This window comes from Sciurus carolinensis, chromosome 9 (assembly GCF_902686445.1).
Source record: "Sciurus carolinensis chromosome 9, mSciCar1.2, whole genome shotgun sequence".
NCBI classification, from domain to species: Eukaryota; Metazoa; Chordata; class Mammalia; order Rodentia; family Sciuridae; genus Sciurus; species Sciurus carolinensis.
Window position 1 is genome coordinate 18,028,758 of NC_062221.1, and position 57,601 is coordinate 18,086,358.

The window sequence follows — 57,601 nt, forward strand, 5'->3', positions numbered from 1 at the left end:
TCCTCCCCTAGGGCCCATAGAAAAATTCTGGTTTCATTTAACATTTTAGCTCACTCTTGACTTCTGTATACTGCTTTGCTTTTTCTCCTTGGATCATTACTAGGAATTTTACCTGTGTTATTTTTTAATTGATCATGTTTAACATAAATGTTGTGCATGGTTTAAGTAGGTCTTCCATCTGTTTGGGAAAAACAGGGGTAGGCTTTCATTTGTCTGCCACCTTGATCAGTAGTTGTTTTAGTGATGCTAATATTTAGCATGTAATATGATACTTTCCCTTATACTTCTTGGTGCTTTACCATTTTTAAGTGTTACAGTACTGTCATGAGGTAGACAGGCTAGATATCATTTCTCATTATGAAAATCTGTCATTCAAAAATAGAAATCTCAATCAAATTTTATTATACATCTTACATTTACTTAGTCTTAAAAAACCAAGTAGCTTAAAGTTCAATGGGTGTGTAAACTGAAACATTGTTTCATTATTACTTAACATGTAACTTTAGAACATACTTCATAAACATTTTTTAAAATGTAATGTTATAATGTTCTGAGAATTGTTATAATGAAAAATACTATATAGGTGGTGGGAAGAGGCCCTTTCAGCATGGACTAGCTTAGTGGAAGAGAGAGGTTTGAAAAGGGCATAGTATTTGGATGACTCTGTAACGGACCGTCTGCTCATGAGTGATGTAGCTGAAACCAGATTAGGTTTAAAAGGCAAATTAAGGGTAGGCTTTGATTTTTATAGAAAATAGGAGATCATAAGATAATTTATAAGTAACATGATAAACTGTTTAGAACATTACCATTTTTTAGAAAAGCAAGCAGTGATGGGAACAGAGTGTGGCAGAGAGCATTGCCTGAGTGGGTAAGAGAGAAGAGGATGTGACCTTGACAACAACTCTTAAGAATTTCAGAGGGGACAAGTCTATGTGGTCATAGAGTTTGAAATGCATAAGAGGCACTTGTTTAAATATACAATTTACATATTTTGCTTTTAACATGTTATTTAAGTAAACCAGCCATCTTTTGGAGTAGTGCAACAAAATTCCCAAATTTGTCTGAGACACAGAAAGCGCCCTTTCCTTTGGCAGTGACACTCTTAAGCAGCCTCTGCTAAGAAAGTTAAGACTCAGATCTGAATTTGGAACTTGGCCCTAGGCTTTCCCCCACCAGAGTACTTAGGCTATTTAAGTATATCGCTGTAACATGGGATCGAAGTTCCAGGCACACAAGCACCACAAACAGAAGGCTTTGGCAGTGCTAGCTCTTGGCAGTTTGGGGTCACTTTGTATTTCCAGAGGAGTGACCTCCCTTGGTCAGTAACTGCCCAGGAATACTGGTAGCTACTCTAGGACCTCTTCCAGTCCGTATATCAGGGACAGGACACTGTCTGTCTTGATCTAAATCTAATGTGCATAATTACCTACCAAAAGTGAAAAATCACTACGGAGGCATTAAAAGAAAAACTGAGGTTTTGATGCAGATTATACAGAAATATGCCATTTCTTTCTGAACAAATCCAATCAAGATGAAGTAGTTCTTTACAACTCTTGTTTCTTCCTTGTACTGTCCAGCTGTGCAATTAAATTTAAAACAATATTTACTTTCATCAAATGGCTGTTCTGATTTAAATGGCAAAATATACATATATACACTCATTCTGACACTTCGGTGATATTGATACTCATCCTCAGCTTCTGGGCTGTCCATCTGGGGTCAGCTCATACCTGCAAGGCAGTTGGAGTTGGAATTGTTAGTAATTAAGAGGGTATTGTGGACCTAATAGGATCAACTGCCTGGGCCTCTGCAGAACCAGCAGCAACCCTTTCCAAAACAGCAGAAATAGTACTGAAAGGGGAAGAACTTTGGAGAGACCCTGGGCAGCTGTCTGAGACACTGTCTTGAATAACAGATGAACGGTGATTAAAATGAGAGGGTATACTCACCATTGTGAGAAGCCCTTAATCAGATCTTCTTTTGATAAGTCAATCAGCACCTAAACAACCACAAATAGTTATTCCCTCCCCCACAGTGTAAGTTGATCATAAAATTTCCTTGGGTTTGAGTTTTCAGCAGGGCTGTCTTAGGCATTCAGAATGGAATCTCTCAAGAGGGACAGTACAGACCATGAACTCACTGTCCTGGGGAAAGGCAAGTTGCTGTTCAGAGTTGTACCTTGGGAATTTTAGTAATGTTTTTGTTTTCAAGTTTATTTATGAACATTATGAAAACCTGTGTCATCTGTAAAGATGAAGATAATATCTACTTCATAGTAGTGGCCTTTAAAGAGATGAGTACAAGGAACTTATTAAAATGTAACACTATGAAGTACTGTACACATACCATTTTGGAGCCTTTCCTTGCATATTCCTAGGGATTATATTTCTTCCACTTTAGATAAAGTCCCATCACCTCACCCCAAAAGCCTTGACCTACGATCCAAGCTTTGTACAATGTTGATTTATCACAATACTTAATGGCATAGTAGATGTTCAAATACTTGTGGAGTACTGAATTTAGATAGATTAAGTTTGTTAAAATAGGGTTTATCGGGGCTGGGGAGATAGCTCAGTCGGTAGAGTGCTTGCTTTGTAAGCATAAGGCCCTGGGTTCGATCTCCAGCACCCAAAAAAAAAAAAAAAAAAATAGGGTTTATCATGTGAATTTATATTTGTTATTTCATTTCAGTGGACGCAAGTTAGGATCCTGGGAGTAACATAGTACGGAGAACCCTTCATGTACTTACTTTTCCTAACTCTTTTCTTCTGTGTGAGCCAAGTGGCCTACTGTTTTTTACTGCAACATCTAGTGATCTCTTCTCTACTTCTTCCATGGGAATAAAAAATTCAAATCTTTAAGAAGAAGAAGAAAAAAACTTCAGTCATTTTTGCTGAACATCTGAAGTGATTTATCCACTTCCCTGGTAAAGCAAGAGCAATAGATAGACTGAGGAGCTGTATTGGTCCCTCTGTGCTCCATGCATCAGTACACAGAACAGTCCTGGAAGAGTCAAGAGGCCATTTGTCTTTCCAAGAAGTGTCTTTCAGACTCCTGTGGTTTGGAGTTTGCAGCCGACTTTGTCTAATTCTGCTCTGGCTTTACTCTTAGTTGTCTTTCCTCACTCTGAACCTGCTCGGAGCACCACCCCAACCCCTTTCCAGGTTGTTTGCTCAGACCAAGTGTTAGGCTTTTTGGAGCCACATGTAAAATAGTGATGTAGAAGAGGGCAGAGAAGTCTGTAAATGATTTTTGTAATCACAAGAGACCCATAGAGCCCTTCTAGGTTATTTTTAGGGTGGGAGTGCCAAGTCTGCCTTCTAGATAATCCAGGCATAATTGAGACAATGGCCAACAGATTGTTTTAAAAGTCGAATGTTAAGTCTTTCCTGTATTCCTACATAGCAATTGTGACATCACTCTAATTGTGTCAAAATCTTACTTGTGTGGCTCTAGAATATAGGATGGTGCCCGGCATAAAAATGTTGAATGAAGTTCTCTTCCCCACCACCTTTTCTGATAGTGATGAAAAAGTGTAGCTCTTGAACATGGCCCAAAGGGAATGCAGTCCTTTTTAAATGAATAGTTACTGACTTCCTAGGAATAGAGGGAACCGAAACTCAGAGGTACAGTGTCTTCCCAAGCTGGCTAGAAATGGCTTTTCTCAGGACTCTAATGCAGAAGGAAGCAATGAAGAGATTTTGGTTTCTGTACTTTAGGATTATCAAGAATAAAAATATTTGAAACCAGACTTGCTACCACTGAAACATGATTAGGGTCTGCTAGCCTCTTTAGTCCTTAGAAACATGGGTGGACAAGGCTTTGCAGAGAATGTTTGGGGATCTGCTTCATCTGCCACCTCTGCTGTGTGCAGGAGGAATTCGAGTCACAGAGCTCTGAAGGAAATGCTGGGTCTGTAGGGCCTGGCCAGCATGCAGTTAGAAACGTTCCCCGAAAGTACTTATGGGACACAATTCAAATCCTTTTACTGCCAAAGACCTCACTTAAAGAGAATGGAACTTTCAGTCAGGAACATCTCAGCCCCTCTGGGCAGCCTTGGTGATAAATGGCCCAGGTAGTCCTTTCCCCACTAAAGCTTCATGGGGTCGGACCATGTTGTCCTGTCCAGCCCTGGCAGGCTGCCAGGCACACACATGATACTTGGGTGGACAAGGTACTCGAGGCTGCCCCAGGGCCCACTCACGTCTCATCAAACAGTGGTTCCAGGGTCTTGCGCTTCACTGAGGTCTTCTTCCGACTTGCCCACCTCCTTTCTGGCAGCAGGTAAATGCGGACATAGGGATCCGCCCCACTGCTGGTACATGGTGTCAGGTTTCTGATTTGTAGAGAAGAGAGGCCCCTGAAAAGACTCATTTGGAAGAAAGCTGTATGGTCACTCAGCTGGGGCTAGGCTTGAGGACAGAAATCCTCTGTGGTCTGGATGACTAGAGGCTCTAGGTCAAGACAGCAGGTGCGTGATTTTGAAAACTTGCATTTTTCTATTAGTTGGGGTAGAGCAAGTCCTTTCTATCCAAGGGAAGTTGTACTGGCTATTAGTCACCCCAGGACAGTTTTGCAGTAGTTGAGCAAAGCCCTGAGCCCATCTGTCCCAAAAAATGACCACCCACATGCTCCTTTGGGGACTTTTGTCATTCTTGGCACATCTGCCTTCTCCACCTCAGGGCTTCATGCCCTTGTCCCCACTTCAGTTTGTGATCACCAGATGCCTCCAAAGATCCTTTACCTGCACCTGTTGACAAGCACCCTGAGGCAGCGCCGCAGACACACGTAGCGCACTGTAAGCTGAATCTCACCAAGCCGCCGCTGCCTGCAGTCCCCGCCTCTGTGAAGAAAGGGTTTGTCACCTCTTATCAGTGTTGGCCCTCTCCCCTCACCCCCAAGACAGAGATGCATGTCCTACTTGAACATGGTGCCATGTAGGTTAATAATTTTCAGGACTGTTCCATCCAGCATTGACATTTATCCTACTTTGCAGTAGGAAGAGCATGAACCCTGGAGTAGATCTGCCTTTGTCATGATTCCCTTGGGGACTTTGGTAAATTTGACTTTCATGGTAAGTTCTATCTTGTGAGGCTATTGTGAAGGTTGACTTAAACCTCATAAATTGCTAAGGCATGGTAAACAGTAGGTGACAACCAGTTATGTAATTCTACACTTCACACTTTTGGTATCATCCCAGTGTGACTCATTAGAATTCAGGAAGTGCTTCTGCTGGGAGGGTCCTTAATAGCTGCAGGTCAGCATCTGTTGTCCAGTCAGTGGGGCTAGAGCCACAACCAACGGAGGCTGGCTCCCCCACGCCCTGTGTTTCCTCCACTGTCATGCTGCCTCTCATGCAGATGTTTTGTGAAAAACCAGAACTTGCACAGATGTGTAAGTTCATATCTACTCTTCCATCCAGGGAGATTATTTTCATGCAGGTGATTTTAGAAGAGATTAAGCAGAGAGGTGCATACTCAATGTGGAGGCTGTTATCTGTCAGGTCAAAGCAGGAAGAGGCCAGGGAGTTGAGCGAGGACATGCTGGGAGCTAGCCCCGTGGGTGGCCATGCGAATGGGGAGGTGGGGCATTTCATGGGCCTGGGTGACTTGATGGGCCCAGGAGAGTGGGGGCCTGGGACAGTCAGGAAGACGGTGGCTGAGCTCTTCTTCTTCCCCGGGGGCTCACAGAGCTCTTTGGCACTGTCCTTGCCTTTGGGCCCTGGGCCTGTCTCTTGGGGCTCAGGGACAGCACTGGTGGTTGTGGCATTCTTGGGTGCCTCTTTGGTGTTCGAAGAAGGGTCTGGGGGATGTGGTAGATCTGTAGGGCCTTCTCCTTGGGGTGGGGCATTGGGACCATGGTTGGTGGCCACCTTCTTGATGAACAGAGGGCCTTTCTTTAGGGCTTCAGGTCCGGTGTAGGGGCTCCCCAGCTCCCGTTCTTCCACACGCAAGAACTGGAAGCAGATGACAGGCTGGTTACGGCTCGGCCCACCAACACCACAACTTCAGCTACTGTGTTCCTCCTTCCCCTCAAGACCTGAGGGAATTCCACTTCCAGAATATGGTAATCTAAATATGCTGAAAGTCCTTATGCCAGAATAAAATGAAACATCTTTTTAAATGCATAGCCAAATTCGTAAGTAATTCTTTAAATGAAAAAGTGAAAAGTGAAATATAAAAGTTAAGCTTTCTGGTTCTATAAAAAAGGTAGAAGAATAATCTATTGGCGGGGGTAGAAGAGCCTGACCTTATAGACCTGTCCTCGTGTGAATTTTGGGTTCATGTGTATTAGACCCATAGGCTTTGATACCCAAAGTAAAGAAACTAACCAATGGATCCAGACTCGTAATGCTCCTGAGGTACACATCTGAACAAGAGCAAAGCTGCCTTGGGAGGGAACAGCTGGCCTTAACGCAGGCCATTGTGAGTGAATGTGTCATCGTGGAAATGTATCAGATGGTCAGGTGACAGAATTAGCGTTTGCCAATGACCAAAGATGGGAGTACAAACACGAGGAGATAAAAGTACAACAAAAACTGACCAGATGGATGTGGAAGAGAAAATTAAAAGCTCACCATTGAAATAACAGGTTGAACAGTGAACTAGGCATAGCCTAGAGAATTTGTATTGAGAAAGCAGAACGTAGCACTAGGAGACGGGGACTAGGTTATGGAGGACAGCCGTGAAGCGCTACACAGGAGTTCTAGGAGGGACTGAAGAGTGGGGAAGAGGCGGTATTTGAGGAATAACAGCTGACAATATTCCAAAACTGAGGAAAACCAAATCTACTTTCCTGGCGGCCTCAGCAGAGCCTTGCTCCACCCCACCCCGGGGACAAGGGCTTACCCGAAGCACCAGCCTCATGGAGATGAGGCTGTCCAGGCCCGAGTGGTCCAGCTGAAAGCGCTGCTCCAGGGTGAGGTCGGCGCAGGGGAGGATCTGGCACAGCGGGAACTCCAGCACTCCCAGGGCACACTCCTGGTCGTCGTCCAGCACCTGGGCAGGGGCCAGTCAGAGGGGCACTCAGCCCAGGCTGCGCTGTGCAGCTACTGGCATCGGGTCCCTGCCTGCAAGTGACCCAGAGTAGAGGTGACTATGCTCTGAGCCAGTCAAATGCCCAGGACCATCAGGCTTTAAAGACTAAGGGGCTATGCTGCCCCATTATGGATGTCCAAGCAGGGCCCCCAGATATCTCAGCTTCTTGGCCATGAGATCTTGGGCAAGTCATTGATTTAGCCTCCATCTCCTCATGGGTAAAATAAAGGAAATAAATTCCCACAGCTCTTTTGTGAAAATTAAATGGAAAAAAATTGAAGCCAGCCATTATTGTCCTGAGCAGACCCAAAGCCAGGCTACTCCGTAACAACTCTAAAGACCCTGGTGCAGGGACAGCCAAGGGACATTAGGGGTTATCTTCCCACAGCCGCCTACACAACGACCTTGACACCAGCCTGGAGGAGGAGGAGACAAGGCCTGAGGGGCCGCAGTATCCTCCCCGCACCAGGCCCTGACTCACTGCCAGAACCCGCTCCATGTGCATGTCAGGCTCCCAACCTCTTAACCGATCTGAGCCCAGCCTAAGCACACCTTCAGGTGGAGGTGCTCGGCTGCCACGCTGTGCACGAAGAAGGAGAACGCCTGGCTCCACACGGGGTCCTTGCTGTGGGGACAAGTCTGGGAACAGAAGAAAGCACATACACTGCTTTTGGTCTGGCCCCAGACTGCAGCCTTAGCTGCCCTGGGGTCAGATCACACACGCTGCAGCCAGGCAGGGGGACGCACAAGGGCCGCCCAGACAGACCCAAAAGGCAAGCAGTGCTCTGCGGGGAAGTTGTATGGAGACTGAAAGTCATTATCAGGGAGGCTCACTGTGGGGGGCGGGGCTGAGGAACATCATGGCGTGGGGAAAAGGTCATGGGCTTTGGAGCCAGGCCCACGCTTGAACTCCAAGTCTTCTGCTCTGTACAATTGCTCTTGCAAGTCCTCAGCTTCTCCAACTCTAAAACTCCTTCGTGAGGTTATCGAGAGGACTGAAGTACCTACTAAGCACTCAGTGTAAGGGAATTCCTTCTCTTGCCTCCACCCACTTCCTTGGCCCAGGCCTACACACCCTGCTGTCCTACCTTACTCGTGTGCGTCTTCTTGCCTACAGATAGCTTGACGTAGGAAGAAGGGTCTCTGCTGACCTTGTTCTGTGAGGAGGCAAATCCACAGCATTCAAGGAGGTGCAGGCAGGGCCAGCTTGGACACCACCCCCATCAGCGTCACCTGGGGTAGCCAAGTGCTTCCCTTTGAAAGAAGGCTGCCTGTGCTCCCAGGCCCCCTGGGCTGTAATTACTACAGAAGCACCAGGACAGGACTGAGCTCAGGGAGAGGCCTGAGCTGGGCTTGGGCACAGGCCCTTATTCCCTGGGGCTATGGAAACAAATGACTGAGTCCTGTTTCAGTCCTCGTAGACCTAGGCAATTAACTTTCTGGGTCTCATTTATAAAAAGGCAATAAAAGCTACTGGCATGCAGCTACCAGGGGACTCTGGGATGATGAGCAGGGACAAGCTGCTAAGCCCAGTGCCTGGCACACGGCGAACCCACCGAATGGTTCCCTTGTGTGCACAGACAGGCCCAGAAGATGAACTGTGGTTACTTTGGGGGTAGGGGGAACAGTCAATGTACCCTCACTTGAGTTTTTAGCCACACCCACACTTACCCTGGCAAACCTGGAGAGTTTTTTGGCTCTATATTCACCATTCAGGTAGTCGAAAGGGTTTCTCTGCAGCACCAGAAGAAATGAGGTTAAAGCAATGCACAGACTTTTGGAAGTTATGGGCACAAAGCTGAACACATCACCACTCACCGGCAGGTTGCAGGCATTCTCCAGGAAGACCACAAGGATGGCAGTGGAGAGGCCGCCATGGTCCTGCAAACAGTTACAGGCTCTCACTGGGTGTCCCCAGCAGGAGACTCCTGATGTTGGAGACAACTACTCACAGCAAAACAAAGTCAGCCCTTACCCTCCAGCCGGCTGCAAGCTCTCTCACGGCCTAGCGTTTTGTTGAATACAACAAACAGCAGCATGACAGATTCAAGTTAAGACACAAGGGTGATTTCCATGTGACCTGGGATGCCAGGCACTGACACAGAGCTCTGTGGCCCCAACTTCCCTGAACATGACTGAGATGCTTAGAAGCTTGTTTGCTGAGAGATTAGGGGCTTCCCTGGGTGGAGAGGGGGGTGAGTGACATGTCTTCCAGGAGATGAGCAAGAAGTGGGGGGCTTCATCTCCTTCCCTGCTCTACCTGCACTCAGCCTGCACATGCCTTGTGCCCCCTCCTGCTAAGGCCTGGTACTCACCTCAGTCAGAGCGTCCTGGTCGGTCAGCAGTGACAGCCACTCCAGCCGCAGGTGCAGCCGCCCGCTGTTTGTATCATTCAAGACAAACCACTGTGCAGTGGGGCAGGAGAGGAGGCTCAGGAAAAGGGCCAGGGAGATGCTGCTACTTGTTTTAGAACCCCAGTCCTGGGACCCAATGGGTGACCCCTTTTCCCTCCAGGGAAAAGGTAAACCAACCCAGACAGGGCACACCTGGGCTCAGCAGGATGGGCAGGCAGACAGGTTACAGAGGGCGGAAGTGCTACAGGCCCATCCTGTGATGTGACTGTCCCCTGCTAGGCATCCTTCCTCTGGGCATTTCCAGGGAAGCTTCTTCCAACCCAGGCCCTGGGGTCTCCCTGGAGCCATCTGTGCCCCACCCGGCTCTTGTCCCTGAGGGAGGGGCTGTGTGCAGCCCAGCACAGAAGGTCCCTTTCACAGACCACCTGCCAGGGCTTTCCTTTGGAAGTGGGCTACACGCAAACCCCTAGGGGCTGTACCTCATCCACCACTCTGTTCGTCATGACATCCCCGAGGCAGATCTGCAGGCTGGGACAGGGAGAGAGGGTCAGCACAGCACAGAGGAGGCAAGCACAGGGGCATGCAGGGTCACCTTGGAGTCCATTTTCAAGACTGGGTGGGGTCATTAAGTCAATGGGTCTTCTTATCCCAAGAACCCATGGGACACCAACTTCAGCTCAAGCAAAGGAAGGACTAGCTGACCACTGGGCCCAGCTGCCCAGGGATACCAGCAGCTCCCAGACAAGCAGAGGCTGCTGGACACATTGCCTCTGGCCCTCTCAGCAGCAGGGCTACTGGCATTTTGAATAGGATGATTCTTTATTGTGCAAAACTGCCCATGCGTTACAGGAATTTAGCTTCCCTGTCCCGTGCCCTCTCCAAGCCATCAGCACCGCCCCCACAGTCATTCTAACAGTCAGAATGCCCCTCTAATCTGAAAACTGCCCCCAGGTGCCCTGCAAGGGATAAGTATAGATAGCGTGCATGCCTGCATGTGTATGCGTGTATGCGTGTGTGTGTGTGTGTGTGTGTTTGTGTGTGTGTGTATGTGACTCCCACAGTATAGCGTCCCCTCGCCCACCTGAGCTAAGCCCCACCAGGGCGTGCCAGCCCCAGGGCAGCATTGTTTTCTAGGGAACTGTTAGAAATGTGCTTGGGCTGAGTTTGCACCTTGACTCAGCCACCTGAGGCGTGAGCCACAAGCCACTCTTCTCACTTGCAACACCGAAACTGCAGCTGTTTTAAGATGGAAAATAAAAATGACAGGCAACACCTGGTGGTGAGCTGTTTCTTAGCTGCCAGGCTGTCTCTCCCATTTGATTTTATTTCTACATTTTATAACATACTCATGGGACCAAGCATGGGGGCAGGGCATGAGGACTTGGGGAAATCCCTTCTTTGCCTCGGCCTCCTTACCTACTAATGGGATGTCGGCTGGCACATACTTTCTTTTATTTATTTATTTATTTTGTACTGGGGAGTGAACCCAGGGGCCACTGAGCCACATCCCCGGCCCTTTTTCTTTAGAGACAGGATCTCACTAAGTTGCTTCGGGCCTTGCTAAACCACTGAGGCTAGTTTTGAATTTGTGATCCTCCTGCCTCAGCCTTCAGAGCCGCTGGGATTATAGGCATGAAGCACTGCACCTGGCTTCTACTTTGTTTTTAAAGGCTGCAGAATACTCTGTCATTTGGCAATGGCAAACTTATTCATTTGAACATTCATCCAGTGCCCTCTGACTGGACGTCCATTTGTGTTTGTAGGGCGAGGAGCGGAGGGGGTGTGTTCTGCTACTACAAATACTTCTGCAATAGGCACTTTAAGTGCTAATGCATTTATTTTATAGAAGATTCCTGGACATGGGACTGCTGGACCCAGAGACGTGTAAGCCTGAAGGTCTGCTGGCCAGTCCCACCCCAGCCATTTCAGCGCCCCCGGAGCCCTGAGGGTCTGAGTCTCATCCCACAGGGAGTGGCTGGGGTTCTTTGGAACTGGAGACCTTGTTCATCCTGCCAGTCTTGCTCCCTGCCCAAGTGAGGACTCTGGGAACATTGTCAGGAGGGCAGAAAGCAGAGCCCATCATGCAAAATACTTGGGAAATACTCTGGACTGCCCCAGGTCTAGGTCAGGGCTGGGGACTTGAGAGACATCCGGGAAGGTAGTCAATGGGGCAGACTGCCTGGCACAGTCACCACATCAGAGTGACCAGAGAGGATTGCAGGTCGGCAAGCAGGGAGAGCAGGGGTGCTGGGCCCTTACAGGCTCACCCAGAGTCCCAGAGAGGGGAGACCCGAGGCCCAGCTCTACCCTCCTCACCTGCCCAGGAAGTCATCCCTGTCCGTGTCCTCGTCATACAGGTCCACCTCCAGGTCCTGCCCAGGGACTTCATACACCATGAACTGGAAGGAGAGAGGTATCCTGACCTGCAGGTCATGACTGAACCATCAGCCCTTGTGACCCAAGGGAGCCGGATCCAAGCCTGGTGCCCTGGGAGGTTCCTGGCCTTTTGATTCCTCGGAACCCCACCCACAAGGAGGAAGGGATGCCCCCTCACGCAGGGTGGAGGGAGTTGGAGCGCACGTGTAAACCTTGCAGAGGGTGCTCGGGCCAGTGGCTGCTATCTGCTCTGCATCAGGCTTGCAGCTTCCAGATCACGTGCCCATCACACCCTCTGGCCCCAGGGCCGTGGCACGCCAGGAGGCTGATCCACCTTTTATCTGCTGTCTCGGCCTTGGCCCAGACGTGACAGGGCATGCAGAGGGGGTGTTGTGAGGCGAGCTCAGAAGGGCACCTAGGTGGCGGCCCTGGAATGTGTAATTGAAGGGGCCTTGAGACCTTAATGGGCTGTGGGTCCCACCCTTCAGGTAGCAGGGACTGTGGTTGGACCTAAGGAAGGACTTCAGGCTCCTGAGGTTTGGCTCTGGCAGGCGAAGCTGAGCTGTGGGCAGAGCTGCTGGAGGGTCTTTGTTCTTTGATTGAAAATTTCCAAAAAAGCTAATTCTGGTAGGGAAAGAAGAGAGGGGGACTTGCCTGCAGGCTGAAAATGGGGCCAGAGTGCCCAGCTCTGGAGGCCTGGGGGATACAGGAGCAGGAATCACACAGACCTGCCTGCCCATCTCCAAGTCCCATGGCTGCCGGAGTGTCCCCATGGGCATGTGAGAGCCACAGGGCAAGGCCCCACCTTGACTGTGCCCAGCACAGTCCAGGGTGAAGCCTGTAGGCACCAGGGGCTGCAGCAAGAGGCCAAGGAGACCCTTACCTCGAATACCTCATTCCAGGTGGGGTTCAGGTTCCTATAGATGGTCCTGCTCCGGAAATGCTGCAAGCCGATGCTCACCTTGGCGTAGGGGTCTGATTTGCCTCCGAGCCCCAGAAAGTTGTCCTTTGGGGCCAGCTTCTCAGCCTCCAGCAAGTGGACTCTGATCACCCCCTAGAAAATGCCCCAGCCCTGGGCTCACAGCTGCTTCCTGGGCTGTTAGCCATCAAGGCCTAGGATACAGGGCCATCTCACCCTCCCCATGGTCTGGATGGGGAGGCAGAAGCCAGAGACAGCAATGAGCTGGTCAAGGTCACACAGCAAGTGATGGTAGGACCTAGGGCTCTCCCAGTGGACCAGGATGTTCTACCCATGTCCCTGACCCTCCTACACACCCTGCCTCCAAACTGCCACATGGAGGGCTAGTCAGATGCACCCATTTCCCTGTCCTGTACCAACAACCATGTCACCTGAGGAGCTTCCTGCTGCCCATCAGCCCTCTTCACGTAACCTGCATGTAGACTGAGTCCTAAAGTCACTTCTCCACACCCAGCGGAGCATCCTGTGGGCACTCCCTCTGCTCATAAAGGCCCCACACCAAGTGTCAACCACCACACCCTGGGCCAAGCCACAGGGCAGAGCCCTTCTGCAAACTCACAGGTGGTTGTTCAAAAAGAAATGAAAACTAAATACTGTTAATTAGAAACAGAGCATGGGAAATAGGAAAAGTACAATTCACAGGGCTTGAGGTATGCCTCCATCTTGGAACTACTTCTTGAAAAATAGCAGTAAATGCATATGCATTTTCCCTTTGACTCACAAAACCATTTCTGGGAACATATCCCAAAGGCATGCCAGCAAACATAAGATGGTGCACACACAAGGCTAGTCGCTGCACTGTATCTGTAACAGCGAAACACCAGGTACACAACCTAACTCATCACCTCATCCAGAGGTGAACCAGCTTCAGTGTGTTCCCACGGACTTCAAAACATACAAAGATTTTGCATAATTGGAAAAGGAAATTAAGGTAAAAATGAAGCCTTAGAAATAGAGAATAGACTGATACAAACAAATGCAAATATTTGTGGCCAATGGAACTACTCCAAGGGACCCTAAAATGTGGTAGTGTGACTATTAGTACATCCTTAGTGGGACATACTCTAAGGACAAGGTCTTTAGAAATTGTGACATGGAAGGTGGCGTTTGTATTGTTATTTAGGGACCATCACACATGCAGTGTGGGCCACACCAATGTGCCACCATGGGAAGGCTGAGCAGACATGAGCTGTGTCCCCAGCCAGCCTGGGTCCTCCGGGACCTCCCCTGAGCAAATGTGTGCCTCAGGCAAGTGAGAGGGCCATGCCTCATACCCGGTGCCGAGGGTAAAAATGGGTGCTTTCCTCTCTCCTTGGGCCTTTACTCCCAGCCCCTTGGGGCTCAGGGTACCTTTCTGCAGAGATGCCATATGACTGTCCCCAAGGGCCTCCTTAGCTGGACCCAGGATGGGGGACAATGTGGCTCAGCACTCAAGTGCCAGCACTGGCTCAATGGAGGATCCTCCTCAGTAGGCCCAAACGTTCTTCCTGTTCCAACTGACAGTCCAGGGGCCCTCCCAGAAGGAAGGGGACTCCTGAGGTGTCATGGCAATAACTGTACACAGTCCTCAACACAGGCCGCACGGGGTACCAGGAGCACAGACGAGAATGTGACTGGGCTCTAAGTCATTCGACCTCCTGGCCTCAGTCCCCACCCTATGAAATGGGGATGCCAGCCCTCAAAGGGTGGAAATAGGGAACAGAGGCTGAGAATGATCCCAGGACACCTCCCCGGCTGCCCAGCGGTCCCGCCACACTGATGCTGCGGCCAGCACCGGGTACTCACTCACACAGGGCAAAGGGAAGCGCAGGTTGGTCACATCCAGGCCCTTCTTCACGGGCACAGTCACACGGTTGGGCAGCACCAGGTGGGCGGCAATGAGGTCCTCCAGCAGGCTGTCTGACACTTCACTGGGGTACCAGGCATGACCAGCTATTGGGAGTGACACTACCTCCCCATGCCAACCGTCTCTCCATCCAGCCTCAGTGTTGGAACCGAGAGCCCAGCTTGGCATGGGCCGCGACAGCCAGCCTGACCCCTTCCCACCTGGATGGAGGTGGCTATCCATTTTGACCAACCCTGACATTCTGTCCCAAAGAGCAGCCCTCCCACCTACACCCCCTGGCACCCACTGACCCAGCCCTGCTGTGTTCTCTGGATGGCCAAGAATAGACCCTGGGGCCTGGCTTTGATCTCGGCTTCACTGCCCCCGAGCTGTGTGACTTCAGGCATATCACCCACCTCTGTGGGCCTGGCTGTCCTTGTCTCTAACACGAGCTAGCAACGCCAGCCTCTGCTGTGCCAGCCAGCCCTTCCCACGCCCGAGTTCATGAAGGCCCCTGGACTTCTGATCACAGACATGGGCTGGGGAAGAGCTGCAGGGGGTGACATGGGCAGTGCTGGACCACCAACACGCTACGCAAGAGCCGACTGCTGTGGCCCTCTGCTGCCTGGCGTGTCCCTGTTCTCTTTATAGCCCACCTCGTTCTCCCCCTACAGGGACACAGAGATAGTGCCTGGGACAGGATGGACTCACAGTAAGTGCTCAGCAAATGTGTTTTGAATGAAAGAAGTGCCCACCCTGACCAGCCTCTCTGTCCCTCTGTCCTGGAGACACGTCCCATGGGGCTGGAGCCTCCCCTCTGCTCCTCACCAGGGGCCTGGGGCTCAGAGCAACCTGCACCTGGTGGGAGGTGGATCTCCAACCAGCTCCTCCTCACTGGCCTCTGCTGTGACAGCCAGTTCCTCCCATGCCGAGGTCATGACCACAGTCACGAAGGCCACCTGGACTTCTTACCACAGACATGGGCTGGGGAGGGGCTGGCTTGAAGAATGAAGAGGACCCGTGGATGTGCCCAACCCCAGCGGATGGTCACCACACCCCCAAACGCTCTTCCAGGGACCCCGAGTCAGAGGAATCGGGCTTCCCTTTAACTGACAATGGGCCCAGAGACGTGAAATAACATCCACAGTCACAAGTGTGCGAAGTGACAGAGCCAGGAGCTAGCTGGTCTGGCTTCCAACCTGGGCTCATCTCTCACTCGCCCACGCGGCCTCCGGACACCTCGTCTGATCAGAGCCTCTCCCCTGCACCAGGACAGGGACCTGCATGCCCCGCAGCCCAACGCTGAGCAAAGCACTTTTTGCCCACGCTGTGTTCTGGGCACAGCCCTGTCGGCCTCTCCCCACACCCAAGAGGCCAGCCCTCCGCCCCACTGCTCATGTGTGGAACAGGAGGGTGGGCACATCCTCGGCAGCTCTGGCACTGACTGCAGAGCCCTGATGCCTCCACTGAGGACTGCCCTGGAGGTCCCAGGCACTTACTTGATTCCTGGTGCATCCAGCAGGTTGGTCAAGCCTGTCCAGTTGATCTGCAGGTGCTACAGGGGCAGGAGAAGGCCATTAGGCCGCAAGGAGCTGGCCCAGGCCTGAGAACCTCTTCCAAGTACCTCACACCTGCCTAAAGAGAGAGCCCAGCCTGCAGGGGATGCCCTCTGTGGGGGGGTCAGGTGGGCAAGGGCACCTCCCAGCCCTGCTCGGGCCTTGGCTCAGGATGAAGCCAGGGCTGCCAGCCTGCTGCCTCCTGCCAAGATGCACCATGGGAGGCCTGCCCACAAGGCTGAGGTCGCCTGGCCTTTGAGAGCTGAGTCTGTGAGCACCACTTCAGACCCCCTGTGTGCCCTCTGAGCTTGTCTCCTGGGGCGGGGGGTCAGGCTCCTCGGGCTGCCTTGAATACTAAACGCGGCAGGAAGCAGGAGGGCCCAGGCCTAGGGAGCCTGTGGCAAGGCCCATTCCTGGGCTCCAAACCAATGGCTCTGCTCCGGGAGCATCAGGCCTGCTCCTGGCCCAGGGGCTCACCGGCTTTTGAAGGAAGAACACGGTGACAGCTCCCACGAAGGGCTTGTCCACCAGGAGGGGCTCCAGGATGATCCGCAGGGTGCCCTGCAACTGGAGAGGCACAGAGCTGAGAGGGCATTTCCTACCTGGTTGGTGTCCATGTCAGGACCACCCATGGTCACAGCAGAGACCACACTGGGTGTGCAGGGGCCAGGACAAAGCTGCAACTCTTCTGCCGGCCACCAAGGGCCACGACTGACCCCCATGGCCTCTGTGATGTGCCGACCACCCCAGTGGCAGGGGCCCAGAGGTTGTTCCCAGCCCCAACTCAGCCCCTGTCTTCCTGGGGTGAGATGGCCACTCACGCACTCACCTCGATTTCTAAGGGATGGCTCTTCACCTCTCCAGAATCACCTCACTCCCCTGCAGCCGAAGCCGCCCAGGGAGCTTTCTAAACTGAGGCAGGTTGTGCAGACTGAGGCAGGGCAGGGCCAGCCAGCCCAGGTCGTGGCCACGTGACCTGGGGCCTGCAGTTTCTTCATAGGCACGGGCCTCTGTGTCTGGTTCCTCACACTGTTTGTAGCCTGCTCCAGCCTGCGCTGGCTTCCCGCTCCCCAGACCTTTTTCCTGTCCCCAGGGCCTGGAACAGAGGCAGTCATGTGGCCCCACCCACCTGGATCCCGTTCACGCCTGCGTGTATCTTCTGCAGCTCCACACTGATCTCACAGTCCCCGATGTAACTGAAATGGGGAGGGAGAAGGAAGATTGGAGAAGGGTAGGTCCACCTGCCCAGAGAGGTCTGGAAACTTGCCCAGTGTTGCACAGCCTGATCCCTGGTTGCTGGCCACCAAATCTAAGTTGTATTGCTCAGGCCATAGCCTCCCCTACAGCCTCAGTCTGTCTTAGTTCTGTCTAGACCCTAACCCAGAACCATCAGGAGAGGCAGGCCCCTAGGCCCCTGCACCTTGGTATCGGAGTATGTCCCCACCTCTGACCATCAGGACAGTGACCCTGGACCCCACCTCATCCCATGACACCCAAAGATGAAAAAAATCGGCTCTTGGTAAGCACACCGCCCCCCTCCACCACCACATGCCCCTGCCCCATCTCCGCTCTGTTCTCTTCCTGGCAACACAGAAGGAGCCCCACAGGTTACATCAAGCCACCGCCCCAGGGTGTTGCTGGGGGGGCGGGGTGGAGGTAGACAAAGTGACAAGGCCTCAGATTGAAAGGACAGGAGGCTGAAAGGACAGGAGCCTGAGTCTAGTTGGGGCCTCTGGCCAGGTGATGGGCACAGGGAGCCCAGGACAAGTGCCCTTGAGGGTGAAGATCCGGAGACTGTTAAAGGTCAGAGACTAAGGGGAACAACAGGGTGGCTGTCACATCTCTGCAGGCCACAGACAGAGGAGCCTCATGTCACAAGTCAGAAATGCTGAGTGCCCCTGAGTGGGGGCAGGTAGGGTGGGCAGACAGGGACCCTAGGCACCACCTGGGAGGCTGAGAGGGCCGGATGGCCTTGAAGGGCTCTGGCTATTCATACAGGAGCATCCGGTTGCCTGGACACCAGCCCCCACACAGGGGTGGATGGTCCCAGAATGGGTTCCCATCCCCCAGGGTGCTCGCAGTGCCAGCCTCTAGGCAAGGTCAGAAAGTATGAGACACTGGCAAGGAAGGGCGTCACCCTGGAACTCCGGAGTTGACCCTCCATCTTTAAAGCACAACTTGACTCTCACTACCTGCAGGAAGACGCCCTGGACTAGCCTCCCTTGATCCTGACTCAAGCCCATGGTGAACCTCACCTGAAAGGGGGGCCCGGGTCCCACCTGCCAGCCTAGCTCTTGTGTGCCTTTGCATCCTCTTGTTCTCCAGCTGGTCTCAGTCTGTGCTCAGAGCTCCCTGGGCTTCCCCACCTCATTCTCTCTGCACTGAGGCAGCTGATCTGACCCTGCTGGTGATGGAGTCCTGGCCTTCTTGGTAAATGAGCCAGGGGGTGGAGAAGGGTCAAGGGTCCAGAGAGTGGCGGGTCCCCGAGGACCAGTCCTTCCTCCATCCATTTTCCTCCCACAGAGCTGCCTTGTCCCCAGAAGCCCCCACCTGGCCCCATAGGCACGAGGGCTCACCATATCTGCAGGTCCAAGGTCACCTGTCTTCGGTTGCGTTTGTTAATATGCGCCTTGACACCGTTCACCCTGGGGCACTGGAAGAGTTGCCAGAAAGGCCAGGTCAGTAGGTTCTCAAAACAGGGATGGTCACAAGCCCCTGCTCACACTGCGCTTTGTCGATGACAAACCTGACCCCTGTGTACACACAGAAATCCACTCATAGCCCAAGATGCCCCTCCCTTGAAGGTATCTCCTTCTTTCTCTCCTGTCACAGGTTATTTACTGGGCTTCTACTCTGCACAGCCTTGGACCAGGGAGAAAGCAAGGAGCGAGAGGGACTGAGTCTGCTCTCACAGGCCTACAGTCCAGCACAGGAGACAATGGGGCAGGGAGGGGCCACAGGAGGAGCAGCCCTGCCGTCCTGAGGGATCTGGGACTTCAGGACCTCCTGACCAGCCTGGGCAGGGCCAGCAAAGGCTCCTGGAGGGGGACGCATTTAAGCCAAGCCTGGCAGGTGAGGTGGGCCCACAAAGGCAAGGGAAGGGGGCAGGGTCCCTGGTGAGGGATCCAACCCTAAGGATTCAAGCGCCCTGCGCCAGGGCCATAAGTCCCAGGCTCTGGGCCAAGACCTTGGTTCCCAGGTAATTTTCCTTCTGCTTTCAGCCTCTGCCTTGCTCAGACTCTTCTCCTTCTGTCAGGTGGTTCGGTTAGTACCGACCAAGGATAAAAACCAAATTTCATTTGAATCTGAATTAATGATGCTCATGCTGAAGTGGTTAGGGGTAAATTTCACTGATACCTATTTAGTTTAAAATGCATTTTTAAAAAGATGAGTAGCCAGTCATAAAGAAGAATGAAATTATGGCATTTGCCGGCAAATAGAACTGGAGGCTATCATGTCAAGTGAAATAAGCCAAAGCCCCAAAACCAAAGGCTGAATGTTCTCTCTGATATGCGGATGCTAACTCACAATAAGCAGGAGGTGGAGGGAGTGGAGGGTCACCAGATTGGACAGGGGGGAATGGGGGAAGGGAAGGGGAACGGGAAAGACAGTAGAATGACTCAGACATCACTTTCCTGTGTTCATGTATGAATATACGACCAGTGTAACTCCATATCATATATAACCACAAGCATGGGGAATTATACTCCATGTATATATGATATGTCAAAATACATTCTACTGTCATGTATAAATCAAAAGAATAAATGAGTAAAGAGATGATGCATGAATATATAATAAATCAAATATAGCAAGAGATTACCATCTATAAAATTTGTGATGTTCATTCAATAATTTTTAAATTTTGTATGTTTTAAATTTTTCATAAGAAAATGTGGGAGAAAAAATTCAATCAGTCTCACTAGACAAAAGAGTCCATTAACTTTCTATTTGCTCCATTAAACGTAGTACTTACAAATGCATGGAATGGGTCTCAAAATATGGAGCAAAAAAAAAAGAAATGCAGTGTATTATAAGTGTATTATAAGGACATGTTGAATGGTTCATTAAAAATGTCATACGGTTTTTCCAGAGTCTGTGATAAGTGTAATGTGTCAGCTTTTTAAAATGTATAACATGCTGTGATTTATTTTCCTATTCTTTCTCATATTTATTTAATATTCACTTTATCTCCGTTTTGCATTTTTAATTCTATATTTTTCTTCAAGAGAGTCCCCAGTATTATGGAAATGTCAAATGACACAGCCCCTGGACTCAGTGGAAGCCTGTGTTGGAAGAGGGTGCTGTGACTAAGGGCCTGTGGGGGCCGAGATTGGGATGGGCTTGCCTGGCACCTACAAAAGCTCGGCCAGCCCCAAAGACCCACACCCACTGAGCCGGTCCTAGGGAGCGATGGCCGCCCAGAAGCGTCTCCCACGAAGAGAGCGGGCAGCCACCTCTGAGACCAGTCTGTGTCAGCAGGGCTCACAGTTAGGTGAGGGGCACCAGGCTAGACCTTACCTCCGCAGTGCAAGGCACTGCTCACAGGGCCACACAGAGCCATCCAAGGCCTGGCCTGTCATTCATGCCCCATAGCCACCTTCAGAAGTGGCTCCTTGGCTTCCAGACATGAGGAAACAGCTCTGAGAGGTTAAGCCACTGGTCCAGGTGCAGAGGGAGCTGGGCACAGACACAGGACCCAGAGGAAGCTGGGAGCACTTCTGGTGAAGGTGGTAGTGTGGGAGATGTGCAGGATCCTGGGGAGCCTGGAGGAGGCGCGCAGGGCCCCAAAGGGCTTCAAAGGCCAGGATGGAGGGTCGGGTTTTCCCTGAGGGCTGGGACAGGCAGCCAGCCTGCAGGCTCCCTCTCCAGGTCCCCCTGACGTGGGGAAAACCATTCCTCACGATGACCTGCCCCAGCAGCATGTCCCACAGACAGAGGAGTGGCCCGATTGGGCAGGCGCTGGTCAGCGGAGCGGACTTCAGCTTCCTGGCTCCTGCCGGTCGCATTATTCACAGGCCAACTCAGACAGCACTTCCTCCCGGAAGTCTGCCCCGCCCCTCCACTTCTGAACCCAGCTGCTCTATGTCCTGCGCAGGCCACAGCGCATCTACCAGCGTGCCTGCCTCCTGAAGGCAGGTGTGGCGCGTGCGCGCTGCGGGGCCTACCACAGCGCATGCTCAGTAAGCTGCCGGTGCGCCCAGAGGTGCTGGGCCAAGCCGAGCCTCCAGAGCTGAGGACACGAACCAGAATCTGTGCGGCTCAGGCACGCCTTCTCTGCCCGCTCTCAGGGACTGGCAGGCTGGCCTGCTCTGGTACCAGAATCTTCCAGGGCAGACTGGATGCCAGCACCTCTGATTTACTGGGTGATGGATGTCATCACAGTGATTTTCTGCCTGGGGGACGCAATCTGGATGATTCAAATAAGACACATCTCAAAGGGCTCTTTGGGGTGGGAGGAATGGGGCCCGGAGGGTAAAACTGGAAACTTGGTCTAGAAGGGGGTGTGATGTCAAGTGTGCTGCACCCAGGCCAAGGACCAAGGACGTTTCATCCTGGGATACCTGTTGGTCTTCAGAGCTGATGGGGGCTTCCAACCGAATGCCAAAACCAACCAGAGCATCACAAACTGCTTTATGGTACTGACTGTCATGGGTTAGCATGACTTGCTCATCTCTGTATCTGTCTGTCTGGCACTAAGGCATGTTTTAATTTTTTGTTTGTCATTTTTTTATACCAGAGATTGAGCCCAGGGGTGCTTAACCCAGCTCTTTTTTGAGGCAGGGTCTCACTAAGTCACTGAGGCTGGTTTTGAACTTGAGCTCCTTCTGCCTCAGCCTCCCTAGCTGCTAGGACTACAGGCCTGCACCACCACGCCTGGCATGTTTTAAACATTTTTAGGAGAGGAACGACTTCTCACCTTCCTCTTCTGTACCCTGACCTGGCTTCCTGGGAGCGTGGAGAGATGGCCGCACAAGGACTATGCACTGAGGCTGATGCTGGGAAACGCAGGTTGTGGGGGTCAGCCCCCCTCTGAGGTCCATTGGGATCTTTAAAGTCAGGTGACTGACCAGGGAGTGGGAGGCAGGAGGAGCGGGGACAGAGAAAAGACTTCACAGCAAGTCCAGCCTGTCCTCCCTGAGACAACACTGACCTTCTGTCCAAAGTAGAGCTTGGTGAAGGTGAAGGTCCTCAGGTGGACACTCTTCTCCCGGATCTTGGGTTCGAGTTTTTCCCGAAACTTGTTCTCCATGATCATGCTGAGGTAGGGCCAGATCTGAGTGATGATCTGCGAGGCCGGGAAGAGGCCCTTGGTGACAGGTCTGTGCCCCTGACTGGAGCCCCACACCTGCCCAGGATGAGGTCCTGATTGTCTATGGCCCAGCCCCAGGAGTAGGGGCAGTACCCAGCCCCTGCCTGCCCACCATCTGTCTGCCTCTCGCCTTTCCCTCAAACACTTGATAACTACGCAGTGGTTTCCTCTCTTGTGCAGGCGGCAGGACCCCACAGGTTGGAGACATTCTGCAGAGCACCACAGAAATACTCATTCACTAAATCTAACAACTTGAAGCTCTGTGCTAAAATGTAATCTCAGTCTCCATTGTGGTTCACACACACAGTGAGCAGATGACAGAGGTTTAGGGAGAAAAAATTATAGAAAAAAGAGTTAAAGTGTCTCCCCTTTTATATGTAGTATTCAGAAAAGGCAGCCACTGACCGATTCTGCAGCACAATGGCCCGTGGTGCTGGTCTGGGAAAACACGTGTGAGACCAAGTTCCCCGTAAGATCAGTACCTTATAGTACCCTGATAAATTCATGCACTGTTTCAAAGTGGGGTGGGGGTGTGTTCTCATAAATATATGATTTGCTGATTTCTGTCACCGTGAAAACAGTGTTTTACACGAACCTAGATACTACAACCTATTGTTCCTACATTTAAAATACGTACAGCATGTTACTGTACTACACAGAAGGTGACTGACAGTGGTGTCTGTCATGGAAAAGGTACACTAAAAGGTATACTAAAAATGCCAGGCAATAGGAATTTCTCAATGCCACCATAATCACAGAATCCCCACGTGCTTGTGGTCCTTCATTAACTAAAATGTCCTTACACAGTGCATGACTGCACTGTTAGAAAGCGTCTTAAACTAATCTACAGACTCTTTGGGATTCACTTTACCACTGAGGTCCTTTTTCTGTTCTAGCCAGAGGGCGGCCAAGATGGCAGGTGGTGGTGGTGATGGGAGGGGGCTTGGAGGGGCCGCAATCCGCGGTTTCCTGCTTGGACCCGCGGACTCTTCTCCCCGCTGCCAGGTGGGTTTGGACCTTAGTTTAAAGATGCACCTCCTTCCCATGCTCCTCTTCAAGCCTATAACTGGAGGAGCCTCGAGGTGTGACATTTCAGGGCTCACTGTCCCCCTTTCTGAGGCCTCTTGAAAGCCCTGGTTCTATCTTTTGTGGGCTGATCCCTGCTTCCTGCCTAGCTGGTCTGTCATTCTGTGGTGCCTCTGGCATACCTTAGGATGTGGTCTACCTCCCCATGGTTAGGTTCAAGGTGGGGCCTCATGCCAACAGCCCTCTACCTCCAATAGAGGTCACTCGGGTATGCAGCAGTCCAGGGCCTGACTAACACACACACACACACAGAGGCAGAAAGCCTTTACAAGGCTTGCTCCAGAGGCCCTGGTTGTTGCATTAATCCACAGAAATCTTGCCTCTCCTCCAAAGGCAGTAACCTGTTCCCTCCAAATTTTACCCAGAGGCTGGGGGACAGTTTTGATGCACTAGGCAATGACATTTCTAGTAATATAAAATACCAACCTCAGATCAATACTGTCAGGAAGTTCTTTCTTATACCTAATCAAAGTTCCTCCTGCTAAGAGATAAGTCTTCTCCCAGAGCAAAGGCAAGGGCTGTATTACAGTACAGACTCTGGAGACTTGAGGTGGGGGCTGCAGTGGGCCTTCACACATTTGGGCCACTCAGGCAGGGGAGGGACTCCGGTATCTCATCTGTAAAGTGGAGCTCCTTCTGAATGAGGGTTAGAGGGTGACCCTCAGGGCATTTGGCAGTAGTGCCCAAAGGAAGTCACCTAGATGACCTAACAGCCATCATAACAATGACCTCAGTGAAGGAGTAATTACTCCCATTTTAAGGATAAGGAAACCAGCTCAGAGAGGTGAGTCAAACTTCCTAAGGATGCACAGCCTCTGTGGTGGTATATCTGGGCTGAAAACTAGGTGAAACCCAGAGTTGTAGTCTAACTAGTGTCTTCCTCCCCCTGCCAAAGTGCTGATCTCGCCGGGGAGCCAGGGAAGGGTTGTACTCTTCTCTCTACTTTTTTCTAACTTTTCTGCTGTGCCCATGTATTAATTTTAAACTTTTTTCTTTTAAAGATAAGAAAGCCATTCTGGTGAATGAAGAAGGGGGTAAGTTGCTACCTGAGCAGCAAAGGGGCCACGTCTGCCCCTACAGGGCAAAGGAACCGCTGCACCTGAGGTCTGTGTCCCAGCCCCACCTGCGTCGCGGCTGCAGGTGACAGGCAGCTGCAGGGAGGACCAGGTGCCCGCGTCCCCACCCGCCCACCCATGGCCTTACCTTGTTGGCCCACTCGACCCGCTCCACGTCCGGAAAGTGGATCTAGGAACAGAAGCCCCGAGGGGATTTAGACTGGCACGGAGCCCCGGGGGCTGTATCGCCCTGCAGGTGGCCCGGCAGGTTCCCGGTCGCCCCATCACACCTAGGCTGGCTCTTCCTCCCGCCAGGGCACCAGGCCCCGGCGACTCAGAGCCGGCCCTGCCCTCAGGGACCACACCGTCTGGTGTGGCAGGTGGCAAATAAATGCACCTAGGCAGGCACCAGTTTCCCAGCACAGGCCGCTTCCTGGGCAGAGGGCACGCTTGTGGGCGGCCCCAGGCTGCTCCCCAGGCCCCCAGCCGGGCAGGAGAGGCCAGACCAGGGGAAACGTCTGGAACCTTGTCTTTTACATATGCAAATGAGCCCCGCCTTTCCTGCCAACACTGGGCCACCCCCTCCCTAACACCCGGATTTGCTCCTTGGCGAATCTATCCTCTTGTTTTAGTGACACAAGCTATACATGGTTTCTGTGGCGAATTAGAAAGTGCACAAATTAGCTGAGCAAAAGGAAAAAAAGTATTGTATTAGGGAAAGCCACCGCCTCGGGATAACCATCTTTAGGGGGTTGACGTCTGGGGTGGGGGTGGGGAGGCAACTACTCTCTCACTGACCTGGGCTCCCAGGAGCCCCACCCAAGCTGCCCCTTCCCCCGCAGCCTGTGGTCACAGCTTCCTCCAGGGCACAAGCCCCAGCCACTCTGCCGGCTGCGGCTGCTGCACTGAGTCCTGGGTGAGCCCCTGTGGTGGGGGTGGGAGGGGAGAAGGGGCTAGGTGGAGTGACAGTTCTGTTGGCGTTTGGTGACAGTGATTCAGAGAACCCTTACCCCGCTCCCTGCAGAAGTGTCAGGGGCACATCTGTGTCCTGAGCTTCCCCAGGAGAGAAGGAGGGCTAAGTGTGTGTGTGCAGGGCACCGGCAATGGCCATGAAAATGGCAGTCCCTGAGCATGGGGCCAGCTTGGGATCAGATGCATGGAGAGCCTGGGACCCCCTCAGGTGGGGAAAGGGCCTGACCTCCCCCCAGGACTCAGAAGACTCACCATCCAGGAAGCCCACCCATCCCTGGCACATCCACCAAGTGCCAGACTGCGGACTGGCCTCAAGCTCAGGGGACAGAGCGATTCCATTCTCTTAGGGGCAGTTTTAAATTGCCTTGAGAGGTCAGAGGAGTCCCTGCTTCTCGGACTCTGGGATAGCATGCTGTTCTTCCTGCCTCAGGGTCCCCAGCTCGCACGGTGGCCTGTACTCACTCTGAGAAGTTAATAGTCCAGGTGCTGAAGGACAATACTACCTGGTTCCCAAAGGGGGAGCTGCCAGGCCCTTGGGGACACTGGGGGATGGAACTGAGAGAGGAGTGGGCAGCAGCTCAGGTCAGCTCATCCTGCTCAGGTGGGAGAAGTCACCCATCACCACACATCCCCCGCGGCCATCCTAGGTCAGGTCCCAAGCTGGGAGCTGGGCAAGTGGAGGGCGAGACCCAGTAGTGAAGGACTCCCCGACACAGGCCTAGAGACGGGTGTCAGCTCATCTCATGGCCGCCTCCCTCCTCATGACTTCCTTCCAGGGTTTTCTGCAGCCCAGCCATCTTGATCTATTCAGTTCCCACCAAGGGCTGCACCTGCCCTTCCATGTCGGAACCCAGTTCCTCCCGCTGATCGTGTCACTCATCGCCCTCACAGACCTCACGTCCTCAGGAGGCCTCTCCAGGTCTCCTAAGTGGAGGACAGGTGTCCCTCCCAGGCATCTGATGGTTCTCCATCAGACACTTAATACACCTCATTAGTGCCTCGTGGTGTTACTGCCTGCTCCCTTCTAGATGGGAAGTTCTAGAAGGGCTGATGGGCCCCCAGGTACAGCGGCCTGTGAATGCGCACTTGTGGGCTGAAGGATGCAGGGATGAAAGCAAGGCACTTGCCCTCTGGGGGCTCCCAGGCTGGTGCAGGAGGCAAGCAGGGAACAGCCCCCTGGAGCCCAGGATCAGACCCAGGGAGCGCCGATCCGGCAGGACCCTTATTGCACTTCTGCTCCCTTTCTCCCAAGCTCCTGGCTGGACCACTCACTGTCCTCCTCCCATCTCAAGCCCTGCACTTCCCATCCTGCCCAGCGCACACCTGAGGTTCCACCCTTCACATCCTCAGCCCAGGCAGCTCTGCATCCTTGGGGGCTGGTGATCCTGCTTGGCAGGTCCAACGCCAGCCAGTGGGAGCTGGTCGGGTGAAGATTCCTGAGCTGCCTTGCACCTCCTGAATCAGGGCACGTTGGGGTGGGGCCCTCCAAATTATTTTTAACAAGCTCCTGGCATGGTTCTGGAGCCCGGTCAGGGCTGACTGTGAGACACCATGACTAGCCCACCCCTTGCATTGTGATCCACACCCACTCCAAAGGGTGGGTAGCAACAGGATGATCAGGTCTACAATGAAATTTTCATGGCCTCTCTGCTCCCCATGCCTGTATTTGAGGTTCCTTACTTACAGGATCCCCAGAGACAAATCTGAACTCCTTGAAAAGAAAACTCCTGAAAAGAATTCAGTCCAAGAAAAAAAGAGACCATCAAGGCACCCCAATCTGCCACAAGGCCCTGGAGTCTCCCTTTGCCTGCATCTCAGTGTCTGTCTTCACCCCTTGTGTGTGACACCAAGGGTTCAACCATGTTCTTGTGACTGTCCCCAAATAAGTTTGGAGCAGAAGATGACCTCAAAGAGACTGACACCTAGTTATAATCCATGTTTTCCCATTTTGATGTAGAAAGTCCTATCTGGTTTTCCATCACAACTTATCTTTCTTGGTTCTTGCTAAAGAAATCTTTTCCCCATCCCAAATTCTCAAAGTTATCCTAAGTTTTTATCTATTAGCTTTCACACTTAGATCTCCCTGGAGTTTTTTGTAGGATAAGATAATTTTCTCTCCCTCAATACTTCCCCAAAGGCAATTTTCCACCATCATATAATAACAACAACAAAAATCCATCTTTGGGACTGGGGAGATAGCTCAGTTGGTAGAGTGCTTGCCTTGCAAGCACAAGGCCCTGAGTTCAATCCCCAGCACCACAAAAAAAAAAAAAAAAAAAGACTCCATCTTTGCCCCTGACTTGTGAAGCTACTTCACTCAAAAGCCAGCATCTTGCATGTACTCTGGTCAGTTTCTGAACTTAGCATTCAACTATATCAGTCTGTTTGCCTGTTCCTGTGCCAGTACTACACTGTTTTAATCACTGTTTTTGCAAAGTGACCTAGGGCAACCTGATTCCCTTTTTTGCTTTTCTTTTTCAAATTCATTTGGATAATAGTACATGTATGAGCTCTGCATTACTGTAACAAAACACCCGAGAGAGTCAGCTTATAAGAAAGAAAGGAAAGATTTATTTTGGCTCATGGTTTTAGTCCCTGCTGCCTGGGAGTGAGGCAGAACATCATAGCAGGAGCACTTGGTAGAGTAAGATCTTACTCCATAGTGAGGAGAGAATAGGAAGGGGCTGGGGCCCTTATATCACCTTTCCAGGTCATGATACTAATGACCTAACTTCCTTCCACTAGGCCTTACCCTCTACAGGTTTTACCGCCTCCCAGTTAGTGCCGCAGGATGGGGACCAACCCTTCAACACATAGGCTTTTGGGGGACATTTAAAACCTAAACCATAGCAGTACTTATTCTTCCATATGAACCCTGACACATTTATAACATGAGGTTTAATATCCATGAACATAGTATTTCTTTATTCAAATTTTATTATATTTGTTTAGGATCATAAATCTTTAAACTTTTTCTATTAAAGTCCTAAACAGTTTTATTAAATGACTTTGTGGTTTTTATAGTTATTAAAAATGATATTTCATTTGCTGAGCAGCTTTGATAAAATGTTAATAGCTCCAATTGTTCATTGATTCTCCTAAGTTATGTATATACATCTGTCATCTCCAAATAATAATTGTTTTGCTCTCTGTCCCTGTATTTCTTATTTTTCTTGCTTTACCTCATTGGCCAGGTCTTCTGGTGTCAGGCTAAGCAGTAAGTGTCTCTGCCTGGCTCCTGACCCTCAAGGGACACTCCTCAAGTTTTGCCATTAAACATGGTTACTGTAGATTTTGGAGGACAGTGCCTGTCAGGATGAGGAAGTTCTTTTTAATTCCTAACTTCCCAAGAGCTTTTCTCATACATGGGCATTGCACTGCATTCACTACTTTTTTGAGACCACTGTGATGATCGTAGCGTTTCCCCTGTGATCCATTCATGTGGTCTACTCCAGAGATGGCTCCTCCTGAGGCAGCAGCAGCTCTAGTTCCTGGGATAAATCCCTGGGGCCGGTCTATATTTATATAGCCTGATACTTCACTTAGGTTTTTATACACCTGTGATTCAAATTTTTTATTCCTATACAATTCATGTCAGATTTTGGTTATAAAGATTTTACATAAATGAATTCAGCAAAGTAGCAGGATATAAAACCAACATGTATAAATCTAATGCATTTCTATACATAAACAATGAATTCACTGCAAGAGAAATTAGGAAAACTACTCCATTCACAATAGCCTCAAAAAAAAAAAAAAAAAAAAAACCACTTCGGAATCAGTCTACCAAAAAAGGTGAAAGACCTCTACAGTGAAAACTACAGAATACTAAAGAAAGAAATTGATGAAGACCTTAGAAGATGGAAAGACCTCCCATGCTCTTGGATAGGCAGAATGAATATTGTCAAACTGGCCATACTACCAAAGGTACCATACAGATTCAATGAATTCCTATTAAAATCCCAAATGACATTCCTCATAGAAATAGAAAAAGCAATCATGAAATTCATTTGGAAAAATAAGAGACCCAGAATAGCCAAAGCAATCCGTAGCAAAAAGTGAAGCAGGAGGCATCTCAATACCAGACCTTAAGCTATACTACAGAGCAACAGTAACAAAAACAGCATGATACTGGCACCAAAAAAGACATGTAGACTAATGGTAGAAAATAGAGGACACAGAGATAAACCCACATAAATACAGTTTTCCCATACTAGACAAAGGTGCCAAAAATGTCCACTGGAGAAAAGATAGCCTCTTCAACAAATGGTGCTGGGAAAACTGGAAATCCATATGTAGAAAAGTGAAATTAAACCTCTATCTCTCACCCTGCACAAAAATCAACTCAAAGTGGTTCAAAGACTTAGGTACTAGAACAGAGACCCTGTGCCTACTAGAAGAAAAAGTAGGCCCAAATCTTCATCATGTCGGCTTGGGACCTGACTTCCTCAACAAGACTCCTAAAGTGCAAGAAATAAAATTAAAAATCAAGAAATGGGATGGATTCAAGCTGAAAAGCTTCTTCTCAGCAAAAGAAACAGTAATGTGAAGAGAGAGCCTGCAGATTGGGAAAAAATCTTTACGACATGCACCTCAGAGCACTAATCTCCAGGATATGTAAAGAATTCAAAAAACATAACACCAAAAAAACCCAAATAACCCAATCAATAAATGGGCTAAGGAACTGAACAGACACTTCACAGAAGAGGAATACAATCGATCAACAAACATATGAAAAAATGTTCAACGTCTCTTGCAATTAGAGATATGTAAATCAAAACTAAGATTTCATCTCATTCCAGTTAGAATGAAAATTATCAAGAATACAAGCAACAATAAATGTTGGCGAGAATGTGGGGAAAAAGGTACACTCATACAATGCTGGTGGGAATGCAAAATGGTACAACCACTTTGAAAAGCAGTATGGAGATTCCTCAGAAAACTTGGAATGGAATCATCATTAGACCCAGCTATCCCACTCCTAGGTTTATACTGAAAGGACTTAAAATCAGCATACTACAGTGATGCAGCCACATCAATATTTATAGCAGCTCGACTCACAATAGCTAAACTATGGAATCAACCTAGATGCCCTTCAACAAATGAATGGATAAAGAAAATGTGGTACATATACACAATGCAATATTACTCAGCCTTAAAGAAGAATGAAGTTATGGCATTTGCAGGTAAATAGATGGAACTAGAGAATATCATGCTAAGTGAAATAAGCCAATCCCCAAAACCCAAAGGCTGAATGTTTTCTTTGATAAGCAGATGCTGATTCATAGTGGGTGGAGGGTGGGTAGGGAAGAATGAAGGAACTTTGGATTCTGTGGAGGGGAGTCAGAGGAGGGGTGGGGCCGTGGGGATGGGAAGGACAGTAGAATGAGACAGACATGATAGATAGATAGATAGATAGATAGATAGATAGATAGATATAAAGCTATTAGCAAATTATAAGTGAAAATTTCTGAACAAAGCTGTCTTTAAGGATATATAAAACTATATTCACTGAGTCTTTAAAAAGATTTCACAATAACTTATAAAATGAATAGGACAGCTTTTCCTATCCTCTAATTTTATGAAATAACTTGTAAATATAGAAATTATAAGTTTAGTACATCTTACCTATAAAACCTTCTCCGGCTGAGGCTTTTTGGGGTAGTAAATTACCATTTTGCCACCAAATACCATTAGTGCCTAATGGTGTATTTGCAAGATCTACTTTTCTCTTATTTGTGGCAATTTTGGCATTTGTGTTTTTCTAGAAATGTATCCTTTCATCTGTTTTCAGATTTTGTTGCTATATGGTTTATAGTATTTTGCTATTTCTAATCTATTATATCTGTAGTTTTTTTTATTCAATATTTTATTTTCATCTTTTCTGTTCTTGTCATCAACAGTCTTACCAACGGATTTACCTTTGGAATTAGCTTTTGTTATTATTTTCTTTCCCTTTATTTAAAAAAATCATTTGTCTTCATTTTTATTATTCCTTCCTCATTTCTTTGATCTAAATCTGTCACTCTTTTATGGATTTCAAGAGTTGAGCTTCATGACTCGGAGTTGAATCATGTTTTTAATTTTTCTTCTTTTATGATAAATTCAGAGTTACAAATTCCCCTACCATTGTTGACATAATATTTCATTATTCTGCTCTCATTCTTTTTCTGATTTTCCTTATGACTTCCTCTGCATGAGTTTTTTTTAACAGTAATATTTATAAATATCTAGACATGTGATCTCTAAAGCTTTGTCTTTATGACTGTTTTGTAATTCCATTTCTTTGTGGTCTGAACAAGAGTGGTATATATTGATAGCTCCCCGTGGCCTGGTATGCGATTAATTTCTGTGACTGTTCCACATGTGATCAAGTTATGAATCACACCCTTCCAGGCCAGCTCACTCCTGGTTTGTTCCTTGTCTGCTTATCATTTTCAGAAAGGGATATATTAAAATTTCCAAGCCCGACCCTTGGTTAATCTACTTCCTCTTGTCAGTTGCTGACATAAGAGTTCAAGTTTATATTACATGATACATAGGTGTCCGTATTCCTCTTTGCGAGCATTCAACTTCCTTCTTGCTCTTGTATTTGAGTTCTGTTCTGTCTAATATGAAGACTGCTATTCAAACCTTTTGTTTCAAAATTGCCCAGGTCTATATTTTCCCATCCCATTTTCTCAACCTTTTTGAGTTGACATCATCTCATGTCATTTAATACTTGGCTTGGCTAATCCCTTATTGGCCTCATTTTAGATAGGGAAACTGAGGCTCAGAGAGCTTACGTGACATACAGTCACCAGCTTTGGAGTGCTGGGGCTGAGGTCAGGACCAGGTCGTCTGACCACAGAGTCTGCTTTTCCATTCCGTCCCCCTCCCTCTTCTCAAGAAAACCTTACAGGCCACTGTGCTCCCTGCTTTTGTAAAAGGTCTGGTGTAGCAAGGGTCGCTCTCCTGGGGCTAGGCCTCCTGGGAGGCCAGGCCTTACAGGGTATTCACACTCACCGGGCAGTCCATACAAACTTTCACTGGATACTCCTAACCCTCTGTAAGGTAAGATATAATTACCCTCACTTTACAGATGAGGAGAGATTTAGAGACTAGTTACTGCTTGCCAAGATTACTCCAGGAGACCAGAACCTGGAGTTTCTCATAGGCACGTGACTCGAGCCCAGCCCTCAAATCTTTTTCTCACTCATTAGCTCTCCCCCTCCTCCACCTGAAATGGCCTAGCTTTTCAAGTTCATTTAGTACGCTTTTCTAATCCATTCCTTGTGTGTTTAAAATTCTGCTTCTCTAAGCTTCAGTTTTTCCTTCTGTAAGGTGGGTACAATACTGCCAATCCTACTTCCTTCCAGAGAGGAGGAAGTGAGACTGTAGGCAAGGTCCTCGGTGCCCTTCCTGCTCAGAGGGGGTGCTCCAGAGGTGACAACTTCTGTTGCACGTTGTGCAGACACTCTGACCTCTATGACCTCAAGTACATGAAGAAAAAGGTCACTAGGGCCATGTGTCCAATTCTGCCTGACCCAAAGCCCAGCAAATTCTCTATTGAGTCTCTTCGTGCCTCAGTTTCTACACTTTGAGAACTACCCCTGAAATGGCATGAGCAGAGCACGGGGAAAGTCCCAGCAGTTCAGGACAAGGGACAGGGCGGGCTGTTTTCCTGCCCTCCACTGATTGGCTGAGGGGTCTGTGCCCCAGATGCAGACGGCCGCTGGTAGGCTGGACCCCAGGCTTCGCAAAGCGCCCGTGTGAGACTCTGCCCAATGGGGCTGCTCCTTAGGGGGGCCTGGCAAAGGCATCCAATCAGAGCCCGTCTTGTGTCTCCCCACTAAGGAGACAAAGAGAAGGCAGAAAATGAAGTTGGAGGACCCTGATCAGACTGAGCCCTAAAGTCCCCGAGCTTTTGTTCCAGTTCCCCATGAGGCCAGAGTCTCTGGGACGAGCTAGTGGGCAGATGCCCCACACCAGCTGGCAACGCAGTCAGGCCAGACCGTGGTTCTCAAACCTCCGAGTGCAAAATGACCTCCTGAGCAGCTGTTCGAAGGCAGAATCTTGGCCCGGGAGTCTGATTCAGGAGGATGGGGCCGGGTCTGCAAGCTCCTGGTGGTGGATGTGGAAGAATGAGGGGACAGTGCTCCCCAGCTTGGAGCGCCTGCTCAGGCCTCGGTGAAGATGCCTTCTCCCCACTCCACCCCTTCCCAACTAGAGCTCCAAAGTCACAGTCTGGCTGACTGGCTGTCACTTCTGGGTGACACTGCTATGTCAGCACCCTGTGGACCTTGGTTCTTTTACAAAGGGACCTCTCCCCCAAAGGGTGAGGGGTAGAAGGCATCATGTTTGCCTGGCCCTGGTGCTTCCCACCCCCTGAAAGGTGAGCCACCCCCACCCCACGCCTGCTTTCTGCAGCCAGGCAGCCGGGGGAGTAGGAAGCACAGCCACAGGGTTGGCAGGTCAGGTCTGGTCTTCATTTCCTTCAACCTCAGGTTTCTCGCAGGGATGAGCTGTTACTTCTCTCTGCCTAGGTCCACTCCAGAGAGAGAGAACGAGGTAAATCCACTTCTAAATGGCTTAGGGCTGGGGGACACATTCAGTTCTCCAGCAAGCTACATTCCCAAAGAAACTTGTCCACTATCCTAATTGAGATGGCAGTGAAAACATTTCCCTGAAGTAGGCCCAGAAAATTCCAAAGATGCCCAAGCAGGATCTCAGATCCCTGCTGCACCATTCAGAGGAGTATAAATAGTTTACAGCCTCCATCTGAGGCCTCCCTAAACTAACACGCCTCTTGATGCTGTTCCTCTACTTGGGCCAAAGTCTTCCAGAAAAAGTGGGCTGATATTTTAAGGATGGCATTTTGAGACATTGCAAGGGATAGGCAGTAATGAGAGCTTAAAGGGGAAGCACAGACTGTGAAGAAAGATCAAGTCAGAATTCCCAGCAAGCAGAGGCCACATCAACACTCCTTTGTGTGTGTGTGTGTGTGTTTTTTTTTTACTGGAGATTGAACCCAGGGCCTCATGCATGCTAGCATGTGAGGCAAGTGCTGTACCACTGAGCTCATTCCCAGTTCTTTTCATTTTATTTTGAGACAGTATCTCACTAAGTTGCTGAAGCTGGCCTCGAACTTGTAATCCTCCTGAGTTGCAGGGACACAGGCATGTGCCCCTGTGCCCAGCTTCAACAATCCATCTTTAGGTGGATTCTGCCCCCTCTCTTTCACAAGGATGTTAGTCCCTCCCATGGAATTGCATGGACAGAAGGGACAGAGAGACATGTACAGATACTTAGGTACAAACATACCACACCCAGAGTGACAGTGACTACACAGACACATTCACAAACACACATGCACACAAAGATACACACCGTTTCCTAAAAAAAAACCTCATGGCTCCTCCACATTCTAGAGAACATTCATTCCTTCATTCTCATTCATTCATATCCTCTCTCTCTCTCTCACACACACCCTGCTAACTCGAACTGATGCTGCTAACCCCACCTCATGCTCACACTAGAGAGGCGATCCAACAGAGATGTCCGCTAAGGGAAGGCCATGGACTCCACACTGGTTCCTGTCTTCCTGAGATAGGCCAGCGTGCCGTGGGCCTGGTCAGTGGCTCCTGCTGCACTAGGAAGTGCCCCCTCTGTTTCTCTCGTTTTTCTGCTGATGAAGCGCAGTCTTTTACTCCTTTTCCCCTCTCTCTGTTCTCAGGAGGCAAACATTAAACCAGGGAAACTCCTTTTAGATTAGTCTCCACTTCTGCTTTCAGTTACCTTGCTTTAGGGGAAATAATTGCTTGGCGAAACTGTCTAGTGCTCTTCTGTAATCTAGAGGCTCCTTAATGACAGCCCCAGCCTACAAACTGCCCTCACTCAGCTGAACCCCACAGCAGAACTCAGCAGATAAAGCTCTCCAAGTGATGAGAACACTAATGCCCAGGTGCCTGTCACCTTTTGCAAAGGAATAAGAGCTCAGAGCACCCAGGGACAGTCAAGCTAGAGTAGGATTTTAAAGGGTTCAGGGATCCAGTTAGATTTGGTAAGGCCTAGAGATTCAAAAACGTATTTTCTTGCTTATCAAACTAATAAAAGTCTACAAATACTCAGTGTTGAATAAGTATACAGTGGAGTGGGCAGAAGTGCCTCTGAAATGTTCATAAGCTGTTTTCCTTTTTGAGTGTAAGAGTAGGATTTATTCCAGTATAACCAGAAACTGAACTCCCACAGAGCGAGAGGGGACCCGGCAGGGGTTGCCTGAAAAGTTCATAAGCAGCTTAACTTCTAGGAATCTGTGCTAAAGGAAATGGGAAATGTGGATCAGGATTACATTTGTTTAACAGATTTTATTGAGGGCCTACTATGCACTACACACGGGACTAGGAGCCGAGGGTGCAGAAACGGGCCAGAAGCATCCTCGCCTTAAACAGCATTCAGTCTGGAGGAAAAGGCAGGCACACCAGTTGGCAGATTCAAATCAGCATGGGAAGCAGGAGATAAGAACCGTACTCAGGATTCTGAGAGATCCTGAGCTCAAGGGCTTGGCCTGGAGGATGCATCACAGGATCCAGACGGGCAGAGCAGAGGCAGAAATTCCAGACAGGATTTCTGGAACCAACCCCCTCTGCTAGCCACAGAGAGGAAGAACTTGGAATTGAAATAACTGACATCAAGGAAATAATTAAGTCACTGTGGTATAGTCATATTAAGGATCCCATAGTCCTTAAAAGTGTTTCTGGAGAATGGAAGATGTTTGTAATACAATGTTAGGGACATAAAAAAGAAGAAGTGGGGGACATGTGAGCGTTTTTAGAGCTGTTTTCACATACCTTCTATATACAGGAGGTACAGCCAACTATATCCATTTATCTCTGGGTGGAGGAATTGTAAATGCTTATTCCAATTTTGTCTTTTAGGTCATTTCCAAATATTCTATAAGGAGGTGTACATTTACTTTTCTAAGCAGAAAAATCAGGGTTTTAGTTATGTTAAAAAAAAGAAAGTCAATACAACATGGGCCCAGGAATGAGTGGGTGGTTCTGGGTTTGCAATGTCCCACAGTCTGCAGACTTTCCTGGGTTATTTCTCTGAGTGTTTCACGGATGTCCGAGTTGTGGCCTTTACCTGGGGCTTCCTGGGCAGGAGAAGCCCTCCTTCCTCCTCCTATAGGGCCTCAGGACCTGGGTCCTGGATCCCTGTGTGACCCAAGGAGTGCCATCTCCTTGCTGGAAGTTCAGGACATGTAAAAAGAAGACTGCTTTGTTCCTGTAACAGGTCCCGAGAGGGCAGGAACCATCTCAAGTTCTTCCTCAGTACTTACTGAGGAGGGGGAGGAAGAAGGAAATCTCTCACCTCAAGCATATGTGGACAGTGTTGTGCTGTAAACTCTAGCTTTCTAGAGAGTAGAAACCCCTGGAACTGGTCTGGAGGAGGAACTCTGCATGGAGTGGGGTAAGGGAAGCCAGGTCCACGGTTCCTGCTCCCCAGGTAGCTGAGTAGTGACCCTCACAGGTCTTCCCGGGCAGCTTGTACCTCCCAGAGACTCCTCCAAAGTCACTGGGAACATTTCCAAGGAAGTGCAGGAGTCAAATGAGGCCAGTGACCAGTTCTCCACACCTTCCTGCTCCCTGGGGAGGGGACTGTGACACAAGGAAAGGACAGGGCTGTCCCCACCCTTGGCCCTGATCCTCATCCACCAGTGACCTCATAGTCACTCAAGTCCTTGGGTACTTGGCTCACAGGAAAGGTTGTCCTGGACACTCCGGGCCTAGAAGGATGGAGCACATATAGATGAAGCGGTGGGTAGTCTCCTGTGAGTTCATGCGTGTGAACTGCCGTCCCAGAGCCAGTACACCCTAAGATGAGATGATGCACCCAAGTGACCCAACCTGTGGGAAGCTGACACCGTAGGGCAACTTCTTCAAGGAAAGAAGGAGGCACTTCCAGGGTAGGTCCTCCCCAAGCCTGCCCAGCACCTTGGACTGCCGCCTCACAGGAGTGTCCCCACTGTCTCAGCAATGATGGCTCTCGTGAGTCTGAATCCCGTCCTGCTCAACAGTTCCTCAAGGCCAGGGGCCATGCGTCACTCACGTCTGTGGCCCAGCCTGCAGCACTGAGCCTCACGCGTCACAAGCCCTGTGTTGACCGAGCACAGGAATGAATGCAGGGATACCTGAGATCCCTGTGCGGGGCTGGGAGGGAACAAGCCCACACTGTCATCCTATTGCCCAATCTGGACCCAGGACATGATGAGTCCGTGAAGCATCCCTCATACATGGGGCAGAAACTCCAGGGCATGACTAAAACCTGCCCGCCTCTTCTTTCTGAAGGTAGGCCTGACTCCAAGCCAACACGAATGGCTTCCCAGAGCTGCAGGGACCTCAAGGGTAAAAAAGTTCTGCCTGATCCCAAGCCGCCCTGGTGTTTCTAACCAGGTTCCACAGCACCGGCCGTATGGACGAAGCTTTGTGATCTCATCTGAGGGTGCCCAGGCTAGCTCAGAGCGGTCACTGCGTTTACTTCCTCTAATTAACAAAAGTATCAGTACAGGACAGACCTTGAGCGCATGGGTCCTCGAATGAACTCTATCCACCCACAGAAAGAATTCCCGGTTCCCAGCACCAGCAAAATGAGACACTCATTCCCTGTTGCCTGTCTAAATGGCCGTGAGGGAGGTTTGGCAGGGACAGTCCCAGGGATGCTGCTGGAGCCTTGGAAAACCCATTGCTCTGTGCAAATAGTGCAGCTTTTCCTGGTGCTCACCCCGGGCAGCAGGCAGGTGAGGAGTGGCCAAGAGAGCTGGGGGATGATCCTGGTAGGTGTGCAGCTCCAGGGAAAGCTGACTTGGGACTAGTTAAGGATGACCCTACAGCTAAAAAGACTAGAGCATCCCCAAAACTTCACTATTCTCAGAGAGGAGCACCCCCAGTGAGTACCCATCAGACTCCAAGCCCACACCTCCCACCAGTGGAAGCGCTAGGGAAAGGTTGATCTTCCTAACCAAGCTGCCAATGGATCGCTCTGCACTAGCAAGTGGGCTAGACCCCAAACCACAGACAAAACACCAAGTTCTCTCCAAGTTCTTTCCCTCTCTCCCTTGCCTCAGGCTGTTTTCCTATCAACTGGCCCTCATTCCCACACAAGCCACCTCACCTGGAGCCAGGTGAATCTCCACCAGACCTCCCTCCTCACACCAGCCCTGTCATGGTGGGGGCCAAATAAATACCCAATTAGACAAACTAAACATCCAATTGGTGTGATCCATGGCACCATGAAAACCTGGACATGCACAGACCAGTGAAGGGCCAGTCCTGTGCTGTGACGCAGGCAAGGTTATCCAAAGAAGGTCTCGAGGGGCCCCCAGCACGGAGGCCCAGCTCTGAAGGCTGGCGGGTGAGCACTCACTGAGGCTCCATATGGCTGGAGTTCCACCAACCATAGAGCCGGCTAGGAAGGGCCCTGGCAGGATGGAGTTCCACTAAGGGCCACCTCCTCTAGTCAGCCAGCTCCGGAAGGACACATTTGTCGCTGGGACACTTGGTCATTAGTTTCACAGCTAATATTTTCTATTAGTTGGGAGAGCTAGAAAATCGAGGAGCATCAGGGACAGACCCCACCCCACCCACTTGTGCCTGGCTCCAAACAAGTGCTTTTTCAAGCATCCGACTCACCGCGACCACACGGGGGACTGAGAGCACTGGGTTCTCGGATGCCCGTGGCTAGATGTTATCAAGCGCTCCACTTGTCACTGGGACAAGGACGACTGACTCAGGTGGCTCTTGATTCCTTCAAAAATATATCCCAAAACTGCCATAGGAACGCCCTTCTGTGAGCATGCAGTCAGTGCCCTCTCAGGGGGTGAGGAGCAGAGGCACCTCTTCCTCCATCTTCACAAGACAAAAGGATCCACAGGCCTTTACTCATGGTCCCCTTTAAAGCAAAGGAGTCCTCCCTTCTCGTGGTATCTCTGGAGGACCATGTGAAGTGTGAACAGAAATCAGACATCCGGCTGGCATGGCCCTGAAAGACCATCCAATACCACCTCCATGTCCAGCTGGGGCAACAGGCCCAGCAAGGGAGAGTAATTTCTATGGTCACCTGCAGGCAGCAGCTTGCAGCAATGTGTTGAGAGGACTCTCTGACTGAACGAGAGAGGAGGGCATGACTTAGAGCTGACCAGCAATGACAGCCTCAGCCTGGCAGCAAGGAGGGAAGTATGTCCACTCCTGGTCAGCCCGGTCTCGGCCTTCGCCCATCACAATAACTGGGAGAAAGTGGCCTTTCTAAGCAGCTCGACAAGCAGCACAAGGGCTGGCAATACAACCTGCCCGCTCAGAGTGCTATTGTACAACTCACACAACTGTGCCAGGCAGGCCCGAGTGTGCCAGACACCCAGGAGGCCCCGAGACCCTCGACTTTCTTACGGTTCCCTCCCAATTGATTTTCCATCTGGTAATTGATAAAAATATTTCTTTGATACCAAAGGAGGTCGGAAGCTATCATAAGCCATTACTCCCTCTTCCTTGGAAGGAAATCAGTTCTTAAAAACAGAAAGGCTTGTTAGAAGTTCAGTATGTAATAACAAAGATCTGGGCAAGGGCCCCATCTCCCTTTGCCTTCATAAACAGTATGTTCTCAGGGAGGCAGAGAGGAGCCTGCTCAGCCAAGCAGGCTCCAGGTTTCCACATCATCTTGGGCTTGGAAACCTTCATCAGGCAGGGGGAAAAAAAAAAATTCAGCACCTGCACTGAATTGTGTATTCCTCCCAGGTGTGCTGAGAAAACCAGCCTCCCTGGGCCTGCTTCTCATTCTAGAATCCCAAACCCAGTAATGAATGCCCAGAAAACACCCCAGCAGACACCTGGATCCCTATCTCACCCCACTCTAGTGGCCACCAGGCATCTAGAGTCTCACTGCCACACACCTCTCATCTCCTCAGGGTCCCCACGACCAACATCTTGGTTCAAATAATTTTCCTGATTGGTCTCCCTCCTCCTGCCTCACTGCTCCTCCATACTCTCTGCAAAGCCTCCCCAAACCTTCCAGTTTCCTTATGGCCTTGTAATCAGGCCCAATTCTCCATCATGCCTACCTCAGCTTGGCCTGTCCCACACAGGTTAGCCAGGCTGAGGGTGTGGTACTTGGTCACAATCGCATGCTGCGTTCAGGGGCTCCCTCAGCCTGGAACTCCTGTGCAGAGCCACTGCCTCCATCCGAAAGGTTATCCAGACTCTGGCCTTCCAAATTGGCCAGCCAAGAGAGTCTGGAAAACCCAGATTGAGACCACGCTCTTCCTAAGGCCCTGTCAATAGGCAGGAGGCTGTGGTCTGGTGACAATTTGATATGAAGACCAGGGAGGGTGTCCTTTGACCCAACTGGACCCTATCAGGCTCTTGTCTCTGACTACCCTGGGGCCTCTCTGGCAATTACTGGTTGTGTATCTGTCTCCCACCTGAGAATGCCCTGTTGGGAGGAGACACATAATCCCTTCCTCCAAGCCCCAAGCCCACCTGGGTCAGACCTGGGGGATGGTCTGTTTTGGTGAAAACCGAGGGGTGCCCTGTTGGTTAAGTCCTGTGTTGCTCCTGTGGTCTCCTGCCACAACGGAAGCCAGAGCGATCTCTGTGGGGTTGTGGGGGAGGGTGTCAATGCCCTGCAGATCTGATTCTTGTTCTAGTTTCAGAAATGTTGCCTTTGCTTTGAGGCCTCCTTGTACAGGAAGGGGAGAAAAGTGGGGTTGTTACTGGGCAAGTTCTCATGGGCCAACTCCCATCAGCTGGAACCACCAGGGGTTCATAACATAGGTCTGCAGGAGGCCTGGGATCCCTTAACGGTAAGCACGGGGTGTGGACAGGTCAGGTCTGCTCTCTGGGTCCACACCTTTCAGAATCACAAACTCCATAAAACAACCAGGATGAACAAGATCCCTTCCAAAGAAATTCATTTTCTGCTTAAGTTAAAATATCTCTCTGATGAGACAGATCCCAAACACTGCCCCCAGGGCTGCTACCCTAGGAAAGTGGTTACTATAATTTTTCATTGTGCATCCTTGTTAGTAAGTCTTTGCCTTCACACATGTGTGTGTGTGTGTGTGTGTGTGTGTGTGTGTGTGAGAATGTGATTTGTGACTGTATTTGGAGATAGATTTTTTTTTTCTTTTTTTGTAATGGGAATTGAACCCGTGGGTGCTTAGCCACTGAGTGACATCCCCAGCCCTTTTTTAGATTGTTTTTGGAGACAGGGTCTAAGTTGCTGAGGCTGACTTTGAACTCATGATCCTCCTGCCTCAGTCTCCTGAGCCACTAGGAGACAGTCTTTAAAGATGTGATTAAGTTAAATTGAGGCCTCTGGAATAGGATTTAATCCATTATGGCTGGAGTCTTATAAGAGAAGGAAACTTGGACACAGAAAGAGAAAAGACCATGTGAAGACATGGAAAGAAGTGGTCATCCATAAACAACGGAGTGAAATCAACCTTGCAGATACCCTGATCTTGGATTTACTGTCCCCAGAATTGTGGGACAATAAATTTTTATTTAAGCTACCCAGTCTACCATACTTTGTTATAGCAGTCCTAGTAAACGAAATCCAAAAAATTTTAAGCTCTTGTTTGTCTCAGTTAAATAAGTATTAGTTTTTCTAGTATTTCTTCTCAAACCCCAATTTGAAGATTATCATAGGTAGGTGTGAGGAATCTACCACCCAGAGGATTTTAGAGTTCAAACCTGAGGAAACGAGGCGTCTGAGGGCCTCTGGGTATTTCCTCTTGTGGGTTTGAGTGTACTCAGAAGGAATCTGAGAAGCCAGAGTACCAGAGGGGTGCATTTATCAACAGGCCAGCTTTTGGGAAAGGACTGAACGCTCCTCTTGCCAATGTTTGCCAAACTCTCCTGATCATAAGAATCACCCAGGGCGCCTGAGTTCCCACCCTGGAAGCTCACTTGTTTTAAGTAAGCCAGGTGATTCTCAAGGCCTGACGAGTTTGAGAAACCCTAGTCAGGCCATTCCACACCAGGAGGCTGGATCGTCCTTGCACCAGCGTGTGTCCGCGCATCCCCATCAGGCGGAGTGAGGGAGAGCACTCTGCTCATCCACCCGGCTGTCCCATCCTCCAGCCCTGCCTCGGTCGGAGCCTCAGCTGAAGGCAACTGAAACCGGTTGCTACTGACATCGCTGCGTATATCCATCTACGATTGCTCCCTGCGTTTGTTCTCTGAAATCAACAGGCAGGTGGAAGAAGTGCCTTCTGTTTCCCTCAACTTTGCCTAATCCCAGACGCCCTTATTACTATTTTTTTCCTGGGTGTGGCCCGCCCAAGACCTTCTCTCGGGCTCTGGCCCTTAACTGAAACCCAGGTTCCGCGATCCCACTGCCATGGTTTCCAGGGTCTGCGCGCGGGGCGCGACTGGAAACCGATAGTGCGGTGGCGGGGCTCCCGCCCTCTCGGGTTTGCGCGTCCCAGCTTCTTGGCTCACCGCAGGTTCTTTCCCAACAGCGAAATGCATCCGCCCACTTCCAACCCCAGCGCGGCGCGGCTCACCCAGGCCGGCAGGTGCTGGCCCAGCAGCTCCCGGCTGATGAACTGGCGTTCGTTGTTTAGGAATTCGAAGGCAGCCTCCAGGCGCCCTAGCTTCCCGCGGCGGTTCCGGCGCCACCACATCCAAAGCAGGGCGCCGAGCAGCAGCCAGGTTATGCTGAGCCCCAGGTAGCCGGCTAGGTACACAGGCGCTAGGTAGAACAGCACGCGCGCCACGAAGGCGTAGAGCTCCGGCAGCAGCTGGGTGGACAGGCGCAGCTCCGGGCCCGGCGCGCGCGGGCTGCTTCCCTGGCCGCTGGTACCGCGGGGACTGCCAGGGGCTCCGGGAGCTCCAGGGGCGCAGGGCTCCTCCGTTCGCATCTCGTCGCCTCCGTCTTGCCCTCTCCAAGAGCTTCACCCAACCTCAGACCTGCGCGCCCCGACGCCGGGGCACATCTGTACTCCAGGCGCGACGACCAGACGGTCGCATCCTCCTGTCCTGTTGGAGCTCTAGGCTCTCTGCCTGGTACTGGGGGGGCCGGGCCTGGCAACACCCGGAGCAGGGCGGGACCAGCGCGCGCCTCAGGGAAGGCGGAAATCTCTCCGCCCCCGGGGGCGGGTCCAGGTGAAAGGGGCGGGGTCAGCACTCCCGGAACTGGGTAGCGAGGGCACCCTTGTACACCAGCAAGGGGAGCTGGCGTCAGCAGAAGGGGCGCTGTTGCCACTTGGGGTGGCTTAAGTATTGCCCCAGGAAGTTTATGACTCATCAAGGTTATGTGTATAACTGGCTTATCATGGACAAACATCACCTAAAGCCTGCTTCCTACAACTAGTCTAGTCCGGATGCTCACTCAGCAGAGCATTGGAGGCCCTCCATGAACTGGTCGCCCACCCTGGCCTCTGAACCCGACCCTGCACCCTGCATCTGGACCCTACAACTGGCCCTGAAAGCCCCAACCTGTCCCTTCCTTTGGCATCTGTGAAGCAGGCAACCAGCCCCCAGCACAGTCAAACTGAGCTCAGTGTGGCTCCTGTGCCTGCCAACCCTCTCTGTCCCACTGTCCCCCGCCCCACCCCCACCCTTCACTCTTCTGGGCCTCAGTTTGAATCTTCATTTCCTGAATCATTGATCAGGAGCTTCAGGGGCGGGGCTGGGTGGTCCTGCTCATCTGTGGGACACCCAACAAGGGCAAATGACCTGTGAATGAAAAGGGAAATGAAGAACAAGGCCTGAGGTGCTTGGGAGTCAGTGGTGAAGCCCTTGATTTCTATCTAACCCCGTCTGAATGGTCAGAGCAGGTGGAGATCCAGCCCTCCAAGTCCAGATAGTAAATCATCTTGTGCATGGCACACGTTGTAGGTAGCTCATATGAGAGGTCGCATCGATTACCAGAATGTGATTTTGAAGTCAACAGGTGTATTGGCATGATTTGGAATGATTCTATATACTCTTTCAACAGTTTAATTGAAAGGTTGAGTCCCATGGACAACCAAAAGATCATTGTATTCTCTTTTCTCCTATCTCTCAAATATCTCTCTGGCTTTATCCATCTCTCCTCAATAAAGGTCCTTGCTGCAATGAGTTTTTTTCAACAACAGGTGTGTCCCCAGTGATCAGAATACCTGAATCCTCCTCTACTGTTCTTGGCCTAACAGGATTCAGCCAGAACAGGAAGGGAAGCCCCCCAACTTAACATCCCGTTACACTTTCATTTCCCAGTGTAGCTTGGTAACATGGCTGGCAGGCCCAAAGTTGGACAAGGAAATTAACTGTCAGGAGGCAGCTCCTCATCCCTACCTGCCTCATCCCTGCACAACTCCGCACCTTCCCCCCAGCCTCCAGGACTGCAGTCAAGGGGGACAGACTGGATGCCATTTCAGCTTTCATTCCTTGGTGAAGATCCAGCTGCCTCTCTCATTCCCGTCCCTCTTCCCACTCCGGGGCCCACACCCAAGCCCACCTGTTAGAGGGGATGCTGAAGGTATATTTGAGGGAGGCTTGCCAGAAAAAGGAAGGTGGTTGGTTGTGAATAGAATGGGCAAATGGGCACGTCCAGCATGAGACCTGTGGACATCCTGCAGGACACTGCTGCCTGGGTGGCATTGCTTTTTCTGTCCCTGGAGCATACCAAGCTCATTCAGGCAAGGCTTGCTTGCTTACTCTTTCCTCCACCACACTATATCAGGGTGTAGGATTATGATTTGATCCCCTTCAAAACCTAATTTATAATGTCATCAAATTACTTTATAAATGAAACATATGAGAACATAGGCATCTAAAATTTGATACCCCACCTGAGATTGGACTCACACCTAGAACATTGGAGCTATTATTTCCCTTCTCCTGAACATTCCAGTTACTACCTCAACAAAAATCACTTTATGGGCTGATCACAGCAAAACCTGGGAGAAGGCTACTTTCCAGAGCTTTTCCTGCACTCACTTGAGCATTCCTCCTACAACATACTGGATTTTCACTGCATGGTAGCTCAAACATTTGTTGACCTCTGTTGTGGATTGAATTGTGTTCCCCAAAAAGCTTTGTTGAAATCTCAACCCCTGGCAACCGTGAATAGGATCCTATTTGCAAATAGTCTTTGCAGATGTAATCAAGTTAAGATGAGGTCATACTGGATTAGGGTGAACCCTGAATCTGATGGCTAGTACCTTTTTAGAAAGGGAGATTTGTGCATAGAGATACAGAGGAGACATAGAAAGGGAAGAAATGCATGTGGAAACATAAGTAGAAACGGGAGCAACACAGCCAAGGAGTGCCATGCATGGCTGGCCACCACCAGAAGACAGGGAAAGCAAGGAAGGACTCCTCCCTACAGCCTTGGAGAGAGTTTGGCTCACCTGCACCTTGACTTCAGGTTGCCAGCCTCCAGGACTGAGAGAACACATGCTTAGTGTTGTAAGTCGTACAGTTTGTGGTATTTGGTGCAGCAGTCCTTGGAACGAGCTGAGTGTTAGGCACTCTCCTGGGCAGAGGAGGCTTTGGAACTGGAAACAAGTGTCTTGAAGTAGTGCCAGGCACTGTTCTAGTGCTAGGCTGCCCACTGTATGACACAAGGGAATAAATGCAGCATATGAGGAAGTCTGAGTTCTAAAATGCATTGGCATCAAGGTGTTTTTTTTTTTTTTTCTTTTAATGTTGGTAGGATCTGTACAGATGTTCCTTTTAAATTCTGGTTCTGGACTCATTATGTTTTCTTCTTTTGTATGACTGCTAATTATTTCACTGATCCTGCTCCTATCTTTAGGTCTTTTACTTTCTTTGGCTTTACTTTGCAATTTTTTTCTTTTCGTTAGCTTCTTGAGATAGAGATTAAGATAATTCATTTTCAACTCTGTTAGGATATCTGCATTTGGAGTTCTAGACTTCCCTCCAAGCACAGCTATAACTATCCTACAAGGTCTTTTAACTAACAAATTGGGAACATTTATTAGCATCACACTGTGTGAAAGGCACTGTCTTATAAGCCTTATAAGCATTCTCTGTTTATATGTTTGTGTATATTTAGTAAATTTACATATGTAAAATACACAAATCTTGATGGTGCATCTCACTCAACTTTTACCAATTATACACTTATATAACCATCAAATCCAGAAACAGAACAACTTTGTCACCTTGGAAAGTTTTCTCCTGCTTCCTCCCAGTTAAAACCCATGTTCAGGGATGACTACTCTTCTGACTTCTACAATCAGTGATTATATGTGCTTGCTGTAGAACTTCATATAGATCAAATCCATTAGTAATCCAGCAGTGTGTTCCCTTCTTTCTCTGCCTTTTAAGCTCAAATATTTTCTAGAGTCATCTGTACTGTTATGTGTGAGAATTAGGTTTTAAAACTTGTTATGTAATATTCCAGTCTATGGATGCCTTCCAATTTCCTGATTCATTCCCCTGAAGATGAAAATTTAGATTTTTTTCAATTTTTTGTTAGTATTAATTTCTTGCTATTTTACTGTGAACAAAACTTCTATGAAAATTCTTGTACATATTGTTAGGTGGGTAGATGCCCTCTGTCTTATGTGAAATTACTTGATCATAAGATATATGAATTCTTGCTTTTAGTAGGTATTGACAATATTTCTAATATTTTAAATTATAGACAACCAAATAATTGTTTCACTGTTTTTCTTGTTTCCCTATGTATTCATAACTGATAATAACAGAGTTTTTGATGTTTTGTTAAACATTTTTAAAGGTCAGAGAGCAATCATAATTTTCTCTGTTGGTTATTAAGGTGACTCTGGACAGTGTGAGCTTATCTAACATTTCCATGCAAAGTGAGGGCTGCCTATATGTACCCCAGAACCTCTTCACAGAGGGACTGCCCTTCACTTTTGCATCTTGTCTTTGTTGGTGGAAGCAAGCCCAGACTCAAGGAGAGGGGATTACATGGGACTTACCCAGAGGGCAGAGGTCTTAACATTGAACAGTATTGAGTTTTATAATTCATGAATGTTATGCTCCTTCACTTATTTAGGACTTCTAGTTTTTGTTGGCTTGTTTGGACAATGTTTACAGCTTTCAGATTTGCCTAAGTTTTTAAGACTTCTTCCTTGGCTTTAAAATATTTTTGATGCTATCTAAGTGGTGTTAATTTTTTCAAAATTTCATTTTCTAGAAGTTTTGGGTAGCATGTAGAAATACCATTGATTATTGTATATCAGCTTTGTATTCAGCAATCTTGTTAACATATTCATTTTCTTATAGATTCTTTTGATATTTTATTCCCCCCAAAAATCATGTTACTTTTTCATTTTCAATCATATCCTTTTTTTTTTTTTCATTCCATTTCTGGAATGGTTAGGGCTTCCAGTATAATGTTGAAAATGTTGTATAGGTGTGAGAGCAAAGTTCAGTTTTATTCATGATCTGAGAGTGAAAGTGTTCACTATTTTATCATAATGTCATTATGAGTTGGCTGCAATATTTAAAAAGATGTCCTTTATCAGATTAAGGAATTTCTCCTCTTCTATTGGTTTACTGAACTCAATGTTGAATTTGACAACTACTTTTTCTGAATCTGGGGAGATAACTGTATAATTTCCCTCTTTTATTCTGTTAATGCAGAATTACTGTGAGATGTATACATATATCAATATATCACAATATCTCACCACCTATATATTAAAATATAAATAAAATTAATCTTGTATGCTTAGGACAAAACTCAGTTGGTCATTAGGTATTATTCTTTTTGTTAGTGGATTTGATTTTCTCATATTTTATTTAGAATCTTTGCATCAATATTCATGAGGTACACTGGTCTGACATTTTTGGTTCCTGTGATACTCTTTGTCAATTTGGGGGTGTGTGTGCTGGGGATTAAATCTGGGTCCTCACCCATGCTAAGCATGTGCTCCACCACTGAATGACATCCACATCCCTTGCCAATTTTGGATGTCAGGACTATGCTTCCCTCTTTAAATGAATTGAGAGTTTTTCTTTTTTACCTATGCTCTGAAAGTATTTACGTATGGTTGGTACCATCTCATCCTTTGCTATTTTATAGAATTTGCCAGTGGATTCATCTGAGACTAGAGTTTTCTTTGTGGGAAGGTTCTTAATTATTGATTTAATTTTGTTAACAGAATTGTTCAAACCTTTTGTTTATTCTTATGTCAGCTTTTGGTTCAGTATGTTATAGCTTCTGTAAGCTCATGGCCCACAAATGAGGAGGCAGGAGACAGGAAGAAAACCTCGGATCAGCAAGCTTTCCCTTATTCTGCATCCATCAGGCATGGGAGGGCCCATTTTCTGGATATGGAGCTGGGCCCCAGTTAGTTACAGAAGGAGTCTGGATTTTATAGGGTAGGTATAATTTGCCATGGGGGAAGATCAAGGTTTAGGGTCCAGCATTCAGTATCCACCCCTCCCCCCACCCCATCATTATCAGGAAGAGATCTGCTGGGACGTTAATCCTTGGCTAGTTTCTCCTCCCTCATCCCAAGCCACACTTCTCTCCATTTTTCTTGGGGGGGGGTGTTATCTCTCAGGAATTTTATTTTCCATAACCTTTCAGCTTCCTTATTCATTCAGTTATAAATATTCTATTTTCCATTCATTGATGATTGAAATGAATAATCATTGATTATTTAGAAGTCTTTTTTAAAAATAGTTGGGGACTTTCTAGTCTATCAGTTATTGACTTCCTATTTAATTCCATGTGGTTCCATCGTGGTTGGAGAACATACTTTCTATGATCTAAATCTTCAGAAATGTGTTCAGTCTTGTTTTATGACCCATGTGTGCTTGAAAAGAAGGTGTGTTTGATAGTCCTGGGTATAATATTCTATAAGTGCAACTTAGATCAAGAGGACTGAAAATATTATTCAGCTGTTCTTCTATTTGGACAATACTATTCAACAGCCTTACTGATTTTTTATCTAGCTGTTCTGTAAGTTACTGAGTAGGGGATTAAAAGCTCTACCTCTGCCTGTTGGTTTGTCTATTTCTTCTTTTGGTTTTGTCAAATATTGTCTCATGTATTTTGAAGCTCTACCATTATGCCTTCCTAACAAAACCACCATTTTATTCTTATGAAATGTTCCTGATCATCATTTTTTAATGGCCTCTGTTTATCTGTGATGGTTCTCCTTGTCTTGAAGTTTGTTTTGCTTGATGGGAATATTTCTACTCCAGCTTCCTGTGCTCCCTGAGAGCGCTGTCTCTCATTCCATCCTTGTATTTGCAATGTATCCGTGTTCTTATGTTCCAAGAGTATTTCTTATATACTCAAGTGGGATGATTTTAAAATGCTAGATAATCTGTCTTTAATTGCAGTGTTTAGTCCTTTTGTACTTATAGTTGATATATTTGGGGTTTAAGTATGTGACTTGTTTTCTCTTAGCCTCATTGGGTATTAGTTCCCTTTTTCTCCTTTTCTAACATTAAAAAAATTAATTAAGGGGATAATTTAAAGTTTCTTAATTAGAATTGGAGGTTTTAATATCCCTCTGTCTACAGTGGTGCATATGCCTATAATCCCAGTGACTTGGGAGGCTGAGGCAGGAGGACCACAAATTGGAGGCCAGCCTGAACAATTTAGCAAGACTCTGTCTCAAAATAAAAAAAAAAAAAAAAAAAAGGTAGGGAAATTCCCCTCTCTCAGCCACTGATAGAACTTGATATAAAAAATCAACAAAGATCTGAAAAATACTATCCAAATCTTGACAATTGATATCTGTACCACAAAATGTCTTTTCAAGTGTACAGAAGATACCATGTACTAGGTCATCAAATTAAAAGGATTGGGAATGTATTCTCTGATCCAATGGAATCAAACTAGAGCTCAAAAACCATCAGATAACAAGGAAAGCCCAAAACATTTGGACAGAGACGAGGAGCCGGCTGTCCTCCTGGCTTGGTACACCGTCGCCTGGCTTTAGCAGCTTTGGGTACACTGCACTTACCGTCACCAAGAGGGCTTTCTCCCCAGCGCTAAGGCCAGGCTCTCTTTCCCACAGGGCCTTTGGTCCAGGCAAGGCCACCCCCAGTTGGCAGTGCATACTCTCCCTTGACCTCCTGGTTGTCTTGCCACATATGGGGAGTCCCCAACAAATACTGCCTCTTCCGGGGGTTCCCGCTTGCCTGGGGGAATCTGCCTGGCTGCTGACGGGAAGCACAGCCCTCCTTGTCACCACCGTCACCACCATTAGACCAGACAAGGGCAGCTGCAGGCGCAGCTCCCCCTCTGGGATTGCTATCAGTCCCTCTGGCCCTGGGTCTTGGGACCCTCCCGTCCCAGGAGCAGGGAGGGGAGGTGGAAGGCCAGGATGCAGGTTGGCCACACTTTCCAAGAACCTCCTCAAGCCCGCTCTTTGCCCCTCTGAAGAGACCTCTTGTTTTTGTTTTGGAGGTGCTGGGGATGGAACCCAGGGTCCTGGGCACACCAGACAAGGGCGGCACCTCTGAGCCAGCCCTGCCCTGAGGGGAGCCTGGTGGTCTGGAGCCCAGTGGTGGCACAGAGCCAGGGCCTCCCTAGACAATGCACCTTCACAGGTTTGCTCTTGTCCTTGCCTTCCGGCCTTCTGCCAAGACTCAGGTGTGAGGAAGAGCCGCTTTCAGTAACAGCAAACCCTCTTTGTCATGGCACATTCTTTTTATACACTGTCAGGTTTATTAATATTATATTTCATAAGCAAAAGTTTCCCTTTTTTTTTTTTTTTTACCATTTTTACCAGATTTCAACACTAAGGTGTTCTAGCTTCATGAAATGACTGAGCAGCTTTTCTCTCAAATCTTTTATAGTTTGTATAACAAGGGAATTTGGGGACATTAAGTAAAGCTTAGCTGTAAAACAATCTCGTGTGATTTATAAGGTGATAAAACTTCAAGCAAAATTTTCAAGTTTTGTGAATGTCACTAAACTGTTCACATTTTCCACTTCTGAGTCGTATTTGGCAATAAAAACATTGCCATGGAATTTCCATTTTCTTTCTAGATTTTCACAGTTCTTACCATCAAGTTCTTGAGTTGCTTTCTTATGGCAGCCGTAACTACCGTGGGGTGGCTTCAAATAGCAGATATTTATTCACTCTCAGTTGTCAAGGCCAGAAATCCAAGATCAGGATGTTGCTAGGACTGGCTCCTTGTAGGCTCTGATGAAGAGCCCACTGCTTCCCTCCTAGCTTCCGGTGGCTCTGGCAGTCCCCGAGTCCCCTATGCCTGTCTTCACAGGGCCTTCTGCCCTCTGTCAGAAGGGCGCTGCCTTCTTTTTCTTATAAGGACACCAGTCATCGGATTTCGGGCCTGCTCCAAATCCAGGATGATTCCCATCTTGAGATCCTTAACTTAATTACACTGCAAAGACCCTATTTCCAAATTAGGTCACATCCTACGTACTGGAGGTTAGGACTGGAGCATATCTTCTTGGGGCTACTGTTCAACCTTCTGTTTATAGAATCATGACTCAACCCACTGGGGTCGAGCATTTCTAAGAAACATGACAGTGTATTGGTAATTTTAAAAAGTATTTACTTTCCGGAAGCTTCCAGAGTCATTGAGAAAACTTTGTTTACATGATGCCTGTTTTAGTCAGCTTTATTGCTGCTGTGACTTAAAGGACCCAAGCAGAACAATGTAGAGGAGGAAAAGTTTATTCAGGGGTTTACAGTTTCAGAGGTCTCCATCCATAGACAGCAGGCTCCATTCCTTGGGGCTCAAGGTGATGCAGGACATCATGGCGGAAGAGTGTGGCAGAGGGAAGCAGCTCACATGATGATCAGGAAGCATAGAATCTTCACTTGCCAGATACAAATATATACCCCAAAGCCACGTCCCCAATGCCAACCTCCTTTAGCCACACCCTGCCAGCCTCCAGTTACCAGTTAGTCCCTATCAGGGCATTAATTCACTGATTGGTTAAGGCTCTCACCTGGGTCACTGGGTCATTTCTCCTCTGAACCTTCTTGCCTTGTCTCATGTGTGAACTTTTGGGGACACCTCACATCCAAACCATGACAATGCCCCTGGATCCATTTTCACAGAAAATAAGTCTGCTTCTAACTAGATGTGTGTGGGATTTGGGTGGATGGCAATTCTGGGTTCCATGAATTTCTGCTCTTGATGAGCAGGACAGAGAAGGAAGTGTTCATACTTTCTGCCAAAGCTTATCTAAGATTGCCCGCTCCCTAGGGAACATGTCTGTGCCTCCCATTCTTCCAGGTACCACACGGTCCCACCCCTGCTCCTTCCCTAGGGCAGGGGCTGTCATGGACACCATGGCGGATGCAAGAGGGCCTGCTCTCCCCGTCCCTGCGTCTCAGTGCAACCTCCCCTTGCTCTAGAGGAGAAAATATCGCTTCTGGAAATGAGAGAGATCACGGAACCTGATAGTGGAGTTGGCTGTCACAGGTGAGGCTTCTTTCTATTTGCTAAGCAACTGGAACAAAAACGTTACATATTTTCATCAAGATTAAAGGAGACTGAAGCCAGGGCAGCTTTGGTCATAATCATATGGGAAAAGACTCACCACAACCATGTCAGATGGTGCACCACACCACCTATGGAAGGGTGACTTGGATCCACTGCAGCACTGCAGGAGGGACCCTGGAGCCCCAGGAAGCAGGCAGTATGTCAGCCAGGGTCTCGCACCTTCCTGTGCAGCACTGGGCCCTGCCCCAGAGTTTTGGGTCTGGGTGGGTCTGGGGTGTAGAGAATTTGCACTTCTTACCAGTTCCCAGGAGAGCTTTACTCTAGTCCTAGGACTGCATCTTGAGGACCACTGGCCTAAAGTGGGGCTTTAGAATCTACCTGGAAAGTTCCATTCCCGATCTGAAGCAGGAGGCCCCCCACAACACTTAGTAAAATGCTGGGTGCAGAGTGAACAGGCAAGAGGCCAAAGGATGGGAACTTGGAGGTCCCAAGGTGGGAGCACAGTAGGGCTGTGTGCAAGAAGCTTTGTGAAAATGGAGTCAACAGAGCCTTTCAGAAAGTCCTTGTGGGATCCCATGTCCCTTGTGCCCACCTGCAAAGCTCAAGCAGAGGGGGTGACCTATCTCTAGAAGGCATATGAAATCAGCCTGGACGGGTCTGGGCTTGGCTTTCAGCAGGAAGTGTCCAGGAGAGCCAGCCAGGCTGGCCTCAGGTTGGAGGAAATAGTTGCTGACAGGCGTCGCTGGCCTGGTCCTGTGTCAAACATTCAGCAAATGCAAATGGTGAATCTGAATCTGGACATACATTTCCTTGGGACCAGCAGCTCTGGAGGCTTAGGAAGTCCCAGAGGGCAGGGGTGAGAGCAAGGACAAGTGGGCTGAGGGGTCAACTTTGAGATCTTTTGAAGAAGATAGGCTCTGTGGAGTGGAGGCCTTCCCTACAAATCCCCCCAGAGATGCTGCTGGAAAGGGTCCCGTTCTCTCTGCAATGGCGCCCTCTGGTGGACCAGAGAGCCATTGCCCAGGCTTCCCCACAGAGCAAGCAAGACTAATAGTGCTAGTAATGCTAAAAATGCAAGTACTGAGTCCTGAGAGATTTCTGTCAATGCCAGAAACTAAGTTCTTTGGGTGCTTTAACTCATTCATCTCTCCCAACAGCCGTCCAGGTAAGTTCTCACATGATTCTGGGTTTTCAGATGCAGGAACCCAGGCATGCAGAGTTAAAATAATTTGCCAAGGGCCACATGATTAGTGAGGAAATGTCCTCTGATCCTAGTTTGGGATTGGCATGGGATGGAATCAGACACACTTAGGTCTAAGTCCTAGCTTTTCCACCAGGCCTGTGAGACCCTGGGAGTTATTTATGTCTCTGAAGCTCAGCCTCTCCCTCTGAGAGGTTTCCTGTGAGGATGGATGTCTGGAAAGCTCTCAGCACATGCCTTGCAAGTGAAAAGGTCAGGGGACTCCATTCCTGCAAAAGCCACCTCAGTATGGCCCTCCCAGGGCTGTGCTTCCCTGGCTCTGTCTAGCCTAAGTGAGCTCTTCACAATTGGACATTGGAAATTTTTTAATTTACAAAAAGACATGGTCCATCAATGAATTCCATTTCCTTCCCTGACCTTTGATACCATGTTCCCTGGAGAAAATGTGTTGCTTCTGGAGACTTCCTTAGAGAAGGGAAGGTTAAGGAGGGAGAGGAATTAACAATGTCTGAGCTTTAGACCCAGAACATTTGGCCCTTACTTGGGCTGAGGAGATGACAGTGGTCAGGGTGTCTGCCAGGGTGTCCCCCAAAGGGAGGGAACTCCCCCGACCCCCTTGTCTTCACCCCGTGTGGGTGAAAATGACTCTCCTCCTCTTGCCTCGTACTTGGGTGTGCTGGCCTGGGTGGGTAGGGGTTTGGCAACCTTGGTCAACATATTTAATCAGCTACAAAGGGAGAAAGTGGGATCTGGCTTGTTTGAGGTCAAAGTGAAGGAAAAGGGGCAGATATTGTGGAAGGATTGAGTCTGTGCTTCTCTAAATCTGGCTGGGAGAGGAGGGAGCTGTTGGCTGGTACATCTTCATCCTGCACCCTATTCTGGGAAACCCTTCATGAACTTGGCACAGGGGCGAGTACAGGGTGGGAGGGTGAATGAGGAATTTTGGAAGAGTCTCACCCCAGCACATAGCTCTGCAAAGGGAATTCCCACTCAGGGTCAGCAAAAGCATTGCATTCCTGCCACAGGATGGGATAAATAAATGGTGACCAGACAAGAGGTTCCACATGAAGCTAAAAGCCATCGCACACTTAACTCCAGAATTAAGTGCCAACAACTCAAGTTTAAATTGATAATAGCTGACACCAGGGAACCTACTGTGTGCCAGTTCCTGTTCCTAAAGCTTTTCATAAATTTGTTATTTAATGCTCAATGGAATAGTATGAGGTATGGACAAGTCCATGTCCCTATTTTATGGGTAGAATGTCATCTGTAAAAAATGTGCAACTACAAAGGGTATTAGGAGAAAAAAGTAATATATGTAGGAGAAAGGTAACCCTAACTCTAACCCTAACCAAAGATAAAAACCATAAAGGAGAAAATGATAGTTCTGAACATTTAAAATGGAAAATGCCTATCGTGGGGCTGGGGATGTAGCTCAGTAGTTGATCGCTTGCCTAGCACCACACATGAGGCCCTGGGTTTGATCCCCCAACAGGGGAGAGAGAGAGAGAGAGGAAAGAAAAATGCCTATAGTGTAAAAATCAATCATCAATATGACTAAAAGAGAAATTGTGTTCTAGGGAAGCATTTTGCAATAAATATGACATATAAATAATCAATAAACTTAATACATAAAAACCAGTAAAAAGTGAAATTACTAATCAAAAATTAAATAAAAGGCATAAACAGGAAATTTATAAGAAATAAAAATTCATAAATCTTCAAAAGTCTGATATTACTGGGGGACCAAGAATAAGAAAAATAGAAACTGTTTCCACTAAGGAAAGATTTCCAAAAAAGATAACATCTGTGGATAAGGAAAACAGAGGAAAGAAATATTTCTTATGCTGTTCACATAATTCTTTATTTTATGGGTATAGGATTTGTTAATCATTTTCCAATTATTGTTCACTTAGATCCTTTATAATTTTTGTCTTATGAATACAAAGTCATCTTCATTCATCTTTCTTTGCAACTTTGATTATTTCTCTAGAAGAGGGTCCTAGGAATAGCATTTTTTGAATAGAGGTTTTAAGCCTCTTCATACTGAATGGTTTGAAGACTATTTTGATTGACAATCTGTTTTGATTGACAAGGGAAGTTGGGGAAGAGCTGAGTCCAGTGTGGCCCAGGATCCAGGCTTGAGAAGACAACTTGCTGTTTTGGAGGTAAAGAGCTTCCAGAGCAAGAGGCAGAGGGCTGGCAGGGAGAGGTGGGAGGGCAGGGGCTGCGGCCAGCTCATGGGGTGAGAGGGAGCCTGCTGGGTGAATGTCCTGCCCAGGTGTGGTGTGTGTGTAGGTCCTGCAAACCATGACTGGTACATCCTAAGTTTCATTAAGTGGTGGCTGTAGTGACAGGAACATTCAAAACGCATGTATTGCCTTGATTCTGGGATCCCAGTTAAGATTTACAGTATCTACGTGCCAGCCATTATTCTGAAATTATATAGACTTCAAACTAACAATAGCCCAATAGAATTAACAAGTTTTATTTTCATCAACCCGATTTGACAAATGAGGAAATCGAGACTTGGGGAGGTTGGGCAACTTGCCTCAAGGGTCACCAGGCGGCAGCACTGATGGGCAGGCCTAGTTGGCCTTTCCCTCCCCACGCTGCACACAGCCTTGCAGCACCAATAACAGGAGCGATGCCACTCCAAGAGGGAACAAAGTCTAGATTTATTTGGGGGGGAGGCTGGGTAATCAATGAGAAAAACAGTTACAGTGCCTTGTACCAAGGGATCATTTATAATGTTATTTATAATGACAAGGGACCAGGCCACACCCTTGGCTTGGGTGTCCCCTGGGCCGGATGCCAGTGGCCTCCAGGTTGTGCTTGAGGTCTCTCAGGCCTCACCCACTGTTCTGCCCACTGGACCTTCTCCGATGGGAGCTGGGGAAGGGCAACAGGAGGGACGGGACTGGAGGTGGTGTCCGAGGCCACAGAGAGGTCTGCCTGGGAGGAGGCCCAGTGCACACACTCCGGAAAATGACTGTCACTGAAGCTCAAAATGTTGTGCTGAGTCACCCAGGGGAAGTTGATCTGCATTCAGCTCACTTGGGAGAAGGCGGGGATGTGGGAGATGCATTGACATTTTTTTCTCAAACAGGGCTAAACTCTTAAAAAGCCTGAGTAGCTAGCTGGGATGAGCTCCGTCCTCAGCACAGCAGGGCTGGTGGTGAATGGAGCACAGGCCTTGGAGGCAGAGCCGGATGCATGTCCAGGCTCAGTCACTTCCTGTTGGCCTGGGCCGTCAGTGTCCCTTTCTGTTAAACAAGCATGGATCGCTTACCTCTTGGGGTGGTCGTGAGGATTAAATGAGATGGTACATGCAAAAGCCACAGTGCCTGGCTTACAGAAAGGGCTCAACAGCCTCAGTCACTCTATTTATTGTGCGTTTTCTCTGGTCCATGCACTCTGCCCACATGTGCTGTGGA

The 57,601-nt window shown here is 48.9% G+C and overlaps 1 protein-coding gene across 2 annotated transcripts; it reads right to left on the reverse strand.

The window, feature by feature from the left end:
- Positions 1 to 379: 379 nt before the first annotated feature.
- Positions 380 to 43,577, reverse strand: Esyt3 (extended synaptotagmin 3). 2 transcript variants are annotated; one of them, XM_047563011.1, is made up of 23 exons: positions 43,096 to 43,577; positions 24,733 to 24,774; positions 22,285 to 22,419; positions 18,707 to 18,783; positions 17,260 to 17,326; positions 16,608 to 16,697; positions 16,074 to 16,129; positions 14,539 to 14,659; positions 12,654 to 12,824; positions 11,711 to 11,793; positions 9,874 to 9,922; positions 9,356 to 9,445; positions 8,859 to 8,921; positions 8,712 to 8,774; positions 8,129 to 8,197; positions 7,593 to 7,679; positions 6,852 to 7,001; positions 5,481 to 5,959; positions 4,748 to 4,846; positions 4,208 to 4,339; positions 2,753 to 2,858; positions 1,953 to 2,002; positions 380 to 1,733 (listed from the first exon to the last, which is right to left on the reverse strand). In XM_047563011.1, the coding sequence occupies exons 1-23, from the start codon at positions 43,450 to 43,452 to the stop codon at positions 1,697 to 1,699; spliced, it is 2,673 nt and encodes an 890-aa protein (XP_047418967.1). In that variant the 5' UTR covers positions 43,453 to 43,577; the 3' UTR covers positions 380 to 1,696. The 2 variants fall into 2 exon arrangements, with proteins under 2 accessions (XP_047418967.1, XP_047418966.1); XM_047563010.1 differs by having other exon boundaries at positions 22,285 to 22,479.
- Between the last annotated feature and the right edge of the window lie 14,024 nt (positions 43,578 to 57,601).

Excerpts from the sequence above, each read along its gene's own strand:
- Esyt3 (XM_047563010.1), bottom strand. The coding sequence starts at position 43,452 with ATGCGAACGGAGGAGCCCTGCGCCCCTGGAGCTCCCGGAGCCCCTGGC. Across the intron at positions 24,775-43,095 it reads GCCAGCACCTGCCGGCCTGG|ATCCACTTTCCGGACGTGGA; the intron begins GTGAGCCGCGCC and ends TTCTGTTCCTAG. Across the intron at positions 14,660-16,073 it reads CTGGATGCACCAGGAATCAA|TGAAGTGTCAGACAGCCTGC; the intron begins GTAAGTGCCTGG and ends CTGGTACCCCAG.